The following is a 72,089-nucleotide window of genomic DNA, read 5'->3' as shown; positions in this document are numbered from 1 at the left end:
CTTCGTCCTCTCCAGCGCTGCCGGAGTCTCCCGCCTGTTCAGCGCTGCCGGAGCCTTCCTCCTCTCCAGCGCTGCTGGAGTCTCCCGCCTGTCCAGCGCTGCTAGAGCCTTCCTCCTCTCCAGCGCCATCAGAGTCGCCAGTCTGCCCAGCGCCGCCTGAGCCACCCGTCTGCCCAGCGCCGCCAGTGCCGCCAGTCTGCAAGGAGCAGCCAGTGCCGCCAGTCTGCAAGGAGCCGCCAGTTCCGCCAGTCTGCAAGGAGACGCCAGTGCCGCCAGTCTGCAAGAAGCCGCCAGTGCTGCCAGTCTGCAAGGGGCCGCCAGTGCCACCAGTCTGCAAGGGGCCGCCAGTGCCGCCAGTCTGCAAGGGGCCGCCAGTGCCGCCAGTCTGCCAGGGGCCGCCAGTCAGCCAGGGGCCGCCAGTCAGCCAGGGGCCGCCAGTGCCGCCTGTGCCGCCAGGGGCCGCCAGTGCCGCCAGTCAGCCAGGGGCCGCCAGTCAGCCCAGAGGCGCCGGTGCCGCCAGTCAGCCCAGAGGCGCCGGTGCCGCCAGTCAGCCCAGAGGCGCCGGTGCCGCCAGTCAGCCCAGAGGCGCCGGTGCCGCCAGTCAGCCCAGAGGCACCAGTGCCGCCAGTCAGCCCAGAGGCGCCAGAGCCCCTCAGCCCTGAAGCGCCAGAGCCCCTCAGCCCTGAGGCGCCAGAGCCCCTCTGTCCTGAGCTTCCGCCCCTCTGTCCCGAGCTTCCGCCCCTCTGTCCCGAGCTGCCGCCCCTCTGTCCCGAGCTGCCGCCCCTCTGTCCCGAGCTGCCCCCCCTCTGTCCCGAGCTGCCGCCCCTCTGTCCCGAGCTGCCGCCCCTCAATCGAGTGGGGTCATTTAGTAGGGTCACCGTGGTTAGGAGGCAACGGAAGCGGACAAGAAGGCGGACTAAGACGATGGTGAAGTGGGGTCCGCGTCCAGCGCCAGAGCCGCCACCCAGACCCTCCCCTGTAGGTTAAGGTTTTGCGGCCGGAGTCCGCACCTTTGGGGGGGGGGTACTGTCCCGTTCTGACCTTTATTTCCTTTGTTTTCGTCATTATTTAGTATGGTCAGGGCGTGAGTTGGGGTGGGCAGTCTGTTTGTTTTTCTATGATTTGGGTATTTCTATGTTTCGGCCTAGTATGGTTCTCAATCAGAGGCAGGTGTCATTAGTTGTCTCTGATTGAGAATCATACTTAGGTAGCCTGGGTTTCACTGTGTGTTTGTGGGTGATTGTTCCTGTCTCTGTGTTTGTTTTCACCAGATAGGCTGTTTAGGTTTTCTCACGTTTATTGTTTTGTTAGTTTGTTCATGTGTAGAGTCTTTATAAATTAAACATGAATAGAAACCACGCTGCATTTTGGTCCGCCTCTCCTTCACCGCAAGAAAGCCGTTACATTTGCAAGGCACTGTATTCTGTAAAACAAAGCTGGAGATCAGTTGGTTTCTCAAGGAAGTGTGAGCCAAAACATTCTTCCTCAGGAGACCATCAGTGCAACGGTAATAATGGCATGGCTTTTAGGACTCAAATGAGCTCACACCCCTGAGAAATAGGACATTACTGAGGTTCAGTTCCTAGTTTAAAGTGTGTTAGATTTTCTCTGGGCTCAGGGCCAGGTTTCTACGCTATTGTGCTGTGTTTTTTCATTGTTGTACTTCATTGTTTGTAATGTTTAATCTTCTCATAATATAACTACAGGCCTACATTACAAAGCTCCAGTTTCTTACTAAAACCCTGATTATTTTATTTTATGAACAGTTAGTTCAATCCATATCCGCAGGAAGCAGGGGTTCTTTAAACATTTCGTATTTAATATATATTGTTGCACTATGCCTTTATTCTGCATGTATGAGTGGAGATAAATACTAATCAGCAGAGCACAGATAAAAAATACCCCTCCCCCGACAAATGTTCCTCTCCTCCTCCTTCCCCCGCTCCTCCACTACCTGCCTCATGTCCTTCTCCTGTCCTCTGTTCTATCTTGCCAAAGCAGCGTAAACCCTGCCAACTGTATGTTATTCATGTCATCGTTCAGCCACGACTCTGTGAAACAGTTATTACAGTTTTTAATCACTTGTTGGTAAGATATTTGTGATCGTGGCTTGTCTATTTTGTTATCCAATGATTGTACGTTGGCTAATAAGACTGATGGTAGAGGCAGATTACCCACTCATTGTTGGATCCTTACAAGGCACCCTGACCTACATCCTCCATATCTCTGTCTCTTTCTCATGCGAATCACAGGGATTTGGGCCTTGTCGGGTGTCTGAAGTAAATCCTTCATATCCGACTCGTTAAAGAAAAAATCATCGTCCAGGACAAGGTGAGTAATCGCTGTCCTGATATCTAGAAGCTCTTTTCGGTCATAAGAGATGGTGACAGAAACATTATGTACAAAATAAACTAAAATAACGTGAAAAAACACACACAATAGCACAATTGGTTAGGAGGCCGTAAAACGGCAGGCATCTCATCTGGCGCCATTAACTTCATTTTACTCTCAAAGGAAGTGCGTTGTCCTCCCACATGGTGTTGTCCACTTTATATTTAGGAATCCAGAGTGGCACAGTGGTCTAAGGCACTGCATCGCAGTGCTAGAGGCACCACTACAGACCCTGATTCGCTTCGGAAAGACAGCAGAGAGTGGAAAGGCAGTTTGCCAGTTACATCAGCGTGTCCCCTGAACGATAATGAAGAGGCAGGTGAGAAGCCTGTCACCCGGCGACGGGGGTCAGAAGGTGAAGAAGCGTACTTCATGAGCTGTAACCAAAAAACAACTGGCATTTGGAAAGTTTGAGGTGAGGGAGCAAGTGTGGTGGAACAAGAATTGTTAGCATTGTTAAGTATCTTGCTAGCTGGAGCAAATTCTCTGTTAGATATCCATAGAAATGTTGAGCAACATAAGCCAACTTAGCTTATCAAATAATTGAGTTTATGGTGTGAAAATTTGCTGGCTAGTAAAGTCAGACAGCTAGCAAGCTAATGTTATAATGCCAGATGAGCTAACGTTAGTAACCTAACCAATTCGCTATAGTATTAACTTGGCTACGTCTCCTTGCCGTTCCTCAAACTATAACATTAGTTGTTTATTGGACCCTGGCAAAATGTGTGAAATGTTAACTAGTTAACTAGCTAACAAACTAACTGCTATCTATGAACTAATACTTTCCCTTTACAATGTGTGGTTAATTTTCAGAATGAGAGAATTAGGTGAAAATGAGGCATTGCTTGTTAAACAAGTGGATTTGTATTTGTATTTATTATGGATCCCCATTAGCTGCTACTCTTCCTGGGGTCCAGCAAAATTAAGGCAGTTATACAATTTTAAAAACATTACAATACATTCATTACAGAATTGACAACACACTAAGTGTGTGCCCTCAGGCCCATACTTGCACAAGCATACTACCACATATATACAACGCAAAATTGTGTACGTGTGTGTATAGTACATATGTTATCATGTGTGTATACATGTGTCTGTGCCTATGTTTGTGTTTGTGTTACTTCACAGTCCTCCCTGTTCCACAAGGTGTATTTTTTACCTGTTTTTAATATCTGATTATACTGCTTGCATCAGTTACCTAATGTGGAATAGAGTTCCGTAGGACTTTATGCCTCCCATTTTCTGATCCAGACTTGGGGAGGGTGAAGAGACCTCTGGTGGCATGTCTTGTGGGGTATGCATGGGTGTCCGAGCTGTGTGCTAGTATTTTAAAAAGACAGCTCGGTACCTTCAGCTTGTCAACACCTCTTAAAAAAAACAAGTAATGAGGAAGTCAATCTCTCTTCCACTTTGGAAGAGGGATGAAGTGTTGCTGGAGCAGGGCCTGGCTTAAGCTGGATGGCACTATAGAGGTGAAAGGAACACCACACACTTTCCCTCTTTCTCACTTGTTCAATACAGTGGATAAAAGGGGTTTGCCAGGTGTACTCTGCCTGAGAGATCAATTATGCCAACAAAGGGTCTCATGCTCTGCTGCTGGCACATTGTAGAACAGATGTCCACAGGCAGAAAGTGTACAATGTAATACCGTGCAGTGAAGCCCAAAGTTATTGTTTTTGTTGTGTTGAACATGACAGTAACACTTGTGAGTGAGGGGGGATTATAAACAATGTACTCAGTGAACCTTATTTTTGCCCACATGTAGCCTTGTGCACTTGATCGATGTCTACTATAGTGGCCACTATAATAGAGAAAAAATAGAATGACTGTTTGTTTCTATTTCTACTATAAGATGTGTTTTTTCCCCCCCACGTGTGTGATCACAAATGTTCTATTATAAAGGCTGTCATGGCTAACTGCAATAGAGTGTAATTTGCAGTCAAGTCGAGGCAACAAATAACATTGGATTGCTTTCCTTTCATTTTCTAGCTGTGAGTTAAGTTCACATGAATCACTTTTTATTTTACACACAGAGACTGATCATGTAGATCATATGATGTGTTGTTTAATTAGTTAGTACCTGCATTTCAAGATGGGATCCAGCCTAAGTCACTAGATATTAGCATTTTAAAGCTGATATTTTTTCTTTATTTTTATCCCCCCTAGCAGGGATTTATTTTGGCATGTTTCAGTGTCACCTTTTTGAGCCCTAACCAGTTTACATCCCTGTTCATTACAAAACCAGAGAGCTACATCTGTTGTTGTGTTGGTCTGGTGAAGTCCACAAAACATATTGCATGACCTACAGCATGGTCAAGCAAGATAATGTATCCAACATTTTCGGACTACTAAACAACTATTGATTTAGAACTATGGAGAGTTAGCACAAGTCACAAAGGAAACCGAGATGCCTCCACTATTCCAGCACCATTTCAACATCATCTCATTACCTATGCTTAGTCTAATACAGTGACAACCAAATTATAAAAACGATTTGGTCCAATCAACGGAAGCTAAATATTTGGCTGTCCATGATACTGATTTCTATATCACAATAGTTATATTAATATGCAACATGCAATCCGTTATATCCAAGATAGGCATACAGTAGCCTATCATCTGCACTACTGCGCTTTAAATTGTGTAAAATCTTTAATAGCTTCTCATGATGACACGCTGCCCTGTTTTCTTAAACTAACCCTCAAATTCTTTCAAATAATGTTGTCAATTAAAGCAAGGTATATAGGCCTAGTGAGTAAAAAAACACGGGCTCTAAAACATATAGGTGTAAAGTTCTGTATTTATTTTCTTGGTCAACCTTGCGTTCTGTTTTGTTGTGTTCTCGAACGCAACCCTGTCTTTAATTTTTGTTAATTATTTTCACCTGTGTTAGTTACTCACCTGGTCTCATCAGCTCCTTATTTAGTTCAGTTCATTCTGTTTGTGCCTTTGTGAGGTATTGTTCGTTTTGACTCTACAAAGCCTTTTCCTAGCTCGTCTGTGAGAACCAGTTATAGCCTTCAGTCCTGGATTTAATTCACCTGCCTGTTTGCTCACCTGTGTATGACCATTGCCTGCCTGTGACCACAATTCCTGCCTTCTGTGAAGGCAAAATAAACACGTGCCGCGCTCTGTGCGTGAATCTACACCTTTTCTCCTTGAGTATTCGTTACAATAGGAAACAAGATTCAGCTGGTAGATATACGGGAGAGGTGGAAATTATACTTCCACGCGTGGATGTGGTCGCATCCGTTCGAGACACAAATTCTAACGGTTCACTTCACTCAACTTTTTATTTTTGGAGCAGCTAAAACCATGATTTAGTCAAACAGTAGCATCCTGATTCCTGCACGAAAATATTTAACCTTCCCCTGTTTCCCACTGTGCTCACAGAATAGCCTAGATGCAGTAGTGGAAAAGTACCCAAATCTCATACTTGAGTAAAAGTAAAAATACCTTAAAAGTACCCAAATCTCATACTTGAGTAAAAGTAAAAATAGAAAATGACTCAAGTAAAGGTGAAAGTCACCCAGTAGAATACTACTTGAGTAAAATTCTAAAAGTATTTCCTTTCAAACACTTAAGTATAAAAAGTAAAAGTATAAATAATTTCAAATTCCTTATATTAAGCAAACCAGATGGCACCATTTTCTTATTTGTCTAATTTACGGATAGCCAGGGGCACACTCCAACATTCAGACATAATTTACAAACGAAGCATGTGTGTGTAATGACTCCACTAGATGACCAAGGATGTTCTATTGATAAGTGTGTGAATTGTACCATTTTCCTGACCTGCGAAGCATTCCAAATGTAATGAGTACTTTTGGGTGACATGGAAATTGTATAGAGTAAACATACAATATTTTCTTAAGGAATGTTGTGAAGTAAAAGTTGTCAAAATTATAAATAGTAAGGTACAGATACTCCCCAAAACAACTTAAGTAAAAATACTTTAAAGTACTACTTAAAGTACTTTACACTACTGCCTAGATGGAGAGAAGCAGAGGAAGAGAAAAATGCAATCGTGGGAAAAACAGTAGGGTACTGTAATGGTTTTGGTTTTGAGTTTCCCCTTACTCGTCGATTAGCCCCAAGTGAATTAGTTTATATGATTACCTATTTTTACACAAAAATATGCAAGCAAATTAATTTATATTGAACAAAATAAGTCTGCAATTCTGGAGCACTATTTTGACAGTCAGATTATAGTAACAATAACCTAATTGTCAACTTAAAATGCCTGCCAATTACTGGTTTAGGTAGGCATATAAAATATATCTTTATCACGCATTTTTGCTTGGAAATGTTAGATGAAAGAACTTGAGTTGAGAATATTGGTATATCCAGAGACCAAAAAGCTGAACAGATTAACACATTTTTGATTTGCAGGAGGGGGAAATTGCATTAAATAAAAGTATTATTGTTAAATAATTTACTCGACAGGTGCCACTAGTTGTTTATTATAAATCAACATATTAAAAAAATGACAATTATAAGAAAAAATACCATATTTGTTTGTAAATGTTCAGGTATGAGTTTCCAAAGTTCCGGCTGCACAGCACCTCATACTGGACAGTTACGCCTGCTTATATTTGATTTTGTCACTGACTACTTGTAATGTGCTATCATGAGAATTATTTTTGAGAGATCTCCAATTAATAACTAAATAGATTCACTGCTGCTATCAGTCATTCCTTCTCCTCCTGTCCTCCTGCTTTCCTCCTCCTCCTGATCTCTTGTCCTCCTACTACTCTTCCACCCCCTCTCCTCCCCCTTCTTCTTCCTGCTCCTCCTCACGGCACACTTTGCTTCCTTATTCAATGTGTCACATTGCATGCATCAATAACTTCAGGCAGTGGTATGCAACTGCTTTGAAATGTGTTTGTCCCATGTATGTGAGACCTTAGAAGGCTTAGCTTACATGCCTCTTGTATGTGTTTTATATAATACATGTAACATTTCTGTTATGGCTAAATGTTAACCACCCATATAAGTCAGTGTATTCGCTGCCATATGTATTAGTGACATCTTCCAGGTAGACCATATAAGACTCTTAAATTATTCTCTATTTTTTCCATATGGGGAATTGACTGGCAACACAGACAGTATTAATAATAACAATACATATCTATAGCGCTTCTTACAGAATCTCAAAGCGCTTCAAGAGCAAAAAAACTAACAAGCAATATATCATGACAGGTCAACCAATAGAGGTCAAGACTTTAGAAAGCTGCATCCCATGAAGATGGAGAGGGTAAGTTTGTGGCTTGAGCGAAGGGAGCTGGACAGATGAGAATGTTGATGGAGTCTGTTCATGATCTTGTAGAGGGTAAGTCTGGGAACCAGGAGTCTTATAGCCACTGGACTTCTCCTCTTCCTCTCTGTGTAGCACCCATCAGGGTGATGCCTCAACAGCTCTGGGTGCCAGAAAGCTCACCACACAAAGTTCAGAATGGTAGCCTGTCGTCTTCTCTACGAATCCTCTGCCCTCAGCACTGCTGTACTCCTCTATCTCCTATTCCTCTCACGCCTCAGGTGACTCTTCAAATTATGTTCTCAAAGATCAGGAATTGGCAGCCAGGTGTCCAGATGCATTTTTTCAAACAATCACAAGCTAGCCAAGCCAAAAGGTGTTAACCTGTCAGTCAATCTGACAAATGAACACAGTAGTTCCTCTTCCATTGCAGATTACTGTCCCTGTAGACCATGTACTGTATGTACCACTGCAAGGTCATGAAGGTGCCAAAGCTCAAAACCCTATCACTCGGGTTAATGACCCCTCTCTCTTTACATGGCCTAAGCGTTTTACAATTAGGACATACATTTGTCAATGGAGTCCATAGAGGTTTCTGATGTCTCTTCCTTGTCTCTGCTCCATCTTTTTATGCCTCCCTCTCTCTCTGTCGATCTTAGATGGAGCTGGCAATCGATCACCTGGACCTGGTTCAGCACATGGTGGTCTATGGCTGTCCCTTGTCTGTAAACCAGGGTTTCCACTAGTTTCTATAAGTTAGAATTGGTTATATGTATTATTGTTGGACATAAAAGACTGTAAAAACACCAGCAAATCAGATCCAAGTGATTTTAATTTTGAAATCTGTTCCAAAGTATTCCCACACACAATAGAAAGATATATGTGATCATATACAAATAATGCAAGGTTTAAGTGATTATGTTTTAGTCAAATGGTATATCTGTTTGGGCTGGTAGCGGTCTAAAATAAATGTAAAAAATGTCCCACAGCTGAATCTAGTTGATGATCCCAACTATAAAAGCTACTGATGACCGTGAACCAGACATACAAGCAGAAATGTCACACGAGACGACCAGCGAATGAATACCAGTGTCTCATCAGCAACAATAAGAAAGTACATTTACATTTACATTACATTTAAGTCATTTAGCAGGGAAAATGGTCTGGGGCTCTTATCCAGAGTTAAGGGAAATCGACTTACAAATTGTGTGAATTCACCTTCTGACATCAGTGGAACAGCCACTTTACAATTTTGGGATGAATTGGAACAGTGCATCTAAATCATTTAAGGGGGGATGAGGAGGATTGCTTTATCCTATCCTAGGTATTCCTTTTGAAGAGGTGGGGTTTCAGGTGTCTCCGGAAGGTGGTGATTGACTCCGCTGTCCTGGCGTTAGATTAAGGTCAAATAAAAAAAATAGTGAGGGAGTTTGTTCCACCATTGGGGGCCAGAGCAGCGAACAGTTTTGACTGGGCTGAGCGGGAAAAAGTACTTCAAGGTCCAAAGGTTATTTCTCACATGCTTCACAAACAACGGGTGTAAAGGGCCCTAAGAAATTTTCATGCATATTGCCATGAAAAAAAGTCAGAATTGCTGCAGCAAAATTAAGGATATCTGCCTACAGATATCACCAAAATATCGGTGAGAAGCCCTGGAGGGGTTGTAAAATGGGGAGACCAGATACTATATGGTACAAACATTCAGAAAATGTTTATTGACTATCAACCTACGTCCGTTTTGAGATTTGTCCCCCTCTACCTAAATATACTGTCACAGGCATACTAGACACCCCCACAACCCTGCAAGCTGAGGGCCCATGAGCTTTGGGGGCCCATGTGCCTATCATCATATGAAGGTTATTCCTCACATGCTTCACAAACAATGGGTGTAGACTAACAGTGAAATGCTTAGAAATGGGCCCTTCCCCTTCCCAGAAATAAGAGAAAAGTAAAGCGTGTAATAATAAAAGTAATAAATACACAATGAGTAATGATAACTTGGCTATATACATGGGGCACCAGTACCGAGTCGGTGTGCAGGGGTACGACGTAATTGAGGCAGATATGCACATATGGTATATATAAAGTATGTGGACACCCCTTCAAATTAGTGTATTTAGCTATTTCAGCAACACCCGTTGCTCACAGGTGTATAAAATCAAGCAAACAGTCATGCAATCTCCACATACAAACATGGGCAGTAGAATGGCCTTACTGGAGAGCTCAGTGACTTTCAACTTGGCTCAGTCATAGGATGTCACCTTTCCAACAAGTTAGTTCGTCAAATTTCTGCCCTGCTAGAGCTGTCCTGGGCAACTGTAAGTGCTGTTATTGTGAAGTGGAAACGTCTAGGAGCAACAATGGCTCAGCCGCAAAGTGGTAGGCCACACAAGCTCACAGAACGGGACCGCTGAGTGTTGAAGTGTAAAAATTGTCTGTTCTCGGTTGCAGCACTCACTATCGAGTTCCAAACTTCCACTGGAAGCAACATCAGCACAAAAACGGTTCATCAGGAGCTTCATGAAATGGGTTTCCATGTCCGAGCAGCCGCACACAAGCCTAAAATACCATGCCAATGCCAAGGGTCAGCTGGAGTGGTGTGAAGCTGGCCGCCATTGGACTCTGGAGCAACGGAAACGCATTCTCTGGAGTGATGAATCTGGCAGTCCGACGGTCGAATCTGGGTTTGGTGGATGCCAGGAGAACACAGCCTGCCCCAATGCATAGTGCCAACTGTAAAGTTTGGTGGAGGAATAATGGTCTCATGGTACAGGCACCTTAGTTCCAGTGAAGGGAAATCTTAATACTACAGCATTCAATGACATTGCAGACAATTCTGTGCTTCCAACTGTGTGGCAACAGTTTGAGGAAGGCCCTTTCCTGTTTCAGCAAGACAATGCCGTGGTGCACAAAGCAAGGCCCATACATAAATGTTTTTTCGAGATCGGTGTTGAAGAACTTCTGTGTTGAAGAACTGGCCTGCACAGAGCCCTGAAAACAACCCCATTGACCATCTTTGACATGAATTGGAACTCCAACTGTTAGCCAGGCCTAATTGCCCAACATCTGTGCCCGACCTCACTAATGATCTTGTGGCTGGCTGAATGGAAGAAAGTCCCGCAGAAATATTCCAACAGTGGAAAGCCTTCCCAGAATAGTGGAGGCTGTTATAGCAGCAAAGGTGGGACCAAGTCCATATTAATGCCCATGATTTTGGAATGAGATGTTTGATGAGCAGGTGTCCACATACACCTGGTAATGTAGTGTGTACAACTAGAAATAAAGTGACAGATTATAATCAGTAGCAGCAGTTTGTGATGAGTCCAAAAAGTTTGTGCAAAAAGAGTCAATGCAGATAGTTAAATAGTTAACCAAATAGCTTTCCGGACTAACAGTCTTATGGCTTGGGGTTAGAAGCTGTTCAGGTTCCTATTGGTTCTAGACTTGGTGCATCGGTACCGCTTGCCTTGCGGTAGCAGAGAGAACAGTCTATGACATGGGTGGCTGGAGTCTTTGACCATTTTTAGGGCCTTCCTCTGACACCATCTGGTATAGAGGTAATGGATGGCAGGGAGCTCGGCCACAATGATGTACTGGGCTGTATGCACTACCCTATGTAACGCCTTGCAGTTGGATGCCAAGCAGTCAATTGTGGTTGCGGTTGATATCTCTATATATTTTGTTTTCATCATTTTGTAAGTAACATTCATAAAACGTTTTAATTTCCAAATGTACTACACTCTAAAAAATTAGGGATTCAACTGGAGTTCTTCTAAGATCCTTAAAGATCCCCAAAGAACATTAGGGTTCTTGCCAATGAATAACAACCCCAAAAGGCTATTCAAAGAACTTCTTAGGTGGTGGGGTTCATCGAGGAACCCCCATTGTTGCTGGAGTTCTTCAGGGAACTGAAAACGCTCATGCCAAGTTTGAATGCGACAACAGTTCAGTTGATGTTTGGCTCTGACTATGTATTGAAATAATTTATATAATAATATAAAATACTAATGAATAACAAAGACAATTATGGTCTTCTGTGAATAGCTTCCATAACGTTACTATAGCTATAGTTCAGAAGAATTAAAGTAAATATTAGAAAGCCGGGTTTGACCTTTGGCATTGTATGAGCTACAGTACAGTAACTTTAGCTAGCTAGCTAATGTTATGCCCTTACTTGGCAGAACTAGATTCGTATTATATCCTGAAGTATATTCTCTCCCATATATTGTATATTGTTTCCATAAAGCCAACATGGCTTTACACTCATTAAAGTAAGTTTCCAATCTAGAGCAGTTCTCACTTTTGTGAGAATTAACTAGCTAACGTTAGCTTCGTTGACGTTAGCTATCTAGCTAACCAACTAACTAACTAAGGATGAAGACATGTCCAGACAAGATGTTACAACGAACTGAATCGTCAATGGAGGTCTTCCTCTTTATATAGCCTGGTACAGCATTCAATACTATTAACTCACAAGGAGGCAAAACATTTCATGTACAATACTATCCCATTTTGGAAACATTACATGTGCCCCCTTGTGAAGAGAAAATGAATAGCTTAGGTGGTAGCTGGGATTCAAATGTATAATGGTATTAATACAGTGACTAGACTACCTCTTGTGTATATATGCATGCCCTTCTGAATCCAAACACAGTATTGCCACGCAGCAAAAAGTTGCTTATAATCTTTCAAGTCAGCCTGATAAAATACTGAAGAATTTGTGTACAAAGATAGCTTGAAATTTGACATTAGGCCTGTATGGCAGTAGTTGTACTGTATGGCAGTGCTGTATTAGCAAGTGCTTTCTCCAATATGTTCTTCTATTTTTCATTAAATTGTATGTCAATGCAATTTATCTTTCAATATTTATTTAATATATATATATTTTTTAATGCTTGTAAGACTATTCTTTGACACATTTTCTCTTCCTTTGAAATTATTATAGGAAAGAACATGGACACAATGCAATTGGGATCAAGAAGAAGGTATGGATATGTTGTAGGACTGCTGCATTTGAAGTATACATTTAACCCACAAAGCAATCAATACAAACTGAACTCTATTAGCATACAAATGTATTTTCAGATCTTCGCAAAAATTAATCAAGTCCATGTAATGGATATAGACAAAATGATAATTCAAGGACTATCAGAGGTAGAGAGACGGGGCAGGGGTGAGGACATCATCCTTGCTATTTTGACAGTCCCTGAAGGACAATAGAGAAGAGGTATTTGCTCTTATTCGTTCCATTTCTCTAATGTATTTTGTAATAAAATTAGCAAGTGTAGTAAGATCATTGCTTTACCTTACTAGGACTCGAGACCACAGCAGCGATCCTGCTCTTGCCCTACCTCTTCAAAGAGCACCAGAGTGGCCTTTGCACAAATGATCTGTTTATTCATAAACATAGGTGTGTATGCTTTTAAATAAAACTACAGCTGAACATTTGTTATGTTCTTTGTATGTGTATTAATCTTTTCTTACTTTTGTTGACACAGGTTTCACCGCTCTTCACTCCTTTACTGCACATTGGCGGAAATCCATTTCACCATGAGAGTGAAATCCCGCTGGCCATTGATGAGGAGAACATCCACGCCCTAGAGGACGTCCTCATGGGACTTGGGGCTCTGTTAGGGCTGTATTTGTTTTTTAAATTTTCCCTTAAAATTCCCCAAAATGTCAGAAAAACACTTATGTTCTTAAGTTACTGTGTTAAGACAATTTGGGGTGAAGTTACCAGGGCCGGTCATAAAGATGACAAACTTCCTAACATAACTAAGTGGTTGTTAGACACACACACACAAGTTAATAAAAATACATTAACTTTGTTAGACACACACTAGCAATTTTGTAGTGTGTTTTCTTTGGTAAATTGTTTTGTAAATATTATTTCACACTTGTGGTGCCACTAAATAGACAATTAATTATTTAATATTGTTATTATTATGAAAATATGCAGATGCAGATGAATTAGCTACCTGACCCATGAAAAAAGTCACAGCGGGGCTGATGGAAACAGGATGTGCCGATAGAATTGTAAAAATACCGGCAGACAATTTGTTCGTTCGACATGGTGGAATCTTTTTGTGTCGGCAAAGGTAATTATGCGTGAAATTGCGGTGGAAACGGATTTATGCGCAAATATTGATACAGTATAATAGGCTATACCTATCACGCGATGATATGTTGTTTGGTCCTCCCTCTACGACTCCGGAAACTATGCAGTTTATTAGGTTACTTGTGCCTCCAGGACACAAAGGATCTCACACCCCTGAGAAATCGGACATTACTTTTAAAAGAGTGTTACCTTTTTTTCTGGGCTCAGAGCCAGGTCTCTAGGCTATTGTGCTTTGGTTTTTCATTGTTGTACTTCATTGTTTGTAATGTTACATCTTCTCATAATATCACTACAGGCCTACATGCAAAGCTCTAGTTTTTTCCTAAAACCCTGATTATTTTCTCTTATGTACAGTTTGTTCACACATAGCCGCAGGAAATAGGGGTGTTTTAAACATTTTGTATTTAATATCTATTTTTTTTAAAGTGTGCACTAGGCCTTTATTATTCAAGTATGAGTGTAGATAAATACTAATCAGCAGAGCAAGGAGGAAAATATCCTCTCCTCCTCCTCCCCCTCATCCTCTTGTCCTGCTTCTCTCCGATCCTCCTGTCGTCCTCTCTCCTTCCTCCTCTCTCCTCGACCTTCATCCGCTCATCACTACCCTCCTTCTGTCCTCCTCCCCTCCCCCCCTCTTCCCCCCTCCTCTCCTCCACCTTCTGCTTTCCCCCTTCCTCCTCCAGCTCCTTGTCCTTGAGGCGGACTTTGATTATTTTTTCAATACGTGTCACTTTGCGTGCATCAATGACTTTAGACAGTGGTATGCAAGTGCCTTTAAATGTGTATGTCCTATGTTCAGTTGAAGTCAGAAGTTTGCATGCACCTTAGCCAAATACATTTAAACTCAGTTTTTCAAAATTCCTGACATTTAATCCTTGTAAAAATCCCCTGTCTTAGGTCAGTTAGGATCACCAATTTATTTTAAGAATTTGAAAAGTCAGAATAATAGTAGAGAATTATTTATTTCAGCTTTTATTTCTTTCACCACATTCCCTGTGGGTCAGAAGTTTACATACATTCAATTAGTATTTGGTAGCATTGCCTTGGGTTAAACTTTTCAGGTAGCCTTCCACAAGCTTCCCACAATAAGTGAATTTTGGCCCATTCCTCCTGACAGAGCTGGTGTAACTGAGTCAGGTTTGTTGGCCTCCTTGCTAACACACTTTTTTAGTTCAAACCCACACATTTTCCATGGGATTGAGGTCAGGGCTTTGTGATAGCCACTCCAACACCTTGACTTTGTTGTCCTTAAGCCATTTTGCCTCAACTTTGGAAGTATGCTTGGAGTCATTGTCCATTTGGAAGACCCATTTGCAACCAAACTTTAACTTTCTGACTGATGTCTTGAAATGTTGCTTCAATACATCCACATAATTTTCCAGCCTCATGATGCCATCTATTTTGTGAAGTGCACCAGTCCCTCCTGCAGCAAAGCACCCCCACAACATGGTGCTGCCACCTTGTGCTTCATGGTTGGGATGGTGTTCTTTGGCTTGCAAGCCTCCTCCTTTTTCCTCCAAACATAACAATGGTCATTATGGTCAAACAGTTCTATTTTTGTTTCATCAGACCGGAGGACATTTCTCCATTTGCAGTTGCAAACCATAGTCTGTATTTTTTATGGTGGTTTTGGAGCAGTGGCGTCTTCCTTGCTGAGCGGCCTTTCAGGTAATGTCGATATAGGACTCATTTTACTGTGGATATAGATACTTTTGTACCTGTTTCCTCCAGCATCTACACAATATCCTTTGCTGTTGTTATGGGATTGATTTGCACTTTTCGCACCAAAGTACGTTCATCTCTAGGAAACAAAATGCGTCTCCTTCCTGAGCGGTATGACGGCTGCGTGGTTCTATGGTGTTTATACTTGCGTACTATTGTTTGTACAGAAGGTACCACGTTTTTCAGGTGTTTGGAAATTGCTCCCAAGGATAAACCAGACTTGTGGAGGTCTACATTTTTTTCTGAGGTCTTGCCTGATTTCTTTTGATTTTCCCATGTCAAGCAAACAGGCACTGCGTTTGAAGGTAGGCCTTGAAATACATCCACAGGTACACCTCCAATTGACTCAAATGATGTCAATTAGCCTATCAGAAACTTCTAGCCATGACATCATTTTCTGGAATTTTCCAAGCTGTTTAAAGGCACAGTCGACTTAGTGTATGTAAACTTCTGACCCACTGGAAGTGTGATACAGTGAATTATAAGTAAAATAATCTGTCTGTAAACAATTGTTGGAAAACTTACTTGTGTCATGGACAAAGTAGATGTCCTAACCGACTTGCCAAAACTATAGTTTGTTAAAACAATACATTTGTGGAGTGGTTGAAAAACAAGTTTTAATGACTCCAACCTAAGTGTATTTAAACTTCCGACTTCAACTGTATATGAGACCTTAGAAGGCTTAGCAGAAGCATGCCTCTTGTTTATATTTTACATGCCTCTTGTTTATATTTTTAAATAATACATGCAACATTTCTGTTATGTCTAAATGTTAACCACCCATATAAGTCAGTGGATTTGTATATACATAGATAATATTAACAGAACCTGCATATTACCACTGCAAGGTCATGAAGGTGCCAAAGCTCAACAGGAAAAATTATATCACTCGGGTAAAGGACCCCTTTCTCTGTTCATGGTCTAAACCTTTTATAATTATGACATAAGTTTGTTAGAGTCCATAGAGGTTTTTGACGTCTCTTCCCTTCTCTGCTCCTTCTTTCTCTGCCTCCCTCTCTCTCTCTCTGCCGGTCTTAGATGGAGCTGGCGATCGATCAACTGGACCTGGTCCATCACATGGTGGTCTATGGCTGCAAATTGTCTGTAAACCAGACCTATGAGCAGAAATGCTACATGGGAGAACCAGCTGATGAATACATCTGTGTTGTCTGCCTGTGGTGTAGGAGGGGTGACAGACTGCCCCCTTCTGGAGACTTTAATACATACACACATGCATGCACAAATTAACACCCACACACACATTAGTCTGCACTCTGTCTCTTCATTATCGATTCATCTTCTCTGGCTTTTTCGCTTCTAGAAAACACTGGCATCCCTATTGGAGGACAGGATGATGAGTTCTACAAGCTGGAAATTCACTACAACAACACGGTCCAGGAAGCAGATAACATTTTACTAGCTACAAGCTAGTATAACCATTTTCCAAACTACAGATAATGGATCAACAGGCTTTCCATGCTCCAATCTTAATTATTGTGTGTAGGTATGTATTATGTGTATAATGAGGGAGGAGTTTTTGTTGTGTGCTTCCTGTCTTGGCTTGTTAGTTTCAATCCCTTTCTTTCTCTTGCACTGACATCCCTCCCCGCATATCTTCTGTCCTGCTACAGGCAATCAGGACCAGAGATAGTGAAATATAGGACACAACCGGCATCAGCTGTGGATTTGGAAATTAGAGGTGTAATATGTATGTTCAATATGAAAACTGGAGGTGCTCCTGAGAAGAATGGGCCCTCGTTTACTGTGACACATTGTACAGGAAATTGTGTACAGTGCAATATGAATGACAGAACATTGTGTGCAGTGTAATACAAATGGGCTAAATAACAAAAAAATGTAGATGTGCTTTCTAAAGTTGAATATTCTAATGATATTATTATTATTGTTATTACTATTATTATTATGAATAATAGCAATATAAATCATGTTTTGTTATTTGTATTACTGTTGTTACTATAATAACTATCTAGCAATTTGTATTTATTTTATTTAACCTTTATTTAAGTAGGCAAGTCAGTTAAGAACAAATTCTTATTTACAATGACGGCCAAACTGCGCCGCCCTATGAGACTCCCAATCACGGCCGGTTGTGACACAGCTCAGGATCGGACCAGGGACTGTACTGATGCATTTATCACTGAGATGCAGTGCCTTAGACCGCTGCGCCACTTGGGAGCTGTAATCATTACTGTTGATGCTGTTAACAATATTGTCAATGCCATATTATAATTTGTGCTATTTTTTTTAAATTATATTGCTAAACAATATTTGAAGTATGCTAACATTTACGAATAAAATGTTAAGAGTTTCGACCATTAGTGTTATTTTTTAATCATCTTCATTGGGGGACTAAAATAAAATAAAAAATGTCACATGCGCCGAATACAACAGGTATAAATAGACCTTGCTGTCACGCCCTGACCATAGAGAGCCTTTTGTACTCTATGTTGGTTTGGTCGGGGCGTGACTAGGGTGGGTGCTCTAGTTTTTCTATTTATATTTTGGCCTGGTATGGTTCCCAATCAGAGGCAGCTGTCTATCGTTGTCTCTGATTGGGGTCATATTTAGGCAGCCTTTTCCCACTGGGTTTTTGTGGGATCTTGTTTGTGTGTAGTGGCCTGTGAGCACTTCATGACGTTTCGGTTTGCTCTTTATTGTTTTTGTGAGTTTAATTTCAATCAAACATGTGGAACTCTATGTACGCTGCACCTTGGTCCATTTATTCCAACGGTCGTGACACTTGCAGTGAAATGCTTACTTGCAAGCCCTTAACCAACAATACATGTTTAAGAAAATTAAGTCCTAAGTCAAATGTGCAAAAATAAATACAAAATATTACAAATAACTAATAATTAAAGAGCAGCAGTAAAATAACAGTAGCGAGGCTATATATGTAACTTCTGCTTCTAACTCACACCCTCAAATACTGTTCTCAATTGGCCTACTTGGTTAAATAAAGGTGAAATAAATAATAAAAAATAATAAAACAATAGTGATGAGCTTTGAGGGCGCTATGATGTTGAACGCTGAGCTATAGTCAATGAATATCATTCTCACATAGATGTTCCTTTTGTCCAGTTGGGAAAGGGCAGGGTGGAGTGCGATGGAGATTGGCATCATCTGTGGATCTGTTGGGGCGGTATGCAAATTGGAGTGGGTCTAGGGTTTCTGGGATAATGCTTTTTATGTGAGTGTCATGACCAGCCTTTCAAAGCCCTTCATGGCTACAGACGTGAGTGCTACGGGTCAGTTGTCATTTGGGTAGGTTACCTTAGTGTTCTTGGGCACAGGGACTATGACGGTCTGCTTGAAACATGTTGGTATTACAGATTCAGTCAGGGACAGGTTGAAAATATCAGTGAAGACACTTGCTAGTTGGTCTGTGCATGCTCAAGAGTACATGTACTGGTAATCCGTCTGCCCTGCGGCCTTGTGAATGTTGACCTGTTTTTAAAGGTCTTACTCACATTGGCTGTGGAAAGTGTGATCACACAGTCATCCGGAACAGCTGATGCTCTCATAAATGCTCCAGCGTAGCTTGCCTCATTTAAGTCATTTGGCAGACGCTCTTATCCAGAGCGACTTACAAATTGGTGAATTCACCTTATGACATCCAGTGGAACAGCCACTTTACAATAGTGCATCTAAATCATTTAAGGGGGGGGTGAGAAGGATAACTTTATCCTATCCTAGGTATTCCTCGAAGCGAGCATAGAAGTCATTTCGCTCGTCTGGTAGGCTCATGTCACTGAGCAGCTCGCTGCTGGACGTGCGGTTGTAGTCTGTAATAGTCTGCAAGACACTTCTATTTTTAACAGAAATTGTTGAGGTCACGGCCTTCCTGATAGTTTTTGCTTACCCTGCGTTCATAACCAGTGGAAAGGTGATGTTTATAGTGCGTTCAGGACAACTGCGAATTCTAAAAAAAATACGAGATCAAATCATGACGTCGGTGATCGTCAGGTCAGAAATACAGAGCCCCAGAAAGAGACCAGTGTTCCCGAGTTGGAATGGTTTTTTAAACACTATAATTTGTTTACAAATGTGATAGCTGTAAATTTAGTTCATTGGTTATGCAGCTCGTTGGTCATTGGCCAATCGGCATTTCTCACCGAGTTCAAAGCACGGGAATGCATTCAACTGATATTTACAGCTTTACAACTGGTACATTCCCACCTCCCACTTCGTGACGAACGCAGCATAACCGGTCAACGCACACGTGACTTATTTTTAGACAGGAAGTGTTACATTATTTACATTCCGAAAATACAGCAGATGGTTTGAGGGGTTCCAGTATATGAATCTTAAAGACGTTCAAAAAAATGCTACTTTAGTGTGTACCCAGAGATGAACATAGTATTAATGGTCGTTCCTACATAAAGTAGAGGTAATCTTGTCTCGTAAGAGTTGGTATTACGCATATTCTCTTTGGCTAAGTGTGGAAAGTCACACCGGAAGTTATGTAACATGTTTGAAAGGGACCAATCATCCAAATGAAATATAAATTATAGAGGTAAGTCAGCGAAATAAGTATTACATAGGTATGTCGTGGCTGAATAACATCAGTATATGTTGTAATTAGGACTATGTCTATTAGTACAGTTTCAGGCCGCTTAATGTAACTTGTTTTCGATGTGGCACATCGGCAAAGGACACAAGAGTCCCGTATTGGTAAAATTTTCTAGTGGTTGGTCTCAAAACAGTAATAGGTGTTTGCGCTGTCCATACAATGTTATTTACCTAAATTAATTATGTTGCCTAAATATTCTGCACTTGTCACACTTTAGTCAATCCCCATATAATTGAGTTGTAGTTTCATAAATAGGCCTACTGCTGTCATGTTTTCCCGCTGTCTAAATAACTCTCGAATTCTATCCAGGGGGCCCATGGTAATACATTTCAACAATTAAGTGTTACCATTTCAATGAGAGGCAGTACATTGCTTGTTTGTAAATAATATATGCTCAGTTCTTCTGTTTTATCAATGTTTTCTAGTTGTTTTGATGGTCATACTTCCCTGGATCACCTGAAGACTGCTCTTAAAAGCATGGAAACGTTGTCCAGTCACAGTGCTTACCTTCTCCAGCAGTTACAGGAGCAGAGGATACAAGGGCTACTCTGTGACTGCATGCTAGTAGTCAAAGGAGTATGCTTCAAAGCCCACAAAAATGTACTTGCTGCATTTAGCTCCTATTTCAGGTGTGTCATTAATATTAATCATCCACAAGTCATGTAGTGAATATATTCAAGAATATTGCCATACGAGATGAATACCTTGATTCTTTTGTTTTCCCTTACTACTACTGCTGCTATTAAACAAAACAGACATGAAATGGAGATTCAACATGCTTTGTGTTCTCATATTATAGCCTGATAGAGCTCCACAGGGATAAATTAGCAATGTGTCGACATTGTAAAATAACATTTTTACTTTTGTCCCAGCAGGTCTTTGTTCCAAAATTCGCCAAGTCAAAAAAATGATGTTTTTCAACTGGTCATTCAGGATGTGGGAGGTATAGGCCAGATACTGGACTACATGTACACTTCCCATCTAGATGTCAACCAGGACAATGTACAAGCACTGTTGGACATCGCCCAGTGCTTACAGGTCCCAAATGTACAGAGCATGTGCAACACTTTCCTGAAACCCAGCGCTCCTGCCGTGGAGCCCCCTTCTTTCTCATTGTCTGGTGTCTTGACCTCGGAACACGACTACCTCCTCGGGACTGGCCTTGCCCAAGACGTGGACCTTCCTTGCCCTTCTTCGGTAGGCCAGAGGTCTGCCTTTGGCAGTGGGGCACCAATGTCTCATGGTGGGAACGCTACCTCTGAGACTACAGCCATTACCCAGCCAGTCCCAGAGAAGCAGCTAGTACACGGCTACAAGCTACGCAACTTCTACAGCAAGCAGTACTTCAAGCAGAGTGCTGCTGCTGAGACTAGCAATGCAGCATTAAACCAAGGCCCAAGTCCCCTGGTGCTGGTTGAAGAGCAGCAGTTCCAATTTGGGGTCACACAACCATGCGCGAATGCCCCTGTATGTTCAGGCAATGCGATTCAGTCAAACCCACCCTGTCCGCAAGCTATACCAGCTGAGAAGGAGTTTGGGTCAACGTTGCCAGCTGAAGACTTGTCAACCACAGCCAACCCAGGAGGAAAAGTCTCCCCTGTCAACAAGCCCATGCGGCCAAAGAAAGCCGTCTACCTGAAGAAATACAACTACCTACGCCCTCAGAAGGCTCTAGAAGAGATGTGCTTGGAACAGAGCAGCGAACCAGTCAACCACTGCCCAAAGGAGACTCACCAAGAGGAGGTAGTGGTCCAGAGTGAGACACCTGAAACTCCCATAGACTGCCTACCTCCCATAGACTGCCTGGCCAGAGACAGGGAAGTGGTGTTGGAGACCGCAATGGATTCTCAACTTCCAAGTCCACCTCCTGTTGACCAAGAGGAAGAACCGGACCCACCAACGATCAGTGATCCAACAGAACCAACTGGGCATAAGGTGCAGTACTGCTGTGAGATGTGCGGGAAGACCTTTAAACACCCAAGCAACCTGGAACTTCACAAGCGCTCACACACTGGTAGTTTGTTAATTTCACTATTGTGTCATTACTGAATTTTGGAGCCTTAAAATGTGTGGAAAAAAATGCTGACTTTTTGTAAGGTGAAAAATTGTTTTAGTTTTTTTTCTCACAGGGGAGAAACCATTCCAGTGTAATGTTTGCAGGAAAAACTTTTCACAGGTAAAGGTGCAAAGTTATCCTTTGTTCAATCAATTTATGAAAGTAATTTAGTGTGTCCACTAGGAAAATAAGGAGGTTTACATAGACACTGTTTTTTTTGACAGGCAGGTAATTTGCAGACCCATTTACGACGCCATTCTGGAGAAAAACCTTACATTTGTGAACTCTGTGGGAAAAGGTATACATTTATTTAAAAAAAACATATTTTTTTTACGATTTAGAAAAGTTTTCCATATTGGGTGATCTGTCACCATACTGCTTGAATGGACAGCTCTAAATCAGTTGTCTCCAAATCTGGTCCTGGTCAATTACTTGGTGGGCAGGCTTTTGATCTAGTTAGCATTTGTGGACCTTTGCTCTAGATAGCACTGTGGAGGGCACTACATATACATAACACATTTACAAACAATACATTAGACCTTCATAAGCAGTAACATAACATCATGAATGTGCATGTGCCACAGCTGTCTAGATAACAATGGATGTGAGTCATAACATGGACTCAGCCATCTAATGTGGTGTATTTGTGTTATGCTGACTACTTCTCCTTCCGTCACTGTGGCATTTCCCAGCTTTGCTGCCTCGGGGGATGTTCAGCGTCACATTGTGATCCACACGGGAGAGAGGCCACACCTGTGTGACATATGTGGACGCGGTGAGTGCTACAACCAACAAATTACTTGTCCCAGTATGGATTCCTGGCACAATATAAACATGGATTCTTAGATGTTACAGTGTTCCTATGTGCGTTTTAAGGTGGGCAGTATATAATGTTTGAGAAATCAAACATCAATGAATAATTCTAACATTCTCATAACATTACAAGCCCTGCTATATATAAGCATTTAAAAATGTAAAGAAACAACAATTAAACGTGTTTATAATAGTGATGGAAAGTTTGGCTCATTTTACCAATCTTTGACTCATTCAGTCAAAAGAACAAATCTTTAGACCCATTTGGTTCATTTGAGTCAATGGCCAGAGCACGCTGGACCCCCTACTGGCGGAAGATGAACTGAAAACTTGAAACAGTCATGAGGCTTCAAACCTGTCTCTTTCACATGTCGTTCACCATAGCAGGCTTAGCGTAATTTGTGACTGAGACTTATAAATGTGTGCTTTAAACAATTGATTGCTAGGCATACAAATAAGATTATTTATTGATCTATTTGAAATGAGGTCTAGTTGTGGCAACAACCGGACTAGATTGTGAACGACTCTTGGCGGAATGCATTGCTTGACTGCCGTAAGGCTCAAGCACAATGTCGCTTGCAAACCGTACCGCCCGAACACGTTTTTTTCTCAAGTTCGAATTTGATGACCAGGGGCTGTGTATGTTTTGGTTCTTCAAAGCTGTGTCCATCATAAAATTCAATAATAAATTAATTAATTCTTGCACCATGCAATCTATTATCAGTTCTAAACATGTATTTTTCTTCTCTGTGCTCATGATGTATTTTCCTGCATGCGTATATGACAGACAGTTGGTGGTCGGAGCACGTCTCTGGAGCCGCTGAGCTGGAGGAGCGTGTATTAATCCTGCTGAAAGACTCATTGCTACCAGCACTAGCAGGTCAAATGAACGACTAAAACAAATGAGTCACTCAGAAAAACAAATCGTGACTCTCGAGTCAGTTACAAGAGTCGTTCAAAAAAGACTAATTGTTTGCAAACTGCACATCACTAGTTTTATAAACATGCATTTATTAAGGATGATTCATGTCGATCTCCTATCTATCCATTATTATTAAGTGTTACCAAGTCCTCTTTTGAATGCATGTTGTATCCTTCCTTACTCAGGGTTCAGTAACATCAGCAACCTGAAGGAGCACAAGAAGACTCACACTACAGACAGAGAGTTCACCTGTGACCAGTGTGGCAAGTCCTTCAACATGCACAGGAAACTGCTGAAGCACAAGACCAGACACTCTGGGGAGAAACCTCACACCTGCCAGACCTGTGGTGCGTATCAACCTGTATTAGGACAGTCTCTGAGGGGACAGACCCTGAGGCTGTCCGAATATGGATACTGTATTTTATAGATACAGACATGAAGACCACAAGAAAAGTTTGGTAGAAAAAAAAGTGTCTATGAATGTAGTTTTCCAAATTCCGGCAACAGTATATTTTTCTGCATGAAGGCAGTTGTTGAGAGCACAATGTCAATGGATGGTTGATTGTGTTGGTTGGGTACATATCATGACTCATATCAAACCGTACCGCAGGGAAGTGCTTTGCAGGGTCGGGCGACCTGCGTCGCCACGTGAGAACGCACACGGGGGAGAGACCCTACCTCTGCAACACCTGCGGCAAGAGCTTCACCCGCTCGGCTGTCCTTAGGAGACACTGCAGCATGCACTGCAAGGCCACGCCTGACGACTCCAGCCCTGACGTAGAGGACCCAGAGCAGCCTGGCAGTAGCAGTACTGACGGAGGAGGAGGAGACCCATTCCACAAGCCTGTCAGCCACAGTAAAGCACCTGAGCCCAGGCAACCACCACCAACCTCCAATACCGTGATGGAGCTCGATAAGCCTTCGCCCCCACCAGCACATACAGAAGCCCCGTCGACTAGCATCCACCTCATCCCGTCTACCTCAACGTCCTTCCCTGAGCTGCGCTCCATCGTGCCCCAGCACCTCCTCCCCTCCACCCCCTCCCAGCAGCAGGAGAAGTGCCCTCCTCTAGCAGACTCCCTGAAACTGGGCAAAGCTCACCTACCTCAAGAGGCCCTTGTGTTTGGCCCTTATGTGGAGAATGGGCCGGTGGGTGTGGAGATACAACAGCAGGGGTCTGGGGCCTCGGTGGTGGCCCGGCCGTACCTCTCAGCCCCAGACAGTTACTGTGGGGCCCTCCCAGGGGCTAGCCGCCCCAGTGGTACCCCCTACAGGGCAAGTGAGGGACCCTTCTTTTCCAGTGTAACACTATGGGGGCTGGCCATGAAAACACTGCAGAATGACAATGACCTGGAGCAGTGAAAACTGGAGCAAGTAGTGTGTCTAATGTGGCTTCCTTTCCTCATCTCTTTTGTCAGCACTGATTTGAAGACACACATGATGATCCCTACTGTTGATCATCATTTGTCTGTTCAGTTCTTTCACATCATTGTAGATGACGGGAAGGAGATGAGGAAAGGAGGTCACTAGTCTATTCAGAACTAGCCATAGAGTTCCCTTACGATGGAAGACTGATTAGCACAATGATATTATCTAACTTCAATGAATAGAATGTAACACTCAGGTTTTTCCTTTTATAGGATATTGTTATTAAGATGGCAAAACATGTATATTCTTTCTGGATAAGTATGCACTGTTTTGAAATAAAATATGCCAAAAATATATTTCTTTAGTTTAAAATATATTGTATTTTCATGCAGTAGTGTTACAATGGTGTATTGCGTAAGCCTGCTCTGTCAACCACACAACAGAGGAAATGTATTTCTGGTTCATTATGGCTTCAATAAATGTCTCCTTTAGTTTCTCCAAGCCAGTGGCTAAATTCTCTCTTCAGAACAGGGATTTAGTCTGCAGTCTGAGGTCTCTGACCCCCATGAAGATAACATTAGGCATGAACGTGAAGTCATGAGAATGATCACAGTTAAGTTCTATGGATTGAGAATAGGCACAGACGATGTTGCAGCAGTGCATAGAATATATCAAAACGTCCGAAATATTGCTATTATAATGTAATATTTACTATAAATGCACAATAAAGTGGAATGGGAACAATAGCAAAGCATAGCAAAATGTCTATCAGAAGGCCTTCCCGCAGCCACTGCCCTAGAACAGGTTCATGTGAGCTGGGCACGGCGCTGTTCAGCAGCTATGGAGCTGAAATTGGAGATCAGTCCTCCACTTCGCGTTGATCGCAGTACTGTTTTTGGTGCTTGACACAAGGACTATACATTTCTCAAACCGATCACAACTATTCACTTTTGGGCTGAAGAACTATAGCTAATTGTAACTAAACACGGCCACCTACACATTATGATAAAGTTGTTTATTTCCATAACAGGAGTAATTTTTGTATAATTCTAAATATTGTGTAATAGACTAACCCTAAAAAAGTCACAATAGGGAAAACGGCAATCCAAGTTGGTGAGAATAATAACACAAATTTTTTGTTTTGATGTAACAATTTTCTTGCCCTGGACCTGCTCTCAAGAGTTCATGTTTTGTGTTGCCTATGTATGGGATGTAATGTTGTTACATCACTTACGCTGCCAACAGCAGCATCCATAGCTCGAAGGGGACGCCTTTGAGGAGCATCAACGAGAGCTTGGCCATATTGTGCACCCAGCTTGTCGTAAATCGTCTGCGTCACACCTACACCGGCGTTCTCAGTTAAAGCAATAAAATAGGACAACAAAATAAATACGGACTACAAGTAAAAACGTTACAGGTAAGTGCTGATGTATTAGTCAATAGCATATACAGGTTTATCGTTCGTATCATTAAAATTGTGCTTATTGCAGCTGTAACATTCATAGGGTACAATGGATGTTATTTTCGAGCGCTCCTTCGTGTATTTTTAATGAAATTAACGAAAATAATCCACCTTGCATAGAGTGTATTTTATCAATTGCAATGTGATATGTAGGTCTGATTTTGCTTAATCTCGGGTGATTCGCTACGTTAAAATAAAATAAACAATCACATGCCATTCAATTTTGACGACGCATACATGTATTTCTCAGACAATCACTGAACGATTTGTATCTCTCCGAGCAGGTTATACATTTACAGCCTTTCGTCTGGGAAAATGGTTAAATTGGGGAATAATTTCAGTGACAAAAACAACGCCAAAGCCGTCTCAGAAGATGGATTCGACACCATTCCCCTTATAACACCCTTAGATGCCAGTCAACTGCAGTTCCCTGCACTCGACAAGGTAAGATTTATTCAAGTGACTTGAATGCCTATTGATGCAAAATATCTACGCTACCCATTGTCAAATATTGTCATGGGGTCCGTTTTCTTTATAGTCTGAAATAATATGAATGTGGTCAACTAAGGACCCAAAAGGAAATAAACGTGTCTAGAGATAATATAATCACTGTTTGGTCAATAGCCTCAAATAAACATATGTAAACCTATTCTCCATTACACACATGAAGGAAATAGCCCACCATTTATTCCACTTGAATAAACACCTTTATGCAGGCCTATGAGCTCATTGTTTCTACATCTTGGTATTTTTCCTTGTGTTTCAGGTGGTGGTAAAGACCAAAACAGACTATGATGGGGGGAACAAGAAGAGCAGGCTGCGGTCCCCAAAAATAGCAGAATTCTCAATAAGCATAATCGAAGGGGTATCTGAACGACTCAAAGTAAGACATGTTACATTCTTCTTCACCCCATCACCTCAACCTCATGATTATTAAAACTGCTGCCATGGCAATTGCCTTTTAATGGTTTTGTCACACTCAGTACACTCAGGCAAATTCGTATCCTCTTTCACTAATTGGTCTTTTGACCAATCAGATAAGCTCTGATGTGATTCGTCAAAAGACCAATTTTGTAGCAAAAATCGGAATTGGGCTGCCTGTCTAAACACAACCATAGAAGTCTTTGAGAAGCAAATTGTTCGATTGCTACAGATCATCATCTTAAAAAGCCATATCTGCTCTGATTGGCAAGCTATCAAAGTGTCGGCCATCAATACCAATGGAGCAAATGCATCCCATGACATCCCATAGCACTTGATTTTTATTACTGTAGTGCTCTTCGTGGTGTTTCCCAGCTTAATAAGGTGTAATGTTATCATTTGTAAGACATGCACTGTAGATGAAAGGGACATTCATTACATGGGTCCTTCTCTGGCACCAAGACTGGTTTTGCATAGCATCCCCTCATTTACATTTAAAAAAAAATATTTTTGCAAGATGTTTCTAACTCTGAGAAATATGACATCTATATCCTGGAAATCAGAAGAACTTTTCTTAAACCTCTGTCAAATAAAATTCACTATGTTTTGTCCCCCGACCAAGACAAAATCAGGGTCTATATTCATTGTGTCTGAGAGTAGGAGAGCTGATCCAGGACCAGTTTTGCCTTTGATTATAATGATCCTAGATCAGCACTGCTACCGAGACTTTTAATGAATATGGCCCAGGCCTCATCACTGAGTGATTTCTCCAACACCTCTCTCCCACTCCCCACCTCCTCAGTTCCTCAAAGTGCCAGTAGTCATTGCGTAACACCCTAGCGATGTCAGTGCAATGTTCTTGTGCAGACTCTTTTAAAGACGTCATGTTTCTCACTCTGTTCAGTTTAATATCAAATTCATATTCCCTAATCAAACCCTCAGCCACGTCTTGATGAGCTTTTGTAGATCTGAACAATAGAATAGGTGCAATAAGAAATATGGTAATAACTCCACCTAGCCTTCTGGCCCTGTATCCATAAAGCGCCACAGAGTAGTATCGAGGGGCTAGGCACCTTCAGTAACCCAGAGGTGATGTTTGTGTCTCATCTTCCCAGGTCACTTTGCTGGTGATTTGTGCTTTGGCGTTTCTGGTTTGCGTGGTGTTTCTGGTGGTCTATAAAGTCTACCAGTATGAGCAGCCCTGTCCAGATGGCTTCATGTATGTGGTAAGCAACTAAGCATGCCTCTTTTTTCCCTCTTAAGTATGCAATGTACCAATGAAGACCGACATCTTTAAGAAATCCACTAATCATATCAATGGCAGCATACAATTGCATCTGCGAGATAGAACTTGCTGTGGTAAATCAATTCTCTCTCTGTTATTGGCAACTTGATGTTTGGTAATTTTGGAAATGACAGGTTTTCACAGGCACTTCCTAGACTCCAAGTCTTGCTTCTCTTCACATTTCTATAGTTATTCCCTTTGTTCCTCTGTTAAATCTCTCTCCCTGTCTTGCAGCAAGGTCGGTGCATGCCAACGGGGATGTACGGTTACTACCCCCCTGGCGGGCGCGGGCGTCTCTTCACCATCATCAACCACTACAACATGGCCAAGCAGACCATCACCCGGTCCGTGTCCCCGTGGATGACCGTCATGTCTGAGGAGAAGGTCACCCAGCAAGAGACAGAGACCCACCAGAAGCTGGCCTAACGCACTGGGCTGTATTCAGAGGTGAAACGTTAAGAATGTTACAAATAGAACTACAATAAATAGAGCTCACCTGATGCCCAATTCAACATGAGCGATAATCACATCTGTTCTACAAAATGTATTTCTAATCTGAGTGTTTTGTAACGTTGCACCCTTCTGAACAGACCCTAGGATCACCATCCAGCCGTGTGAAAAATAGTATACACGGTGCCGTTCAAGCAAACCCGAAATCTGGAAAAAAACGTTCTTTAGCTAAAATGGTTGTTCTTGGGCTACGCCAGTTTTAACCGATATGATATAACTGCAATGTATCAGGCATAATGTGTTTTAATCAGTGAAATTATTTGACAAATGCATTTGTGTAAGCACAGACAGGAACTGTGGTTGGATGGGTATCTGGTTTGTTTGAATACATACACAAACAAGTCTTGCCACACAGACAGACACTTGTTGACAAAACATCTTTGTACATAAACATAATGGGGAATAAAATCTCACTTCAGTACACCACATATAAACTGACAACCATTCTAGTGTCTGCAGCGCTGGTTTAAACACATGCACGGTTCATTTTGTAAGCTTCTGCATTTCACACAACCATACTTTGTCTTCATTACTACAAAACATTTGAATTACTGTCAGATCATGTGCCATTTAACCCTTGAGATACAGAAATGTATAACGTTTTGCTCCTAGACTGTTTTGCCTCTCCCATTTGTGGATGAATGGGTGTGTGTGACTCACTTGAAGATGCATTTTAAATGACTTTAATTGACTCCTCCATTTGTGTAGAGGACTTTTTAAATTCTGACTCTTGTCCAATAGGAAAAAAGGGCGGTACTACCTAAACTAGTCCAATAAGAAATGCTCATTTTTGTTTTCCATTTCAAAAGGCCTGAATTCAACACAGGTATGATGTTCTTTATATTTATCCTGCATAATTGAACCCTCTGTAGTTTATCCTTCTCCACATGCAGCACTTAGAGCTCTTCTTTATTGGGAACTACACTATTTGATCAGGCACTATGTCAATGCCTTCATAAAGCATGGGAATGCTTATTGTCACTGAATAGCATATCCTGTTTTCTTCTCGTTGCTATTGAATGTAAACGTGTAATGCTATATGAATAGGATTCTGTAGCTGTCAGTCACCATAGAACGCAGTCAAGTCAAAGTGATGTGTAGTAGAACTCAAGAACTCTAAAAATGAAACCTCTGAAAGGAGTGATTAATACATTGCTTTTCTTTTCAACATATGTCATTTACGAGTAATGCCTTCTGTTCTCACTGATTTTTTTATACAATGACGTAAACAGAAGTACATTTGATGCTGTTTTTTTGTTGTTGGGACAAATGAGTAATAGGCTTTGAGCTGGAAACCAATGTAAACAAATATCTATTAAAATGCACACATTTCAAAAACATTTGAGTAATCCATCATATCTCAACACGATGAAGTTCATTCATGTATTTATGAGCATGGTGTAACAATGCTTAATCTTGTATCAGTTTAATTCAGTAGTGTTCAATTCCCTTAAAATACATGATTTCCTTTATCTTAACAGTATTTTCCCCAGGGCCTTGATCAAAGTGAGATATTGGAGTGATATAATCCTTTTGCTGGGATAATGGATCATCCAAATGAACGGATTTTCAGAAGCATAAATCTGAGAATGAAATCTCTAAAGCTCATTGTTCCAAAGGCCATTTTCTGGATTGAGGTTCATGCCGTTGGCCCAGAGTTCTACATCTGGATACTGTTGGTTTGTCATACACTAGACTGGAGAATAGCTATAGTACAAGTTGTATAATATACAGGTAACTACCAAAATAATGTAAACACTTTAGTAAATGAGGGATACAAAGTGTATTGAAAGCAGGTGCATCCACACAGGTGTGGTTCCCTAGTTAATTAAGAAATTATCATGCTTCAGGTCATGTATGAAAATGCTGGGCATGCCATTATTTTGGCTACCATGGCTATGCCCCCATAGGATCACAATGACCCCATCCACAGGGCACAAGTGCACATTGAATGGTTTGATGAGCTTAAAAACGATGTAAATCATCTGCCATGGCCATCTCAGTCACCAGTCACCAACATCTCAGTCACTCAGTCACCAACCCCTTGGAACACTTATGGGAGATTCTGGAGTGGCGCTTGACAGCCTTTCCCACCATCAACAAAACACCAAATAATGGAATTTCTTGTGGAAAAAAATAGACCCCTCAAATATTTATTTTGTCTCTGTTTCATCATTTTCCTTCAATTTGCAAGAAGCTGATGACTGTATCTCACAGGAGAACATCAGAGCACCTCTGTCTCTCTACGTGTAGGCCATCTATCTGATACTGTCTGGTCCAAACGAGTATGACATTGTTGCCGCCCGTAGCATTGAATGTAAGGGAAGCCAGCAAGCATTTGGCCTCCCTTGACAAAAAAAGCATAACGAAATTGCCAATCAGTGTTAAGCTAAACTGAGCGAGCTCAACTGTAAATGTTCCTGGCGGGGGGGTGAGTGTCAAGGGAAGCCAGCTTGGATTTGGCATCTGTCCTATCAAATCGCTTTGAAGACATACGTCATTAACAGAAGCAACTTGAATTGTTGCATCTTGTGTTGTTGTCCACCGGTGGCTAGATAACTAGCTAGCTAAAATGATCCCTTTCCTAAATGAGTGGAGATAAGGGTTTGGACTTGTGGTTTTACCTAATTCTCCGTACTGGCCAATGATTATAACGGCAATTCTGAGCCAACAATTAATTCATACATTGTTGTGCCCCTGGCCTGAGAGGATGGAAGTCCAATATGTAGCTTGATGTAGAAGGCTAATGTTAACTAGCTAACGTTGCCCATGAAGGGAAGTTTGTCTAGCGAGCAAGTATTTTAGCCAGGTTGCCTTGGACAACAAAAAATAAGTGTGTACTGTATGACAGAGTGATAGACCATTTCGTCAACATGAAAGAGAGGGGGATGGCATTGGCGTTTCACTACAAGTAGGGCGAGTCAACATGTTTTTCTACTTGCGCGAACGCAAACAGAAATAAGAATGAAGGACATCATATTTAGCTTCTGTTGATTGGACTAAATTGTTTTTGGTATCTTTTAGATGTCACTGTATTAGACTAAGCAGAGGTGATTTGAGGATGTTGAAGTTGAAATGGTGCTGGAACAGAGGAGGAGGCAGTTCCTGTTTTCTTTGTTCCTGTGGTTCTAAACAAATAGTTGTTTAGTGGTCGGAAACATTTACTTACTTAACCAGGTTGTAGGTCATGCAATATGCGTTGTGGACTTCACCGGACAGAGGTTGCTATCCGGTTTTGTGATAAAACAAAGGTGTGTTTGAAGTTATTCTGCCACTGTCTTCTTATTGTCTTGGCTTTTAGATCTATATATCAGTCTCAAGGCATATGAATTAGCAGCAACCAACGCAATTATCACAACACATACAGTGTAGGTTGTAATATGGCTTTTTTTGGAGGGGGGGGGGGGCTTGGCTTCCCCAGTGATTTTACCCACGCACCGCTGCTGGTGTCTCATCCATCCAATATAGTTCCAGACATTTGTAGCATCTATGCCAAGGTGCATTGAAGCTGTTCTGGCTCATGGTGGCCCAATGCCCTATTTATGACACTATGTTGGCATTTCCTTTATTTTGGCAGTTACATGTATCAACTAGTGCCGTAATTCTCAATGCCAATCCTCGAGTACCACCAAGAGCACACATTTTTGTTGTAGCCCCAGACAGAAAACTCCTGATTCAACTCATTGAGGGCCTGATGATTAGTTGACAAGTTGAATCAGGTGTTTCACCAGGGCTACAATAAAAATGTGTACTCTTGGGGGTACTCGAGGACTGGTGTTGGGAACCACTGAACTAGTGAATGTGTGGATCGCTTGCTGTAATTTGGAGAAATAAGAGAAAATAGCTAGAATTTCTTTCACAAGCAGTGCTTCAATTGATTTGTCTTAGGACTAGGTTTCAACACAAGCAGCAAGTGCCAAGTGGAGTTATACCAACAAAAATACTCCCATTGATTGATCATAACTACCATATTTACACAAACAAAAGGCTTACATGGTCTGTGTAACTCATAACCCTTTTTTGAAAATAACCCATCTTCAAGAGACATGGTATGTGGTTCTCTCATATCTTTTCGCTTGAACGACAAAAATAAATACATATGAAAGACCATAAGGTTTTCAAAAATAATTTTCTTCATCTCAACAAACGTAAGTCTACAATGTGTATGGTCAAGACCTCAATACAAACAAAGAATAATGAATAGCTCAAAAACCACTTACTTCCTTTGAGAAAGACAGCAGAGGACAGTTGCTGTTGATGCAATAACAAGCATTGTAATCAGTATGTGATACTGATCGCCCATAATTGCACATAGTACAGGTGGACGACAGCACTTTGCATTCAGCCAACTGTGTGCTTTACTGCATTTGTAAACATGCGTTTACACTGTCCTCTTGTGGATCGAGTACGGTTGACAGTAGTGAAGTCGTCCTCAAAGCACATGTCTGGGGTCAGTTCTCTTCGGAGTAGGACAAGCTGGTCCTAAACCCAACATTTCGTCCATCCAACCATATACTTCAATGTGATAACCACTTAAGCCCAGGCTGATGTCACTTCCTGCTGATGGAAGTCACTTACTTCCTGGTTCTGCCAGGTTCAAGGGGTTAGCTGTCATACCAATCCAGGAAGAGCAGAGAGAAGGAGCACATGACAAGGAAGAAGAGAATCCAGACACGGAATCCAGCATTGTTTTGGATGGCCTGGAAACGCAAGGCAAGCATATGATGAAACCACAGAGTTAAAAAGACATCACTGGCTGTGCTAAGCACCTCAAAGAGTCAGTCACAAATATTTGGTACATTTGTTTTTCTAAAAGTTACATCCACCAAAGGAAACATATGGACACCCTCATAATAAAAAAATATATTTAGATAAATATTTCAAAATATGTTATATATAATATCTACGTACAGTATAAAGAGCAGTGGAAACTACTGGGGTTGTTTAGCATAACCTTCCATTACCTCTCTGATGTCTTCGTTTCCCTCTTTGACATTTTCAGTGGCTCCCACGACTAGCTGATGGATACTGTCTATCTCAGTTTCCTGTGAAGAACACAAAACAGGAAATAATAACACATCAATAACACTTTATTAAGTGGGATGGGCATTAGACCAGGGGGAATAAGGAAGTCGCTCACTTGCATTAGCACCTTCTCCGCAAAAATCTCCTGGAGACGTGAAATTTCGACAACCTTGCCTTCGATTTGCCTGAAAAACATTGGGAGGAGATGAATTAATCTTTGCGTCACCTCAGTCATATTTAGGAATGTAGTGGTAAGAATGGTCTGAAGGGCTGATTAAACACTAACCTGACTTCATCTACTAGGTTGCTCATCTCACTCACCAGCCTCTGGTTCTCCTGTTCAAACTAGACAGAGTGAAACCCAATCAAATCAACATTTATTTTTAATTTGCAAAGGATACAACATGTGTAAACAGTACAGCTAAATGCTTACTTACAAGCTCTTCCTCAACAATGCAATGTCTAATATCAAAATACGAAAATAGAAAATCAGAATAGAATTTTAAAGAGCACGGAATCAATACCAGTATCATATCAATATGCAGTTGGTAGATAGTGCATTCGGACCCCTTGACATTTTCCACATTTTGTTACGTTAAAGCCTTATTCTAAAATGTATTAAAACATTTTTTTCTCCCTCAATCTACACACAATACCCTATAATGACAAAGCAAAAACAGGTTTTTAGAAATGTTTGCAAATGTATTCAAACTAAAAAACTTAAATATCAAATTTACAGTACATTGTTGGAGGAGCTTTGGCAGCGATTACAGCCTTGAGGCTTCTTGGGTATGACTCTACAAGCTTAGCACACCTGTATTTGGAGAGTTTCTCCCATTCTTATCTGCAGATCCTCTCATGATCTGTCAGGTTGGATGGGGAGCTTCGCTGCACAGCTATTTTCAGGTCTCTCCAGAGATGTTTGATTGGGTTAAAGACCAGACTCTGGCTGGGCCACTCAAGGACATTCAGAGACTTGTGCCAAAGCCACTCCTGTGTTGTTTTGGATGTGTGCTTAGGGTCATTGTTCTGTTGGAAGGTGAACCGTCGCCCCAGTCTGAGGTCCTGAGAGCTCTGGAGCAGGTTTTCATCAAGGATTTCTCTGTACTTTACTCCGTTATTCTTTTCCTCTATCCTGACTAGTCTTCCAGTCCCTGCCACTGAAAAACATCCCCACAGCATGATGCTGCCACCACCAAATGGATGGTGCCAGGTTTCCTCCGGATGTGACGCTTGGCATTCAGGCCAAAGTTCAATCTTGGTTTCATCAGACCCGAGAATCTTGTTTCTCATGGTCGGAGAGTCCTTTAGGTGCCTCTTGGCAAACTCCAAGTGGGCTGTCATGAGACTTTTACTGAGGAGTGTCTTCAGTCTGGCCACTCTACCCTACAGGCCTGATTGGTGGAGTGCTGCAGAGATGGGAAAACCTTTCAGAAGGACAACCATCTCAACAGAAGAACTCTGGAGCTCTGTCAAAGTGACCATCGGGTTCTTGATCTCCTTCCTGAACATGGCCCTTCTCCCCCGATTGCTCAGTTTGGCCGTCCGGCCAGCTCTATGAAGAGTCTTGATGGTTCCAAACTTCTTCTATTTAAGATTGACGGAGGCCACTGTGTTCTTGGGGACCTTCAATGCTGCATAAATGTTTTAGTACCTTTCCCCAGATCTGTGCCTCCACACAATCCTGTCTCGGAGCTCTACGGACAATTTCTTCGACCTCATGGCTTGTTTTTTTTGTTTGACATGCACTGTCAACTAAGGGACCTTAAATAGACAGGTGTGTGCCTTTCCAAAGCATGTCCTATCACTTGAATTTACCACAGGTGGACTACAATCAAGTTGTAGAAACATCTCAAGAATTATCAATAGAAACAGGATGCACCAGAGCTCAATTTCGAGTCTCATCGCAAAGGGTCTGAATACTTACGTAAATAAGGTATTTCTGTTTTTATTTTAAAGTAATTAGCCCCCCAAAAAATGTAAACAGTTTTTGCTTTGTCATTATGGGGTATTGTGTGTAAATTGATGAGGAACAACATAATTTAATACATTTTAGAATAAGGTTGTAACATAACAACTTTTGGAAAAAGTCAAGGGGTCTGAATACTTTCTGAATGCACTGTACATGTAGGCAGGGGTAAAAGTGACTTGAATCACATGAGATCAGACAACAACGTAGAGACAATAATAGACAAGTGCATTGAGGAAAGAGAGCAAGAACATGTTAGCATACACAACATTTCTGTTCCATACCATCTGCATCTCCTCAGGTGAGAGCTCGTCATCCACACGACCCTGGCCCTCCTCCCACAGGCTCACAGTGTTCTCCGGGACCTCCATCACGCTCCGCTCTTCAGGGAGAAAACAAGGAGATGTACACTTCACTTCACTGTAAATAGACTTTTTCTATTGTATGTTTGTTTATTCCATGTGTAACTGTGTTGTTGTTTTTGTCGCACTGCTTTGCTTTATCTTGGCCAGGTCGCAGTTGTAAATGAGAACTTTTTGTTCAACTAGCCTACCTGGTTAAATAAAGGTGAACAAAAAGAGTCAGCTGTTCTCAAAATAGATTTTCTTTCCACTCAATGGGATCACCTCTTGGTCTCTGTACTCACCACCGCTGCTGTTCTCCTCCTTGGATGTTTTCTCCTCGCTGTGCTGTTCCACCTGTGGGCTCTTCTCCACCACTATCCTACTGTGGTAGTGCTCTGGCTCTAGTCGGGACCTAGAATAATATCAAAACGCCAAAGGCAAGCTCAGTCTTCTAGTTCGTGTGTTTGGCATTGAAGCCTTTTAATTCATCATTCAGATGTACTCGTGGATACCATTTTTATGTCTCTGCATCCAGTATGAATGGAGTTAGAGGTAGTTTTGTGAGCCAATGCTAACTAGCATTAGCGCAATGAGTGTAAGTCTGCAGGAACATAGACTTCCCATGTTTCTACTAACGGCAGTTGGCAACTTCCTTCAAACTGAACGCAGGGATATAAAAATGGTATCGGCGAGTTCATCTGACTCCGGGGAAGTAGATAAAATCTCAAACTATCCCTTTAAGGCAAGGTCACAACGTGTTTTATGGAGATAGATTACTGCCATAATGTTGTAAATGAATGAAGAATAATGCACAAGTAAATTACATGTAAAAATACAGACTAATAATACACTTGTCAGAATTCAGCTCAAGCGTCCCTAAAATCAAGAATTCTAACAATAAATGAATAATTCAAGGTATTTTTTGTTTTATCCTTCCATCGAGAATAATAGCTCCTCGAACACTCACAGTCTCTTCTTGTCTACCACTCTCTTCACTCGTATAGCCCTCTGCTCGGAATAAAGCTTGCATACTCCTGCAAACAATGATCGACACAAATCATATATTGTCAACATTACTACAAAGTACAGTACTTTCAATACGCACCGACATCAAATATATACCGGCATCACTAATGAGCCCACCTTTCAAATACATCTCGATTAGGTCGAGGACCGCCCCCCTGTGCTCTTTAATCTGGGTCGATATGACCCGTTTCTCAGCTGGAAGGGCAACAAAAAAATTAGAAGAAAGTGTTATTAATATTGTGTATTTAAGCAGTACACACACACACACACACACACACACACACACACACACACACACAACCTTCAGAGCGGAGCTGCTTGATGGCTTCAGAGCAGGTTCTCATGAAGATCTGGGCGTCCTGGTCGATCTGGTCTCGCTCATTGTCTGTCATCCGGGTTAGATCTGATGAGATGAGACTGTACACACACAAAGCAATAAAAAATAAAAACATATTTCAAATTCAAGTTTTTTATTACATGCATATAGTCAATACAATCCATGAGCATACAACATATCATAAATGCAAGTAATTTAATTAAACAAAACCAATATTAAAAGTGTCAGGATAGATGGTATCGAGAGCTAGATAGTATTGATCCCAGATCTGCTATAAATCAGATCTGCTGATTCTGTGCAGTTAAATTAAATCAGTTACTCTGCTGACTGACACACACACACACACACACACACACAGTTATCTTCATTTTCTGTCAAAGAAACATGAAAAGGGTGCAAAGAAGCAATATACGTATATATTAAACAAGTCTATGGGAAGATGGAAGAAGTACATTCTATGACCATATAAACTATTAATATGTTTCATTCATAACATTTTTATTTAATATTCTCCATTGGACACAGGTTTAAAGAAATCATATTAACAATTTGGCTAATGGATCTAAATTGCTGGCTCATACTGAATTTCGGCGTAGGCCCATACTACATTTTATTCCACTGCTCTATCGCTACATACAGGTAACTACCAAAATAAAAGGAGACACTTGAGTAAATGAGGGATCAAATTAAATAAAATTGTATTTATCACATACAACAGGTGTAGAACTTACAAGCCTTTAACCAACAAGCAGTTTAAGAAAGAGTTAAGAAAATATATACTAAATAAACTAAAGTAACAAGAAAACGACATAATAACGAGGCTATGAATAGTCCGGGTGTCCATTTGATAATCTTTCAGCAGTCTTATGGCTTTGGGGTAGAAGCTGTTAAGGAGCCTTTTGGTCCTAGTCTTGGAGCTCCAGTTCCGCTTGCCGCGTGTAGGCAGAGAAAACAGTCTATGACTTGGGTGATGAGTCTTTGACATTTTTTTGGGCTTAGTATACAGGTCATGGATGTCAGGAAGCTTGGCCTACCTGGTTAAATAAAGGTGACATATGTGTATATAAATATAGCATGAGTATATATAGCATGTGTGTGTGTGTGTGTGTGTGTGTACAGTGCCTTGCGAAAGTATTCGGCCCCCTTGAACTTTGCGACCAAGTTTTAATGACTCCAACCTAAGTGTATGTAAACTTCCGAAACATCAATTACATTGTCAACGGTTAAATATATCACAATCCACACGAAGGCTGAGCTGAAACCTTGGTGGGGGCATTTTTGGGGTCAAACCTGAAAATGGATTAGCCACATGAAAGTCATACAGTTGAAATGGACAGAAAACAGACAGTAAACAGGACATGGTTCGGTAACCTGATAGGAGGCTTACCTTCCAGCATTCACATAGTCCTTCCTGTGCTGCAGTAGAAAGTCTTTCAGCTTGGTGATGTTAGAGATCTGTCAATATGAATAGAAAATACATAACATGAACATTTAGCAATTTCTTCACATCTCCTTCTCCATTTGTTGACTACATCACAGTTCCTCTTCATGATTTTGGCCATCATTGTGGACTTTCATTGGTAAGATGTACCTGGAACCCCTTTCTTTTTTATTTTTACCAAACCAGTGTAAACATCTAAAGGGCTTATGAGATAACGATGCAGTATCTTGAGAAGTAGGCCTCGCTCAACGATGTCTCGCACACTATGTCTCGCACAACCAAATGCTGGTAAGAAGTCAGAGGTTGGTGGATTTCATTCCTTCATTGGTGGACCAAAGAGTTCATTTCAGGCCTTGCTCACACGTCTCAAGTTAGGCCTAAAACAACACAACTTTGCTTTCATTGACTGTGACAGGCAAACGTTGTCCATGTGTCTTTCTCTATCCATTCGGAATGTTTACCAATTACTATTGTTAACCAATTACTATTAGTTAACGGCAGGACATACCAAATTCAAACTGGCAATTTCCTTGTTAAATAGTACCAGTAAATAAAATTATACGCTTCTATATAGCTGCCCTGACAGAAAACATTAAAATATGCCTAAAATTTATAATCTGTCAACTATTTATCACAGATAAAATGTCAGAGTAAAGGTGTGCGCAGGAAAACCAGAGGAAACTCAGTGGAATCCAATATTTAATCCTGTAATTCAGGCAACATCAAAAAATACCTAATTGTTCCCCATCCACAGAGTGGAACGCAAGAAGGACAGAAGTGTGTGTGAGTCCACACACAGCAGGCTCTGTTTGAGAAAAGAAAAGAAAAAACAGAAAATAATCCAGACAAGCGAAGTATTGAAAATGACACAATGACTTTGACTGTGACAGAAGCCCATGGTGAGCTGGATTGTTTTGGTAAAGCCAAAGCCCACTGTCTTCGGTCCAATCTCTTTTTTTTGTGACCAAATCGCTGTGTTAACAGGGTTTTCTGAGAATATTTTTTTACTTTTCATACAGAGCTACAATTTGCTTGAAACCCATCTCCTCTCCCAGAAAACAAATAGGCCTAGACGTCTTGTATTTGTAGTTATTATGGCTCCCCATTAGTTCCTGCCAAGGCAGCAGCTGCTCTTCCTGGGGTCTGGCAAAATTAAGGCAGTTATACAATTTTAAAAACATTACAATACATTAATTAAAGAATTCAGAACACACTAAAGTGTGTGCCCTCAGGCCCATACTCCACTGCCACATATCTGCAACGCAAAATCCATGTGTACAGTCGTGGCCAAAAGTTTTGAGAATGACACAAATATTACATTTCCACAGAGTTTGCTGCTTCAGTGTCTTTAGATATTTTTGTCAGATGTTACGGAATATTGAAGTATAATTACAAGCATTTCATAAATGTCAAAGGCTTTTATTGACAATTACATTAAGTTGATGCAGAGTCAATATTTGCAGTGTTGACCTTTCTTTTTCAAGACTTCTGCAATCCACCCTGGCATGCTGTCAATTAACTTCTGGGCCACACTGATGGCAGCCCATTCTTGTATAATCAATGCTTGGAGTTTGTCATATTTGTGGGGTTATGTTTGTCCACCCGCCTCTTGTGGTTTGACCACGAGTTCTCAATGGGATTAAGGTCTGGGGAGTTTCCTGGCCATGGACCCAAAATATCGATGTTTTGTTCCCCGAGCCACTTAGTTATCACTTCTGCATTATGGTAAGGTGCTCCACCATGCTGGGAGAGACGTTGTTCGTCACCAAACCCGTCCTGGATGGTTGTGAGAAGTTGCTCTTGGAGGATGTGTGGGTACCATTCTTTATTCATGGCTGTGTTCTTACGCAAAATTGTGAGTGAGCCCACCTCCCTTGGCTGAGAAGCAACCCCACACGTGAATGGTCTCAGGATGCTGTACTGTTGGCATGACACAGGACTGATGGTAGCGCTCACATTGTCTTCTCCGGACAAGCTTTTTTCCGGATGCCCCAAACAATCGGATTGGGGATTCACCAGAGAAAATGACTTTACCCCAGTCCTCAGCAGTCCAATCCCTGTACCTTTTGCAGAATATCAGTCTGTCCCTGATGTTTTTCCTGGAGAGAAGTGGCTTCTTTGCTGCCCTTCTTGACACCAGGCCATCCTCCAAAAGTCTTTGCCTCACTGTGCATGCAGATGCACTCACACCTGCCTGCTGCCATTCCTGAGCAAGCTCTGTACTGGTGGTGCCCCGATCCCGCAGCTGAATCAACTTTAGGAGACGGTCCTGGCGCTTACTGGACTTTCTTGGAAAGCCCTGAAGCCTTTTTCACAACAATTGAACCGGTCTCCTTGAAGTTCTTGATGATCCGATAAATGGTTGATTTAGGTGCAATCTTACTGGCAGCAATATCCTTGCCTGTGAAGCCCTTTATGTGCAAAGCAATGATGACGGCACATGTTTCCTTGCAGGTAACCATGGTTGACAGAAGAAGAACAATTATTCCAAGCACCACCCTCCTTTTGAAGCTTCCAGTCTGTTATTCAAACTCAATCAGCATGTCAGCGTGATCTCCAGCCTTGTCCACGTCAACACTCACACCTGTGCTAACGAGAGAATCACTGACATGATGTCAGCTGGTCCTTTTGTGGCAGGGTTGAATTGCAGTGGACATGTTTTTTGGGGATTCAGTTCATTTGCATGGCAAAGAGGAACTTCATCTGATCACTCTTCATAACATTCTGGAGTATTTGCAAATTACCATCATATAAACTGAGACAGCAGACTGTGAAAATTAATGTGTCATTCTCAACTTTTGGCCATGACTGTACATGTGTGTATAGTGCATATGTTATCATATGTGTGTATTCATGTGCCTGTGTTACTTCACAGTCCTCACTGTTCCATAAGGTGTATTTTTACCTGCTTTTTAAATCTGATTCTACTGCTTGCATCAGTTAGCTGATGTGGAAGAGAGTTCCACGTAGTCATGGCTCTTTGTAGTACTCTGCACTTCCCATAGTCTGTTCTGGACTTGGGGACTGTGAAGATAGCTCTGGTGGCATGTCTTGTGGGGTATGCATGGGTGTACCTTCAGCTTGTCAATACCTCTTATGAAAACAAATAATGATTATGTCAATCGTTCTTCCACTTTGAGCCATTAGAGGTTGACATTCATGTCATTAATGTTAGCTCTCCATGTACTTTTAAGGGTCAGCCGTGCTGCCCTGTTCTAAGCCAACTGCAATTTCCAAAGTCCCTCTTTGTGGCCCCTGACCACACTACTGAACAGTAGTACAGGTGCGATAAAACCAAGGCCTGTAGGACCTGCCTCGTTGATAGTGTTAAGGCAGAGCAACTCTTTATTATGGACAGACATCTCCCCATCTTAGCTACTGTTGTAGCAATATGTTTTGACCATGGCAGTTTACAATCCAGGGTTACTCCAAGCAGTTTAGACAGTTTAGTCTTAAGGTGTGACATTGCTTCAGGGCAATTAGAATCAAGCAGGTTTAAGGGATCAAATGTTATTTGTTATTTAGACCACCTGTGCTTGTAAAAGGGTTGAGTGAAGCGAAACATTCCCATGGTTGAAAGGCGTGTGTTGTCTACTGTGTCTGGGCATCTCCAACCGTCAAAGGCCTGAGTGTTTGTTGTTTTTCCAATTCTCCCAGGCACTTTCACTATTTTTCCTCACAGCTATAATCCCATAACATGCTAATTATTGTAAATAAAATACAATTCTAGTCCAGGTTTATTAGTCGCATACATAGATTTGCAAATCCCGCAAGTACAGCGAAATGCTTGTGTTTCCAGCTCCAACAGCGCAATAATAATACCCAGCATTTTTTTTAAACAATACACACATAGTAGACCTACAATCCAGGGTCACTAGACCACTGGTGTGCTATTTGAAATCTACTTCAAATCAAAATGACAAACATCATATTCTTAAATTCCATACAAGCCAACGTGTCTCTGCTTTGCAACACCTCACCAGCATGTGGCAGTAGGTCCCTAGTGTAAGAGTCCCACTAGCTCTCAGGAGAGAACAGAGAGAAGATGCTGCTGGTTTGGAAGGGGGGGGTGATACATCTCCTTTGTGTGTACATTTAGGTTCAGAGGTGCAGTTTAAAAGTTACAAAATAAATACAGATAAGAATAAGAAATAAAAGTAACAAGTAATTAAAGAGCAGCAGTAAAATAACAATAGCGAGATTATTTACTGCGGGGTACCGGTACAGAGTCAATGTGCGGGGGCTCCAGTTAGTTGAGGTAAAATGTACAGTTGAAGTTGGAAGTTTACATACACTTAGGTTGGAGTCATTAAAACTCGTTTTTCAACCACTTAACAAATTTTTTGTCAACAAACTATAGTTTTGGCAAGTCAGTTAGGACATCTACTTTGTGCATGACACAAGTCATTTTTCCAACAATTGTTTACAGACAGATCATTTAATTTATAATTCACTGTATCATAATTCCAGTGGGTCAGAAGATTACATACACTAAGTTGAAATTATGTCATGGCTTTAGAAGCTTCTGATAGGCTAATTGTCATAATTTGGGTCAATTGGAAGTGTACCTGTGGATGTATTTCAAGGCCTACCTTCAAACTCAGTGCCTCTTTGCTTGACATCATCAAAATCAAAAGAAATCAGCCAAGACCTCAGAAAAAAGATTGTAGAACTCCACAAGTCTGGTTCATCCCTGGGAGAAATTTCCGAACACCTGAAGGTACCACGTTCATCTGTACAAACAATAGTACGCAAGTATAAACACCATTGGACCACGCAGCCGTCATACCGCTCAGGAAGGAGACAAGTTCTGTCTCAAAGAGATGAACGTACTTTTGTGTGAAACGTGCAAATCATTCCCAGGACAACAGCAAAGGACCGTGTGAAGATGCTGGAGGAAACCAGTACAAAAGTATCTATATCCACAGTAAAATGAGTTCTATATCGACATAACCTGAAAGGCCGCTCAGCAAGGACAAAGCCACTGCCTCAAAACCGCCATAAAAAAGCCAGACTACGGTTTGCAACTGCACATGGGGAAAAATATCATACTTTTTGGAAAAATGTCCTCTGGTCTGATGAAGAAGAAAAAAATAGAACTGTTTGGCCATAATGACCATCGTTATGTTTGGAGGAAAAAGGGGGAGGCTTGCAAGCCGAAGGACACCATCCCAACCGTGAAGCACGGGGGTGGCAGCATCATGTTGTCGTGTTGCTTTGCTGCAGGAGGGACTGGTGCACTTCACAAAATAGATGGCATCATGAGGCTGGAAACCTATGTAATATATTGAAGCAACATCTCAAGACAGGAATTTAAAGCTTGGTCACAAATGGGTCTTTCAAATGGACAATGACCCCAAGCATACTTCCAAAGCTGTGGCAAAATGGCAACAAAGTCAAGGTACTGGAGTGGCCATCACAAAGCCCTGACCTCAATCCCATAGAAAATGTGTGAGCAGAACAGAAAAAGCGTGTGCGAGCAAGGAGGCCTACAAACCTGACTCAGTTACAACAGCTCTGTAAGGAGGAATGTGCCAAAATTCACCCAACTTATTGTGGGAAGCTTGTGGAAGGCTATCCGAAACATTTGACCCAAGTTAAACAATTTAATGCAATGTTCCAAGTGCATGTAAACTTCTGACCCACTGGGAATGTGATGAAAGAAATGAAAGCTGAAATAAATCTCTACTATTATTCTGACATTTCATATTCTTAAAATAAAGTGGTGATCCTAACTGACCTAAGACAGGGCATTTTTCCTAGGATTAAATGTCAGAAATTGTGAAAAAGTGAGTTTAAATGTATTTGGCTAAGGTGTATGTAAACTTCTGACTGCAACTGTACATGTAGATAGAGTTATTAAAGTGACAATGCATAGATGAGAACAACAGAGAGTAGCAGAAGTGTAAGGGGGGGGAGAGGGGGGGGGCAATGCAAATACTCTGGGTAGCCATTTGAATATATGTTCAGGAGTCTTATGGCTTGGGGGTAGAAGCTGTTTAGAAGCCTCTTGGACCTAGACTTGGTGCTGCTTGCCGTGCGATAGCAGAGAGAACAGTCTATGACTAGGGTGTCTGGAGTATTTGACCATTTTTAGGGCCTCCCTCTGACACCGCCTGGTATAGAAGTTTCGGATGGCAGGAAGCTTTGCCCCAGTGATGTACTGGGCTGGTCGCACTACCCTCTGTAGTGCCTTGCGGTTGGAGGCTGAGCAGTTGCCAGACCAGGCAGTGATGCAGCCAGTCAGGATGACCTCAATGGTGCAGCTGTAGAACCTTTTGAGGATCTGAGGACCAATGCCAAATCTTTTCAGTCTCCTGAGGGGGAGGCAGGGTAGCCTAGTGGTTAGAGCGTTGGACTAGTAACCGAAAGGTTGCAAGTTCAAATCCCCGAGCTGACAAGGTACAAATCTGTCGTTCTGCCCCTGAACAGGCAGTTAACCCACTGTTCCTAGGCCGTCATTGAAAATAAGAATTTGTTCTTAACTGACTTGCCTAGCAAAATAAAGGGTGAATAGGTTTGGGGATCTTATCCTTGTTGTTCTTTTCAGCTCCAATGGGGAATCAACAAAATCCCTGTGGGATGCAGAAACTGGCAGAGAACCTTTCCGCAACAATGTCTATGGAAAACTTTCACATTATTTCCAGGCTTTGATAACCAAGACACCAGACGAGCTCGGCGGCAGAGCGACAAGCTAGCTGCAATCAGGTCAGTGTGGGACAAGTGGGTGGACCCTGTCTTACAACCCGGGCCCAACGTTACGGTTGATGAACAGCTTATACCATTTAGGGGTCGCTGCCCCTTCAGGCAGTACATGCTCACAAAATACGAAACCAAGATCTGGGGTGCCTGTGATGCAGCTTCATCATATGCATGGAACTTGCAAGTGTATAGGGGGAAACCAGATGAAGGAGCCCCTGAGAAGAACGAAGGAATGTGGGTTGCCCTGGATGTGATACAGGGACTCCGTAGCTACATCATCACACACGATAACTTTTATACATTGCATAAGCTGGGGCATAAGCTGGGAAAGGAGCTCCTCAAGAGGAAGCTGACGATGGTAGGAACAGTACAAAAAAACAAGCCAGAGCTCCCACAGCTGTTGAATACACAGAACAGGACTATAAATTCCTCTAAGTTTGTGTTCACGGCCGACACGTCCCTTGTCCAACGTGCCAAAAAAGGCAAAAATGGGGTACTCATGAGTATGCTGCATAGGGATGTGAAAATCTGTGGCCGGGAACATCAAAAACCAGAAATCATAATGGATTGCAATGCCACAAAAGGAGGGGTGGATATTTAGACAAGCCAGTGACTGGCTACAGCTGCAAAAGAAGAATGCTTAGCTGGCCACTTGTGATATTCTTCAACTTTTTGGACAGCTCAGGATACAATGTTTGACATCTGGATGGTGTTGAACCCAGATTGGAACAGAGGGAAGCTCCTGAGGAGACCGCTCTTTGTCGAGGAGCTGGGCAAGGCATTGGTAAGACCTCAAATCCAGAGGAGGCAACATATCCCAAGAACCCCAGCTTCTGCAGCCATCGTGAAGTGAATTCAGGAGGAGGATGCTGGTGCCGCATTCGCCAGACCCACAGTACCAACAACTCCAATTCCGGAAGTAAGTGTGAGTGATGTTGTTGCATGTGTTTGTATGACTCTTCTACCTTGGCCTGCTGTAACTATATGTGAGTGAGTGAGATGTTAGTAAAATTCCTAAACTAAGTATTTTCATTAGGGATACACGATATATTGGTAAACATATCGGAATCAGACGATATTAGCTAAAAATGCCGTTATCAGTATCGGCCCGATGTCTAGTTTAATACCGATGTGCAATACCGATGTCAAAGCTGACGTGCATACCTATATAACGTAGGTACATGACGTAATGGCACCACGTAAAATTTTGCGCAACACATCATTCCTAACATAGCCCACAATGTCTGCTGTATGGATCCAGCAGTCAACAGGTCGAGTAGTCATTTGAAAGAGTAAGACCATTTCAGCGAGACAACTCAAAAGGCGAAATCCAATGGAATTCATTGCCCTTGACAATCAACCGTTCTCTGTCATGGGTGATGTTGGCTTTCGCCGACTATTTTTCAGACGTTGCCCTACACAGTAATAGCGTCACTGCTATTAGCTTCACGACATACTATGGACTTCTGTTTGGGTCTTTGCGTGTCAAAAAAAGATACACATCAAATAACACTATTTGACCCGTTAAATATTTACATTTGACACGTCAAATAACACAGTTCTATTATAGAATATTGTGTGTTCTGAATTTGCATGTGTATGCCAAGCACCACCACTACTATCAGTAGCACTGTCGCCCGCAATGTCTGGGGTAGTTAGCTAGCACCAATACAACCAGCCGGGAAACAATGACCAGTAGAAACTGCAGTCATTTTCATTATTCTTAGCAATGATTTAGGAATCTTGTGAGTAAGTATCAGCTAGGTAGCCACTTGTTGTTCGCCTATTGAAATTGAACTTCAGTTCATGAAAATAAATAGCTTTATCTGGCTAGTGAGGCTCGACCGGACCATGTTATGTGTTGTGAAGCTAGCCACAATAAGGATTAGGCACAATAGTGGAATTTGTGGGTTACCTTCAAAAGTACCTCTTTAAAAGTGATGCAGAAGGTTACCATTGGTGGAATCATGCCATATTTAGACTAGATAAATGTTAAACAAGGTTGGAATGTGAAGCAATGAAATGGGGTATCAGTCTACTCGGTGACACCCACAAAACACGACTGTGTAGAGTTTATGCAAATATTAGCGTTGTAGTTCTTAGCGCAGGACTGTGACTGTGTGAAATCACCTCCCCAGTCAGCCTATTGTGTGTACGTAAAAAATGTATGAACGTGTTTAATTATTATGTGCAGTCATATTCAGGTCCTGATAGGTCAACAAGCTTATTTGACGTGTATCTTTTTTGACACGCAAAGACCAAAAGCACAGCAAGTAAGTGAAAGAAATAGGTTTTGATTTTCTTTTACTGGTAATGGGGACATACGTAAATGCCAACAAAATAACTTTTTTGGTCAGTGTGTTGTGTGTAACCTTTATTTAACTAGGCAAGTCAGTTATGAACATATTCTTATTTACAATGACAGGGCAAACCCGGACGACGCTGGGCCAATTGTGCACCGCGCTATGAGACTCCCAATCACGGCCGGATGTGATACAGCCTGAGGATTTGAACCAGGGACTTTAGTGACACCTCTTGCACTGAGATGCAGTGCCTTAGACCGCTGCATCTATGTGTGTGTCTGTTAACTATTTAACTGTACTAGTCTGCTTAAAAGGAGTCTAGTACAGTTTTTTGGCATGTAAAATATCACATATAGGTCAAAAATGTAATATCGGTGGATCACTAGTTTTCATCATTCTAGATTGCAACCGGTAGCAACAAGAAGAAGCACTGCCATGTGGGTGGAACCAAGAAGGACAGGAAGACACAGTACACATGCATCAAGTGCAAGAAATACATTTGCAACACACACACAGTAAAACTCTGTCCCTCGTGTGGTGTGTAGACCAGCCCCCATTTGTTTTCTATGGGGCTCATTTATTATTTCAATAAAATACTGTATGTAAAATGTGTCCTTCCAATTTGTTCAGTTCAAAGCAAAAAACATCTATAGCGATGAAAAACATGTTTCATTTATATTTGTTCAAGATACATGATTTATACCACCCACGTCTTAGATTGTTTACAAAAATAATTTAATTTAAAAAAATGAATAGCGCTTTTATTGATAAATGTGATCTAGCAGAGGTAAATGGCAAATATTAACCATGTATGCTGTCTATATTGCTTATAATTTATATAAGGGTCAAAGACGAGACGTGTAAATTTGGTGTCCAAAGACCATTCATTTAACATATAAAAATAAAAATAATATTAAATCACTCAACTCTTACCCCCCTTTTGACCCATAAATATCTGTGATGCAAACTATTAAATTAAGGGAGTTATTAAGCTCTAAAAGTGTCAAAATGTCCTTCAGTGTAACTGTCCGGATTCTAATAACAAATTATTATTTTTAAATGTAGAAATCCATCCTAAAAATATAAATGAACACCCATGGCATAATTGTGTTATGGTTTGCAACTATATATAGAATAATGGGCAACATACTGTATCGAAAAAATATTTTAACCTGAATAACTTTTGTCCGGACATTTTCACTTCATCAAGGTCATTCAGTATAACAAAGGTACAAATCAATTCTAAAGCATATCTCATGATAATCAGCCTTCAGCACAAAAACAGTTTAATGTTATACCACAATGTTACCCGTTGTGCTGAATGACAGTAGATTTGTTATCCCATGTTCTCACTAGTTAACAACATATAATCATGCAATTCAAATGTACTTGTCGTATGAATACTGAATATCATCATTTTAAAACTATTTTATGGCATTTTAAGGTATTACAAGGCACATTATCTTTATACTGTAGATGTCGTTGTCTAATAAGAAGTGGCTGGACGGCACAGACAAAAGATCAACGCAGATCCAGTTGCTAGGGAGGAAAGACTAGCCAGAAATAAAGCAAGGTATTGTTTTCATGGTTTTATGTTACTGTCGGCAACAGAATAGGATATAATAGGATATAAAGCTGGGTGGATAACACTTAACATTAAGTTGACTATTACACTGTAGTTAATGTTTTATTGCACTGCAGTTAAGGTATAATTGATAGATTATATTAGTTCATATAATATCAAACACACAAATATTGGATTAAAATGGATTATATTAGTTAATAGCTGCTTCACATTTGGGGCACTTTATGAAAAATCGAGACTGTATACGTTTGAATTGAAGTAGTTTGATGGGCATTTTATGTGGGTATCTTGAAATTGCATTTGTGCACCTGCATTGAATAGAAATGTACCAGTTTGTTAATCTTGTAATTATGCATTGTTAAACTATCATGTAATAACCATGTAATACTGCAACTAAATGCAGCGTAAAGCAGGCTCAAATTATAGTAAAGTGATCAATATTAACATTAGCAATGAAATAGAAACAAAACATGTTTGAGAGAGAAAGGGAGAGTTGATTTAAATTTTAAACGTTGATTAAGTGTTATCATTGTATTGCCTACTATTAACAGACTACTAAACATTTAATGGATGCGAATCCTATTCTGTGCCAGTGTCATAATTTGCCATCAGAGAAGGAAGAATGATGTCATTCCTGATCATCCACCAATCCATACAATGACACAATCTGATGCTGAAAAAAAGGAGGGGGAAAAAAATGGAGATTAAATCAGAGGAGCTGTAAAAAAAAATCTAACAAATAAATGTGGTGATGAATTTATCTCCAGTATCCACTGAAGGAAACTCTTTTGAGCAGCCCCCTGAACAACCTCAACATGAACCTGCGCCTCCAGAGCTGGAGCAACCATCTGAATCCTTGACTCCAAGGAGCAATCCCTTAAGACTCAATCTCAAACACTGGAGCAACCACTTGCTTCCTCCATTCAAGAAAAAGTTTTTAAAAAAGGTATCAAAGTGTTTCAAGTGGCTGCAGAAGGAAAAAGGAGAACTAAAAGAAGAAAATTCTCCAACTGGAAATGCAACTAAAACAATCACAACAAAAAAAGTGACAAATTCCGAAAGGGCATGCAAAAGGTCAAATAAATTCAAACGCAATCTATGTGAAAAATCAGGCCACGGGGGAAAAAGAAAAATGACTTTAGTGAGGAAAACACAGGTCATTGCATTTCTCAGTAGAGATGAAAATAGTCACCTTCTCTCAGGGAAGAAATACACGGTCACGCAAAACAAGAAGGTTCAGAGGCGCATACTCATTAAATCTCTAAAAGAACTCCATGCAGAGTACAATTCAGAGGTGGATGGGACACTCGCTGTCATACAGACAGTTTTTACGACTGCGGCCATTTTACATTACAGAGACAAAGGCACATGACCGCAACACCTGAGCATGTCTCAATCACGAGAATGTGAAACTTCTAGTTGACAGGTTGAGCCAAAGCGGGTTGCTGAAAACCTCAAGCGTTTCCATGTTACTGTATTCCATTGTGATCTCAAGAACAAGTCATGCATGTACCGTGTTTATGCAAAGTGTTGCTATGATGAAGTAGAGCTGGCCCTACCTGAAGAGAATGCACCAATTTTCATGGCAACAGTGGCAAAGGGATAAATCAAACAAGAAAGTTAATTTACCAATTTTGTGAGAAATAAAAACAGATGGGCACGTGGCTCGATCTGGTTAAAAACTTCAACGAGAAACTGGATGCTCTTGCGAGGCACCAGTTTAACTGGCTGCACCAAGTTGAGCAGTGCCGAAATTATTGTTATTGCTGAAGGAATCACATTTAATCAATATTTCTGGGCCATATTGATATGAGTCATTCAGGGTAACAAAATATTGTCATACAGTGTAACACCAGTATTTGATATTAAAATACAATAACTTTGTTTTGTTGACTCAGACAAAAACAAATCTCAAATTAAGTGAAATATTTTCATAGATTTTTGAATTATTTTCCGTTTAAGTCAGGAAGTTCTTGTAAGAAAACTTTCAAGAAATTTTGAGTTGTACCCGAGACACATCAAATATGTGGTATTCAACATTATGTCATTTTCTCTGGGTAGTTATAATTCTGCCAGTCCAAAAATGGATATACAGTGGGGCAAAAAAGTATTTAGTCAGCCACCAATTGTGCAAGTTCTTAAAAGGATGAGGGAGGCCTGTAATTTTCATCATAGGTACACTTCAACTATGACAGACAAAATGAAGGAAGAAAATCCTGAAAATCACATTGTAGTATTTTTTATGAATTTATTTGCAAATTATGGTGGAAAATAAGTATTTGGTCACCTACAAACAAGCAACATTTCTGGCTCTCACAGACCTGTAACTTCTTCTTTAAGAGGCTCCTCTGTCCTCCACTCATTACCTGTATTAATGGCACCTGTTTGAACTTGTTATCAGTATAAAAGACACCTGTCCACAACCTCAAACAGTCACACTCCAAACTCCACTATGGCAAAGGTACAAGACCAAAGAGCTGTCAAAGGACACCAGAAACAAATTGTAGACCTGCACCAGTGCCACCAGCCATACTGCTCGTTCTATGCGTGATTTCCTGCAAGACAGGAATGTCAGTGTTCTGCCACGGCCAGCGAAGAGCCCGAATCTCAATCTCAATCCCATTGAGTATGTCTGGGACCTGCTGGATTGGAGGGTGAGGGCTAGGGCCATTCCCCCCAGAAATGTCTGGGAACTTGCAGGTGCCTTGGTAACATCTCACAGCAACAACTGTCAAACCTGGTGCAGTCCATGAGGAGGAGAGGCACTGCAGTACTTAATGCAGATGGTGGCCACACCAGATACTGACTGTTACTTTAGATTTTTACCCCCCTTTGTTCAGGAACACATTATTCCATTTCTGTTTGTCACATGTCTGTGGAACTTTTTTGTGTGAATTTTTACCCCTTTTTCTCCCCAATTTCGTGGTATCCAATTGTTGTAGTAGCTACTATCTTACTATCTTGTCTCATCGCTACAACTCCCGTACGGGCTCGGGAGAGACGAAGGTTGAAAGTCATGCGTCCTCCGATACACAACCCAACCAGCCGCACTGCTTCTTAACACAGCGCACATCCAACCCGGAAGCCAGCCGCACCAATGTGCCGGAGGAAACACCGTGTACCAGGCAACCTTGGTTAGCGCGCACTGCGCCCGTCCCGCCCCAGGAGTCACTGGTGCGCAATGAGACAAGGACATCCATACCGACCAAGCCCTCCCTAACCCGGACGACACTAGGCCAATTGTGTGTCGCCCCACGGACCTCCCGGTCGCGGCCGGTTACGACAGAGCCTGGGCGCGAACCCAGAGTCTCTGATGGCACAGCTGGCGCTGCAGTACAGCGCCCTTAACCACTGCACCACCCGGGAGGCCATGTCTGTGGAACTTGTTCAGTTTATGTCTTCATGTCTCAGTTGTTGAATCTTATGTTCATACAAATATTTACACGTTAAGTTTGCTGAAAATAAATGCAGTTGACAGTGAGAGGACATTTCTTTCTTTGCTGAGTTTACATAATTCCATGTGTTATTTCATAGTTTGTCTTTATTATTATTCTACAATGTAGAAAATAGTAAAAATAAAAACCCTTGAATGAGTAGGTGTCCAAACTTTAGACAGACAGAGACACAGACAGACAGACAGACAGACAGACAACTATATTGATGGAAGCTACAATATATCTGCAATATAAAAGTTGATATACTCCCCAATTGTATTGTGTATATATATATTATAAATAATCAGCATCTTGTCCCAGCATCTTGTTTAGCTGGGACTTTTTTTACCCCCTTTGAACAAACCTACATTACTTGGGGGCAAAAACAAGTAATGTGTTCACTTGATGAAAAAAGCCTCATTTTTATCCTATTCAAGGCAGCTACCTCGCTCTCTGTCTGTCCTGACTCCCATAGATGCAAACAGTAATTTCATGTTGAAGATTTATTGAGAAAGAAAGAAATTGAGGCCACAGACTTCCCGCCAGATCATCCTCTACCCCTCCAATTATTTTTGGCCAGCCTTTTATTTTGAAGTTAGATGGAAAACATGACTGGAATGTGGTGTTTGTTGGGTATTTGAGCAAACCTTATGTTTGGTGTCGTTGCACTTAAGGGATTCATTAACAAAACACTTAGATGAAGGAACACATTCTTCCCTTCTTATGCCTGTGTATATTATGCACATTTTTGGTAAACAGTAGAACAGACTTAGCGTGTACCAATGTACAGTAGGCTACCCAAATGTAATGTTAACTGGTCACCATCTGTATTTAAGGCTATCCTATTTAAAAAATACAATTGTTCACAGGATTTAATGGTTATTATGTCTTTGTGAAAGAGACAGGCATTTAAGTCTTGAAACCTTTTAGAGTTGTTTTAAGAAATGTCACTTTTCCTCTTGAGGTTTGTTCTGTTTTCCCTGAGCATGAGTGGATGTTTGACAGTTTGTGATTATTAAGGAAATGTTTCTGCCTATTTTAATACAGATATGCAAAATGATAGCGGAATTGATCATAGCGGAATTGATCATGTTTGAGTTATCAATTATCCTTTAGATAACATAGTCTTATGTGGCCTATGCCTATTTGTCAAGGAAAGAGTCTTCATTACAGAATGCCGTTATGGCTCATATCAATCAGAATTTTGCCTATAAAGCCTGTCTCTCTGAAGCAGTACAGTACTTTTGTTAGAATTAAACTGTTTAGTTTAATGTTTAGTATCTGGATTCTGTCTTGCTGCCCTTAAGTTTGACACTAGTCTACAGACAGTGTTTGTGCATTTGTCTCCATATTTTACACTTTGTTCTTCTCATTTTTGCAAACAGGGGAAATCCCTTTTTTGAAACATCTTTGGGGATTTGCCTGGCTTCAATGGAAAAGAGAGCGGAGATTAACCCAAACGGTAAAGACATTGTTTAGCAGGACATTCAGCTCAGGTAAATCCCCTCAAATCACAACCTGGTGGTGAGAGAATGATTCACAGTAAAAAAAAAAAAAAAAAAATCCCATTTAACCTTTATTTTAGGCAAGTCAGTTAAGAACAAATTCTTATTTACAATGACGGCCTAGGAACAGTGGGTTAACTGCCTTGTTCAGGAGCAGAACAACAGATTTTTAACATGTCAGCTTTGGGATTCGATCTAGCAACCTTTCGGTTACTGGCCCAACGCTCTAATCACCGCATGTGTTTGTGAAAGAGATAGAGAAAGCAAGAGAAAACAAAAGAGAGATAGTTTGGGGGACCGACAGAAGAAAACTAGTGAGACTACAAAACAATTGACAGCTGATGCAGATTCGGGACAGCTGATGCAGGTCCATCGATCATGACAGCCGATGCAGGTTCATTGATCATCACGACAGCCGATGCAGGTTCATTGATCATCACGACAGCCGATGCAGGTTCATTGATCATCACGACAGCCGATGCAGGTTCATTGATCATCACGACAGCCGATGCAGGTTCATTGATCATCACGACAGCCGATGCAGGTTCATTGATCATCACGACAGCCGATGCAGGTTCATTGATCATCATGACAACCGATGCAGGTTCATTGATCATCACGACAGCCGATGCAGGTTCATTGATCATCATGACAACCGATGCAGGTTCATGGCAATTATTGTGGGGTGACTTGTGAAAACTTGGTCTGTGTCAACTGGAATAAATGGTGTGAAGAGATTTATTTACTGCTCAAATTAGGATTATCATGTAATAGGGACAATAAATATAGCCTAAGCTATGGTATTCTAATTTCAGAGCAGCTAAATTCCACCAGAGCATCACATTTACGGCGCTGTAGAAGCACTTAAACTTTCTGACAGAATCCAAAGTTATTCTGTTCAAGAGCCCGAGGTTCTCCAATAGGAGAGACGTTCACAGCAAACACAAAACACTAAGCTAAAATAGACCAGAGTTTTCCAAATGTAACTCAATGTTTTGAGAATTTAACAGATTATCAATTCCATTTCAAATTCACCATATGAGGTCACCCCCTGCCTCGCTCAAGTTTAGCAATAATGCATACTTCTAAGCACTGGCTGATCGCTGCACTTTTTGGAGATTCAAAGAAAACACAGTAAAAAGCTGTTCCGTTTTGGAACAGCACTGCTGAAGGCACGGTGGGTAGCCAAAGGCTATTTTTCTACACACAATTTAACAATTTTGGGGTGACCTCCTCCATTTAAACAGGAGAAGGCCAGCTTGCTGTGAAGACCAGGAGGAGAGCGGTGAAACTGAGATCACAGTGCCCCCAACAAGGTAAAATACCTCCCCCAACCACCGCACCCTGCACACACTAACCTTCTTACTAGTCCATAGAGCCTTTCGCTTCGCCTTCTTCAAAAAGAAGTTCACTTTCCACAAAGGGTAAAGTTTTTAATGAAAAAAGCAATCTAAACACATTACTTTATATTTGTTTACTTTTTACATTTTTTTGCTATCTGTTTAGTGAAGTGTCACTGAAAACTGAGAAGGCAGTACATGTGTTGGGAGGGCGGCCACATCTGTTCAGCATTAGGAACCGGCCATCAACATTGTTACTGGGGACCTAATTTAATATTTTTTCTTTTTTGATCTTCCACCTTTAAAATCACTGGCTCTTGGGAGGATCGGCTTTCCTCAAGAAATTGTTAGAAAGCAGAAAGAAAAATGTTATTGCAGCATGTTTATGGAATCAAACATGCGAAGAGAGGGCTCGCACACACAAAAAAATGTAGCCCGTATCTGAAGTTGTACAGAGAGGACGATGAGCGGGTGGGGGTGGATGAAAACCACAACATAACTGTATGTAGTCAGGACATTCCAAAGTCACAATTTAAATTTCTCCAAACGTTGGTTCATCGAGATCATTTCAGATGATATCGGTAGCAGTAGGGGAGACAGCAGGAGGGTGTGGGCCCGGGGTGGGGAGAGTATGGACAGGCACCACAGGCTAAGTTTGAGTTCCCTCAAATCAGCATCCCTGCTTTTATTAAACCACCATTTCCAATATCATTGCAACAGGGGTGAGCAAACCATAACAAAAGTATAGTTGTGTGGAGCTGTGTGACTGGGCTTGTTTCTCCTGCCGATGATGGGTGGGAACATCAGGAACGGATCAAGAGCTGAAGCCCCTGGGAAATCCAGAGGAGTTCTTCAAGGGGCCTTTGATGGAACTTGTATCCATGACATTCATGTCGGGGAACTGACCTCTCCATGTCACAGTGGTCATGCTGCACACTTATTCTCTCTATTTCAACACCAATGATGTGTTTGCGATCTAGGCCTGAAAAAAAGCTGAAAGAAATCCAGGGGAAGGCACACGCACGTACTGATATGACGCATGGGAGATGGTAACTCCGTTTTGTACCGTCAAAACTGTGTTTATATGTAGAAGCCTGACAACATAGTTTAAATTAAGCTTTTAAGTGCCACCCGGGTGGCGCAGTGGTTAAAGGGCCTGTGCCCAGGCTCTGTCGTAACCGGCCGCGACCGGGAGGTCCGTGGGGCGACACAATTGGCATAGCGTCGTCCGGGTTAGGGAGGGTTTGGCAGGTAGGGATATCCTTGTCTCATCGCGCACCGGGACTCCTGTGGCGGGCCGGGCGCAGTGCACGCTAACCAAGGTTGCCAGGTACACAGTGTTACCTCCAACACATTGGTGCGGCTGGCTTCCGGGTTGGATGCGCGCTGTGTTAATAACCTCTTACAGCTACCAATTTTTAAAATTTCCAGGTTGGATGAGCGCTGTGTTAAGAAGCAGTGCGGCTTGGTTGGGTTGTGTATCGGAGGACGCATGACTTTCAACCTTCTTCTCTCCCGAGCCCGTATGGGAGTTGTAGCGATGAGACAAGATAGTAGCTACTAACAATTAGATACCACGAAATTGGGGAGAAGGGGGTAAAGTTTAAAACAAAAAAACAAAAATTAAGCTTTTAAAATTGATAGATCAATTTACAAGCAAGCTTCTAGTAAGTTGAGACAATATTCCCTCCCCCTAATAGAATTTAGACTATTATCTCCTAGTAACTATTCCGCTCTAGGAAGTAATGTTATAATTAGCCAATGCCAATGAGATACAGGGACACTGAAAATACAATATTAAAAAGAGGAATTATAAACTGGGTGGTTAGGGCCCTGAATGCTGATTGGCTGACAGTCGTGGTATATCAGACCATATACCACGGGTATGACAAAACATTTATTTTTTACTGCTCTGATTACGTTGATAACCAGTTTATAATAGCAGTAAGACACCTCGGGGGTTTGGATATATGGCCAATATATATACCATATACCACATCCCCTAGTGTCTTATTGCTTAAATATAGCATGTAAGTCAATAACTGTTCTATGGATGGGTGTGTGTGGGCAAGAGGGTGTGTCTGCATATGAATGGGAGAGTAAAGGAGGGTGAATATCTATAGGAGGGCGAGAGAGAATGGGTGTGTAGAGGCATACAGTGGTTACTCAAGGTTTTGCGATTATGGTGCGGAACAGAGGTGATTTGTGGTTTAGTATGGTACCCTGCGTCACTACTTCATTGCTCCAGACCAGCGCAAGGGGGAGTTAGAGCGCTGATTATGCTTTTGGGTCACAAGGCTCAATTGTGTCTCAGTAGTACTGTTAGCCTACTCCCAACCGGTCACGTTGTACAGTGTCTTAGTGGCGCAGCGGTCTAAGACACTGCAGTGCAAGATGTGTTGCTACAGATGCTGGTTCAAAACCTGTGCCGGCCTCGACTGGGAGATCCATGAAATGACTGTAGGTTTTTGGTTTCTCTCCCTCTTTAAAACAGACATAATAATTCTAAATAACAAGCTGTCTTTAATTACAAATTAGATGGAGGGGTGCTCTCATCTCATCTACGAATACAGACGGGCTCTAACTACCCTAGATCCACAATGAGATAGCCAACCTGCCAGCTTAGTGGAGTCTGCCACTAGCACAGTCAGTGTAGTCAGCTCAGCTATCCCCACTGAGACAGTGTCTTTGCCTCAATTTAGGTTGGGCAAAACTAAACATGGCAGCGTTTGCCTTAGCAATCTCACTGGAATAAAGACCTCCATTTCTGTCATAATTGAAAGAGATTGTGACATCTCAAAATAGGGCTATTTAATGTTAGATCCCTCAATTCCAAGGCAGTTGTAGTCAAAGTAATCACTGATCATAATATTCATGTGATTGGCTTGACTGAAACATTGCTTAAGGCTGATGAATTCACTGTGTTAAATGAGGCCTCTCCTCCTGGTTACACTAGTGACCATAGCCCCCGCGCATCCCGCAAAGGCGGAGGTGTTATCGTTTAGAATAGCAAATTTAAATATGTATATATTTTTAAAAGACAGCATTTTCATATTCTAAGCTTCTAGTCATAAAATCTATGCAGCCTACTCAATCACTTTTTATAGCTACTGTTTACAGGCCTCCTGGGCTGTATACAGCTTTCCTCACTGAGTTCCCTGAAATTGTAGCCATGCCAGATAAGTTTTTGGTGACTTTAATATTCGCATGGAAACGTCCACAGACCCACTCCAAAAACCTTTCGAAGCCATCATTGTGGGTTTTGTCCAACATGTCTCCGGACCTACTCACTGCCACAGTCATACTCTGGACCTAGTTTTGTACGGTGGAATAGATGTTGTGGATCTTAATGTTTTTCCTCATAATGCTGGACTATCGGACTATTACATTTGCAATCGCAACAAATAATCTGCTCAGACCCTAAACAAGGATCATCAAAATCCATGCTATAAATTCTCAGACAACCCAAAGATTCCTAGATGCCCTTCCAGACTCCCTCCACCTACCCAAGAACGTCAGAGAACAAAAATCAGTTAACCACCTGTCTGAGGAACTCAATTTAACCTTGCGTAATACCCTAGATGCACCCCTAAATAGAAAAAACATTTGTCATGAGAAACTAGCTCCCTGGTACACAGAAAATACCTGAGGAATAAAGCAAGCTTCCAGAAAACTGGAACGGAAATGGCGCTACACCAAACTGGAAGTCTTCCGACTAGCTTGGAAAGACCAATACTGCACGGTAGTAAGAGCCCTGACTGCTGCTCAATCATCCTATTTTTCCAATGTAATCGAGCAAAACTAACTAAAAAGCAGCATTCCCCAAGAGAGGATGGCTTTCACTTCAGCAGTGATAAATTCATGAACTTCTTTGACAAAAAGATCATGATCATTAGAAAGCAAATTAAGGACTCCTCTTTAAAACTGCATATTTCCCCAAAGCTCAGTTGTCCTGACTCTGCACAACACTGCCAGGACCGAGGGAGAAACTAAAGTTTTTTAATACTATATCTCGACACATTGATGAAAATAGTCATGGCCTCTAAACCTTCAAGCTGCCTACTGGACTCAATTCCAACTAAATTACTGAAAGACCTGCTTCCTGTGCTTGGCCCTCCTATGTTGAACGTAATAAACGTCTCCCTATCCACCCAAATGTGTACGAAACTAACTAAAGGTGGCAGTAATAAAACCTCTCTTGAAAAAGCCAAACCTTGACCCAAAAAAATATTTTTTTAAACCATCTCCCATTCCTCTCAAACACCTTAGAAAAAGCTGTTGTGCAGCAACTCACTGCCTTCCTGAAGACAAACAATGTATACAAAACGCTTCAGTCTGGTTTTAGACCCCATCATAGCACTGAGACTGCACTTGTGAAGGTGGTAAAGTACCTTTTAATGGCGTCAGATCGAGGATCTGCATCTGTCCTAGTGCTCCTAGATCTTAGAGCTGCTTTTGATACCATCGATCACCACATTCTTTTGGAGAGATTGGAAACCCAAATTGGACTACACGGACAAGTTCTGGCCTGGTTTAGATTTCATCTATCAGAACGATATCCGTTTGTCTTTGTAGATGGTTTGTCCTTTGACAAATCAACTGTAAATTTCGGTGTTCCTCAAGGCTCCGTTTTAGGACAACTTTTGTTTTCAATGTATTATACCTCTTGCTGATGTCATTTGGAAACATAATGTTAACTTTCACTGCTACGTGTACGACACACAGCTGTACATTTCGATGAAACATGGTGAAGCCCCAAAATTGCCCTCCCTGGAAGCCTGTTTCAGACATAAGGAAGTGTATGGCGGCAAATGTTCTACTTTTAAACTCAGACAATATAGAGATGCTTGCTGTAGGTCCCAAGAAACAAATGTGATCTTCTGTTGAATCTGACAATTAATCTTGAGACGGTCGTCTCAAATTTAAAAAACTGAAGGATCTTGGCATTACTCTGGACCCTGATCTCTCTTTTGACGAACATATCAAGAATGTTTCAAGGACAGATTTTTTCAATCTACGTAACATTGCAAAAATCAGAAACTTTCTGTCCAAAAATGATGCAGAAAAATGTACCCATGCTTTTGTCACTTCTAGGTTAGACAACTGAAATGCTCTACTTTCCAGCTACCCAGATAAAGCACTAAATAAATGTCAGTTAGTGCTAAACACAGCTGCTAGAATCTTAACTAGAACCCCAAAATGTTATAATATTACTCCAGTGCTCGTCTCTCTACACTGGTTTCCTGTTAAGGCTAGAGCTGATTAAGGTTTTACAGCTAACCTACAAAGCATTAGACGGGTTTGCTCCTACCCATCTTTCCGATTTGGTCCTGCCGTACACACCTACGCTACGGTCCCAAGACGCAGGCCTCCTTACTGTCCCTAAAATTTCTAAGCAAACAGCTGGAGGCAGGGATTTCTCCTATAGAGCTCCATTTTTATGGAATGGTCTGCCAATCCATGTGAGAGATGCAGACCCAGTCTCGACTTTTAAGTCTTTATTGAAGACTCATCTCGTCAGTAGGTCCTAGATTTGAGTGTCGTCTGGCCCAGGAATGTGAAGGTGAACGGAAAGGCACTGGAAAGAAAAAACGCCCTTGCTGTCTCTGCCTGGCCGGTTCCTCTCCACTGGGATTCTCTGCCTCAAATCCTATTACAGGGGCTGAATCACTGGCTTACTGGTGCTCTTCCATGCCGCCCCGTCACTTGAGTGAGTTGGTTGCGTCCGGGGGGGGAGATAGCACCCCCCCCCCAGATTCGTGCCATGGGGGAGATCTTTGTGGGCTATACTCGGCCTTGTCTCAGCATAGTAAGTTGGTGGTTGACAATATCCCTCCCTCTTTAGGTGGGGTTATATCCTGCCTGTTTGGCCCTATCTTGGGGTATCGTTGGACGGGGCCACACTCTCTCCTGACTCCTAATGTCTCAGCCTCCAGTATTTATGCTGCAATAGTTTGTGTCAGGGGGCTAGGGTAAGCCTGTTACATCTGGAGTATTTCTACTGTCTCATCCAGTGTCCTGTGTGAATGTGAATTCTCCCTCTCCCACTCCTTGCTGTCCCCAGTCCACCTGCTCGTGCTGCTACTCCAATTTCAACTGTTCTGCCTGCAGCTATGGAACCCTGACCTTTTCCCCGTATGTGCTACCTTGTCCCAGACCTGCTGTTTTCAACTTTCTAGAGACAGCAGGTGCGGTAAAGGTACTCTGGATGATTGGCTATGAAAAGCCAACTGACATTTACTCCCGAGGTGCTGACCTGTTGCACCCTTTACAACCACTATGATTATTATTATCTGACCCTGCTGTTCATCTACGAACATTGGAACATCTTGGCCATGTTTGGTTATAATCTCCACCCGGCACAGCCAGAAGAGGATTGGCCACCCCTCATAGCCTAGTTCCTCTCTAGGTTTTTTCCTAGGTTCCAGCGTTTCAAGGGAGTTTTTCTGAGCCACCGTGCTTCTACACCTGCATTACTTGCTGTTTGGGGTTTTAGGCTAGTCAAGGATCATATCACCTCCACCTTACCGGTCACCCTAGACCCACTTCAATTTGCTTACCACCCCAATAGGTCCACAGACAATGCAATCGCCATCAAACTGCCGTATCCCATCTAGACAAGACTAATACCTATGTAAGAATGCTGTTCATTGACTATAGCTCAGCATTCACCACCATAGTACCCTCCAAGCTCATCATCAAGCTTGAGGCCCTGGGCATCAACCCACCCCATTCAATTGGTTCCTGGACTTACTGACAGGTCGGTCCCAGGTGGTGTCAGGCAAATAACCTCTCACTCAACAAAACAAAGGAGATGATCGTGGACTTCAGAAACAGCAGAGGGAGCACCCCCCATCCACATCGACAGGACAGCAGTGGAGAAGGTGGAATGTTAAGTTCCTCGGCGTACATATCACTGACAAATTGAAATGGTCCACCCACACAGACAATGTGGTGAAGAAGGCCCAACAGCGCCTCTTCAACCACTGGAGGCTGAAAAAAAATTGTCTTGTCACCTAAAACCCTCACAAACCTTTACAGATGCACAATTGAGAGTATCACCGCCTGGTATGGTAGCTGAACCGCCCACAACCACAGGGCTCTCCAGAGGGTGGTGCGGTCTACACAACGCATCACCGGGAGCAAACTACCTTCCCTCCAGGACACCTACAGCACCTGATGTCACAGGAAGGCCAAAAAGATAATCAAGGACAACAACCACCCAAGCCATTGCCTGTTCACCCCGCTACCATCCAGAAGGCGAGATCAGTACAGGTGCATCAAAGCTGGGACAGAGAGACTGAAAAACAGATTCTATTTCAAGGCCATCCGACTGTTAAACAGCAATCACTGCACAGAGAGGCTGCTGCCTAAATACAGACTTGTAACCATTGGCCACTTTAATAAATGCAACACTAGTCACTTTAATAATGTTTACATATCTTGCATTACTCATGTCACATACTGTATTCTATACTATCTATTGCATCTTAGCCTATGCCGCTCTGACATTGCTTACCCATATATTTATATATTGTTATTCCATTCCTTAATTAGATTTGTGTGTATTAAGTATTTTTTTGTGGAATTGTTAGATATTACTTGTTAGATATTGCTACACTGTTGGAAGAATAAACTTTTCTAAATACCTAGACCGTTCAAGGGCAGGCAAAGACTGGAAGTAGTTACGTGACAAATCTAAGACTAGCGGAGAAAAGAAAAAAAAGATTAGCGAAATAGATCAATACAAATTTATTTTGCTAGTCAGCCAGCGAAAGACAGCTTCCCAGCAAAAAAGCTAGGGGTAAACAAACAGTGACGTATGTATAATACGACAGCTTTACTATATTTACTGTCAGTGTTAGCATGTCAGATAAATAACGTAAAAAATATCATGTTAACTAGCAAGTCAGCTAAGAACAAATTCATATTTACAATGACGGCCTACCAGAATGCAAAAGGCTTCCTGCGGGGATGGGGGCTGGGATTAAAAATATAATAAAAATATAGGACAAAACACACATCGCAACAAGAGAGACACCATAACACTACATAAACAGAGACCTAAGACAATAACATAGCATGGCAGCAAGCAACACATGAAAACACAGCATGGTAGCAAGACAACATGACAACATGGTCGCAGCACAACTAAGTGCAAGAAGTTAGAGACAACAATACATCACACAAAGCAGCCACAACTGTCAGGAAGAGTGTCCACGATTGAGTCTTTGAATAAAGAGATAAACCGGTCCAGTCTTTTCAGTTCGCTGCTAACTGCAGTGAACTCAAAAGAGGAGTGACCCGGGGGAGACAATGGCGCCGGGGGAGATGGCTGCCGTTTTATGGTCCCCTAACCAATTGTACTATTGTGCGTGTTTTTTCGTACATAATGTTTCAGCTACCGTCTCTTATGACAGAAAAGAGCTTCTAGATATTAGGAAAGCAATTACTCACCTCGTACTGGAAGAATATTTATTCAACAAGTCGGACGCAAAGGATTTATTTCAGACACCCGACAAGGCCCTCATCCCCATCATTCGCAGGAGAAAGAGACAGACATCGGGGACGTAGGTCGGGGTGCCTAGGTTTTGCTTGCTTGAGGTAGAATATCTCATGATAAGCTGTGGACCACACTATCTACCAAGAGAGTTTTCATGTATATTCTCTGTAGCTGTCTATTTTCCACCACAAACTGATGCTGGCACTTAGACCGCACTCAAATAGCTGTATACGGCCATAAGCAACCAACACTCATCCAGAGGCGGCGCTCCTAGTGGCTGGGGACTTGAATGCGAGCATGTTAAATGTGCAACCAGTGAGAGAAAAAAAACACAAAAAAAACTCTTGACCACCTTTACTCCACACACAGAGACGCGTACAAAGTACTCCCTCGCCCTCCATTTGGCAAATCTGACCATAATTCTATCCTCCTGATTCCTGCTTACAAGCAAAAACTACAGCTGGAAGCACCAGTGACACGGTCAATAAGGAAGTGGTCAGATGACGCAGATGCTAAGCTACAGAACTGTTTTGCTAGCACAGACTGGAATATGTTCAGGGATTCTTTCGATCGCATTGAGGAGAACACCACATCAGTCACTGGCTTCATCAATAAGTACATAGATGACATCATCCCCACAGTGACTGTATGTACATATCCCAACCAGAAGCCACTGGATTACTGGCAACATCCACACTGAGCTAAAGCATAGAGCTGCAGCTTTCAAGGAGTGGGACTCTAACCCGGAAGCTTATAAGAAATCTCGCTGTGCCCTCCGACAAACCATCACAGGCAAAGCATCAATACAGGTCTAAAAATTAATCGTACTACACCAGCTCCGACGCTTGTCGGATGTGGCAGGGCTGGCAAGCTATTACAGACTACAAAGGGAAGCACAGCAGCGAGCTGCCTAGTCCCAAGAACACAAAGGCAACCTGCCTAAATGACTACCGACCCGTAGCACTCACGTCTGTAGCCATGGAGTGCTTTGAAAGGCTGGTCATGGCTCACATCAATACCATTATCCCAGAAACCCTAGACCCACTCCAATTTGCATACCGCCCCAACAAATCCACAGATGATGTAATCTCTATTGCACTCCACACTTCCCTTTCCCATCTAAAGAAAAGGAACACCTTTGTGAGAATGCTATTCATTGACTACAGCTCAGCATTCAACACCATAGTACCCCCAAAGCTCAACACTAAGCTAAGGACCCTGGGAATAAACACCTCCCTCTGCAACTGTAAACTGGACTTCCTGACGGGCCACCCCCAGGTGATAAGGGTAGGTAACAACACATCCGCCACCCGGATCCTCAACACGGGTACCGCCCCAGGGCTGCGCGCTCAGTCCCCTTATGTACTCCCTGTTCACTCATGAATGCATGGGCAGGCACAACTCCAACACCATGATTAAGTTTGCCGATGACACAACAGTGGTAGACCTGATCACGGACAACGATGAGACAGCCTATAGGGACGATGTCAGCAACCTGGCCGTGTGGTGCCAGGATAAGAACCTTTCCCTCAACACGATCAAGACAAAGGAGAGGACTGGACTACAGGAAAAGGAAGACCGAGTATGCCCCCCTTCTATTCGATGGGGCTGTAGTGGAGCAGGTTGAGGTTCAGGTTCCTTGGTGTCCACATCACCAACAAACAATCATGGTCCAAACACACCAAGACAGTTGTGAAGAGGGCATGACAAAGCCTATTCCCCCTCAGGAGACGAAAGTTTTGGCATGGGTCCTCATCCTACAGCTGCACCATCCTGACTGGTTTCATCAATGCTTTGTATTGCAACTCCTCGGCCTCCGATCGAAAGGCACTACAGTTGGTAGTGCGTACGGCCCAGTACATCACTGGGGCAAAGTTCCCTGCCATCCAGGACCTCTATACCAGGCGGTGTCAGAGGTAGGTCCTAAGAATTGTCAGACTCCAGTCACCCAAGTCAGACTGTTCTCTCTGCTACCGCACAGCATTTTTAACAGAATGTGACTGGCAAAACAATTGTGTTGTATATGGAGGATGAGGGCTGCAGTAGATATCTCAGATAGGGGGGTGTGAGGCCTAAGACGATTTTATAAATAATCAACAACCAGTGGGTCTTCCGAGGTGTATACAGAGCAGTGATGTGGTATCTGATGGTCAATTGTTGAAGGACATCTAGCCGCTCGAGAGCACCCTTAGCTGCCGTTCTATAAATGACATCTCCGTAATCAAGCATGGGTAGGATGGTCATCTGAATCAGGGTTAGTTTGGCAGCTTGGGTGAAAGAGGAGTGACTACGATAGAGGAAACCATGTCTAGATTTAACCTTTTCCTGCAGCTTTGATATGTGCTGAGAGAAGGACAGCGGACCATCTAGCCATGCTCCGAAGTACTTGTATGAGGTGCCTACCTCAAGCTCTAAACCCTCAGATGTAGTAATCACACTGGTGGGGAGAGGGGCATTCTTCTTACCAAACCACATGACCTTTGTTTTGGAGGTCCACAAGTATGGAAGGATCTACCGCATCAATAGCTTTAACAAAGTGAAAAATAGCATCACAACATTGCTTAGAATAAAGGACAATGGTGACATCATTTTGGACCAATAAGGTTGCAGTGACACATCCATAACCTGAGCGGAAACCAGATTGCATACCTGAGAGAATACTATAGACATCAAGAAAGTCAGTTGATTATTGACAAGTTTTCCCAACACTTTTGATAAACAGGGCAAAATAGAAATTGGCCTATAACAGTTAGGATCAGCCTGACCTCCCCCTTTAAATAAAAGACACACAATGGCTGCCTTCCAAGCAATGGGAACCTCCCCAGAGAACGGCAGGGTAGCCTAGTGGTTAGAGTGTTGGACTAGTAACCAGAAGGTTGCAAGTTCAAACCCCCGAGCTGACAAGGTACAAATCTGTCAGTTGAAAATAAGAACCTCCCCAATTAAGGTTCATTGAAAATAAGAATTTGTTCTTAACTGACTTGCCTAGTTAAATAAAGGTTAAAAAAAAATAAGTGTCATGCTAATTATTAGTTGTTGTGACAGCCAAGTATGTTAATAAAGACAAATGAGGCTTCTGAAAACGTTTGTTGAAACGAAAAAAATAATGTGTCAGTAGTTTAACTCAGGATGCCGCCAAAGTTAGGCTAATTACATGGGAGTAGCAGGAGTGCACTAATGCTGTACCCTACTCGGGGGCGTGGTCACGTTAAACCACAGCTCGTCTTGTTTATCTTTCTGGAAGACACCACTAAACTGTCAAATGCTGCCAGGTAGCTAATTAGTTACATGCAAAGTACTGAACGTTTGAGCAACGTTGAATTGGTTTGGTAACTTAGCAGGTTAGAGGTCAAATAATATAAGCAGCGAGCACATCATAGACCTAACATTAGGCCTAAATTAGTTAGCCATCTACGTTGGTTAGCTAGGAAACGTTCATGACTAAGCTAGTTAAGAAACCTTTAGCTAACGTTAGTTAGTCGACAAGTTAGCTAACGTTACCTGTAACGGCAACCGAACTCTATTGATTTACCTACATTTTATTTACCCCGTCTATAGCTACAAATGTGCAAATTACAACAACAAATATCTTAGCTAGCTAAATGAACTAGTTAGCAAGACTAACGTTAGCCAGTGCAGTGTTGCCAGTGAATGGACACTCACCACTTCTTTCGCCTTGAGAGAAAATCCGTTATTCGGTCTGCTCTTCTTGAATATTTCATCTTTAGGCGAATCAAACACTACTCCCATAGCTTTATTTCGGGTTTTGACCGTTTTTACACTGGCTTTGAACAGTAAAGTTATATCAACAGCCATTCTGTTAGTAACACCGAGGAGGTCCACTGTCAACACAGAGAGGAGGTTCGATTAATTTCAAGCGAGCGCCCGTGTTGGTTTGATTTTCACTGGCTGAAAGTTGATCCCATTCGATTAGGAAACGGCTTGAGCCAGGTGCGGTTGGGGTGCCCTGCTCTGTCCGATAGCGAAATCGGCTCAAAACAAAATTATGTAATGAGCAGGATTCTGTGTTTTCACATGCAAAAGTGACTGCTTTTGAAAAAAAAAAAACGTTTTATCTGCCCAATGAAAAATAGTTTGACAATTCAAACATGTGTTTCATGGAAAAGAGATGGTATATGTTTCTGGACGATGCACCATGCTGCCTTGTCAACAACATTACCGAACTGCCAAGATTACCTCACCGTTTTCACCCGATGATGGTAAGGAACATTGCCCGGTTGAACCCGCGTAATAGAACTCCCTCAGACATGTAAGCAATTTTGACGTCATATTTTTGCGACACGTGGCCGTGTTTGATACAAGTATGAGATCATGGTACTAAAGTTAGCAGCATTCCAGTGAAATATTATTTAGGGATCAAAATAAGAAAATAATAAAAGAATGGACTTCGCTAGTTTTACTCCAGTAGGTTCAGATATTATAAATGCATTCAGTGGGAGGCAGAGATGTATCCTTTCAAGGAATAGTTAATGTATCAAGTTTTAATGTCACATGAATAAATACAGTGAAATGCTTTTCTTGCAAGCTCCAAACCAAACAATGCAGTAAACAATATCAATGTAGCACTAAAAAATAACATAAGGTGGAACAAAAACACACAATAAATAAACATGAGAAATAAGAACACGAGAAACAAAGCATCCATATATAGGATCAATGGTCCGTTTCAATATCATATTTGTGATGTGCAGGTAGTTGCTGACTATTAGGCAAATACAAGTGTGGCCTTCCTTCATAGGAGGCTGCCGAGGGGACGATGACTCATAATAATGGCTGGAATGGAGAGAGTTTGATGTGTTCGATACCATTCCATTGATTCCATTCGAGCCACTATGAGCCCGTCCTCCCCAATTAAGGTTCCAGCAGCCACCTACGGTGGCCTTAATATGTTGGACAGATTTATTTTTATTAAAGGCCCAATGCATCCATTTTTATCTCAATATTAAATAATTTCTGAGTAACAATTAATTAACTTACTGTAATTATGTTCGATCAAAATGGTAAATTAAAAAAAAGAAGCTTCTTAGCTAGAGCAATTTCTCATGCAAAAAACTAGCTAGGACTGTCTGGGAGTGGTCTGAGTAGGGTGAGGAAATACGAAAACTAGCTGTTGTATTCTTTGTACTGTATGTATATATATGTATTTTCTTTAACTGACAAATAAAATCAATCAATCAATTGGCAGAGAGGTTTAAAACTCTTTCTTATTGGTCTATTAACTCATTTACCACCTGGTGATGTCACAAAGCAGGCCAAAACTCCATCCCCACCTAAACAGACTGACATTTTAGGCAGTCTTTTCAAACAGATCTTAAACTAAAAGTGAATTATCGTAATTTAAACAATTTCACAGTATTATCCCATATGGAGAAGTAATATATGGCCTTATGTATTAAAACAAGTGACATATATTTAAGCAATAAGGCCAGAGGGGGTGTGATGTATAGCCAATTTACCACGGCTAAGGGCTGTTTTTATGCTATATTGGCTATATACCACAAACCCCCGAGGTGCCTTATTGCTATTATAAACTGGTTACCAATGTAATTAGAGCAGTAAAAATACATGCTTTGTCATACACGTGGCATACGGTCTGTTATAAACTGAGCTGTTATAATATATGGCCCTATATATAAAAAAAGTGGCATATATAGTATTTAAGCAATGTGTGATATATCGCCAATATACCACGGCTAAGGGCTGTTCTTATGGTACGGTACATTGGCTATATACCACAAACCCCCGAGGTGCCTTAATGCAATTATAAACTGATTACCAACGTAATTAGAGCAGTGAAAATACATGTTTTGTCATACCCGTGGTATATGGTCTGTTATTAACTGGGTGGGTTGAGGCTTGAATGTTGATTGGCTGACAGCCGTGGTATATCACGGCTGTTGTACGTAAGATCAGCCTTTAGCCGTTGTATATTGGCCATATATTATAAAAAATAAACCAGTACAGCCACCTCAATACTGAGCCAGCTAATGGTAGCCGTTTAGCTAATAGCAACCCTTCCCTCCTCGTGCCTTATTGCTTAAATATACCACGGCATTCAGCCAATCAGCATTCAGGGCCCCAACCACCCAGTTTATAAATTAAAATATATGATCATGTATTTAAAACCAATATATAAAAGTGACATATATTTTCAAACATATGATCATATATTTTAATAACATATATACATCTCACACCCTCCCCCATACATTTACATTTACATTTAAGTCATTTAGCAGACGCTCTTATCCAGAGCGACTTACAAATTGGTGAATTCACCTTCTGACATCCAGTGGAACAGCCACTTTACAATAGTGCATCTAAATCATTAAGGGGGGGGGTGGTGAGAAGGATTACTTATCCTATCCTAGGTATTCCTTGAAGAGGTGGGGTTTCAGGTGTCTCCGGAAGGTGGTGATTGACTCCGCTGTCCTGGCGTCGTGAGGGAGTTTGTTCCACCATTGGGGGGCCAGAGCAGCGAACAGTTTTGACTGGGCTGAGCGGGAACTGTACTTCCTCAATGGTAGGGAGGCGAGCAGGCCAGAGGTGGATGAACGCAGTGCCCTTGCTTGGGTGTAGGGCCTGATCAGAGCCTGGAGGTACTGCGGTGCCGTTCCCCTCACAGCTCCGTAGGCAAGCACCATGGTCTTGTAGCGGATGCGAGCTTCAACTGGAAGCCAGTGGAGAGAGCGGAGGAGCGGGGTGACGTGAGAGAACTTGGGAAGGTTGAACACCAGACGGGCTGCGGCGTTCTGGATGAGTTGTAGGGGTTTAATGGCACAGGCAGGGAGCCCAGCCAACAGCGAGTTGCAGTAATCCAGACGGGAGATGACAAGTGCCTGGATTAGGACCTGCGCCGCTTCCTGTGTGAGGCAGGGTCGTACTCTGCGGATGTTGTAGAGCATGAACCTACAGGAACGGGCCACCGCCATGATGTTGGTTGAGAACGACAGGGTGTTGTCCAGGATCACGCCAAGGTTCTTAGCGCTCTGGTCGGAGGACACAATGGAGTTGTCAACCGTGATGGCGAGATCATGGATCGGGCAGTCCTTCCCCGGGAGGAAGAGCAGCTCCGTCTTGCCGAGGTTCAGCTTGAGGTGGTGATCCGTCATCCACACTGATATGTCTGCCAGAC

General features: G+C 41.9%; 3 protein-coding genes across 8 annotated transcripts; 2 read left to right on the top strand and 1 right to left on the bottom strand.

Annotated features, from left to right (window-relative positions):
- Positions 1-19,779: 19,779 nt before the first annotated feature.
- On the top strand, positions 19,780-25,737 carry zbtb49 (zinc finger and BTB domain containing 49). Of its 6 annotated transcripts, none has more exons than XM_064967703.1 (9): positions 19,780-20,025; positions 20,508-20,711; positions 20,958-22,096; positions 22,197-22,258; positions 22,363-22,436; positions 22,831-22,913; positions 23,739-23,831; positions 24,059-24,220; positions 24,484-25,737. In XM_064967703.1, exons 2-9 carry the CDS (start codon positions 20,560-20,562, stop codon positions 25,233-25,235), a joined length of 2,517 nt encoding a protein of 838 aa, XP_064823775.1. In that variant the 5' UTR covers positions 19,780-20,025; positions 20,508-20,559; the 3' UTR covers positions 25,236-25,737. The 6 variants fall into 6 exon arrangements, with proteins under 6 accessions (XP_064823775.1, XP_064823776.1, XP_064823774.1 ...); XM_064967704.1 differs by having other exon boundaries at positions 20,955-22,096; positions 22,212-22,258; XM_064967702.1 differs by having other exon boundaries at positions 20,955-22,096.
- A 452-nt stretch (positions 25,738-26,189) lies between these two features.
- Positions 26,190-30,759, top strand: LOC135541449 (neuronal vesicle trafficking-associated protein 1-like). Its single transcript, XM_064967709.1, has 5 exons — positions 26,190-26,658; positions 26,988-27,147; positions 27,470-27,586; positions 28,740-28,850; positions 29,144-30,759. Exons 2-5 carry the CDS (start codon positions 27,019-27,021, stop codon positions 29,333-29,335), a joined length of 549 nt encoding a protein of 182 aa, XP_064823781.1. The 5' UTR covers positions 26,190-26,658; positions 26,988-27,018; the 3' UTR covers positions 29,336-30,759.
- Positions 29,645-68,913, bottom strand: LOC135541448 (syntaxin-18-like). The gene is made up of 11 exons (XM_064967708.1): positions 68,597-68,913; positions 39,508-39,575; positions 38,085-38,200; positions 37,901-37,978; positions 37,725-37,791; positions 37,060-37,169; positions 36,698-36,795; positions 34,731-34,789; positions 34,560-34,629; positions 34,384-34,464; positions 29,645-34,119 (listed from the first exon to the last, which is right to left on the bottom strand). Exons 1-11 carry the CDS (start codon positions 68,747-68,749, stop codon positions 34,024-34,026), a joined length of 996 nt encoding a protein of 331 aa, XP_064823780.1. The 5' UTR covers positions 68,750-68,913; the 3' UTR covers positions 29,645-34,023.
- Between the last annotated feature and the right edge of the window lie 3,176 nt (positions 68,914-72,089).

This window comes from Oncorhynchus masou, chromosome 6, assembly GCF_036934945.1.
Source record: "Oncorhynchus masou masou isolate Uvic2021 chromosome 6, UVic_Omas_1.1, whole genome shotgun sequence".
Lineage (NCBI taxonomy): Eukaryota > Metazoa > Chordata > Actinopteri > Salmoniformes > Salmonidae > Oncorhynchus > Oncorhynchus masou.
The sequence above is the reverse complement of the archived record's forward strand: the minus strand, read 5'-3'. Positions and strand labels throughout refer to the sequence as shown.

Bases quoted from the DNA above. Each gene is read 5' to 3' on its own strand.
- zbtb49 (XM_064967702.1), top strand. From the start codon at position 20,560: ATGGAAACGTTGTCCAGTCACAGTGCTTACCTTCTCCAGCAGTTACAG. The intron at 20,712-20,954 runs GTGTGTCATTAA...CTTTTGTCCCAG, and splicing joins GCATTTAGCTCCTATTTCAG to CAGGTCTTTGTTCCAAAATT. The intron at 24,221-24,483 runs GTGCGTATCAAC...ACCGTACCGCAG, and splicing joins TCACACCTGCCAGACCTGTG to GGAAGTGCTTTGCAGGGTCG.
- LOC135541449 (XM_064967709.1), top strand. From the start codon at position 27,019: ATGGTTAAATTGGGGAATAATTTCAGTGACAAAAACAACGCCAAAGCC. The intron at 27,148-27,469 runs GTAAGATTTATT...CTTGTGTTTCAG, and splicing joins AGTTCCCTGCACTCGACAAG to GTGGTGGTAAAGACCAAAAC. The intron at 28,851-29,143 runs GTAAGCAACTAA...CCTGTCTTGCAG, and splicing joins CAGATGGCTTCATGTATGTG to CAAGGTCGGTGCATGCCAAC.
- LOC135541448 (XM_064967708.1), bottom strand. From the start codon at position 68,749: ATGGCTGTTGATATAACTTTACTGTTCAAAGCCAGTGTAAAAACGGTC. The intron at 37,979-38,084 runs GTTGTGTGTGTG...TTGCCCTTCCAG, and splicing joins CAAGCAGCTCCGCTCTGAAG to CTGAGAAACGGGTCATATCG. The intron at 34,120-34,383 runs GTAATGGAAGGT...TTGCGTTTCCAG, and splicing joins GAAACGAAGACATCAGAGAG to GCCATCCAAAACAATGCTGG.